Source organism: Ornithodoros turicata, chromosome 6 (genome assembly GCF_037126465.1).
Source record: "Ornithodoros turicata isolate Travis chromosome 6, ASM3712646v1, whole genome shotgun sequence".
NCBI lineage: Eukaryota > Metazoa > Arthropoda > Arachnida > Ixodida > Argasidae > Ornithodoros > Ornithodoros turicata.
This window is the reverse complement of record NC_088206.1, coordinates 39,629,575-39,701,663: the sequence shown is the minus strand read 5'-3', so window position 1 is coordinate 39,701,663 and position 72,089 is coordinate 39,629,575. Positions and strand designations below refer to the sequence as shown.

At 43.2% G+C, this 72,089-nt stretch overlaps 1 protein-coding gene and 2 long non-coding RNA genes across 3 annotated transcripts; 1 reads left to right on the top strand and 2 right to left on the bottom strand.

The window, feature by feature from the left end:
- Positions 1-16,772: 16,772 nt before the first annotated feature.
- On the bottom strand, positions 16,773-59,380 carry LOC135397886 (uncharacterized). Its single transcript, XR_010423837.1, has 3 exons — positions 59,209-59,380; positions 58,866-58,963; positions 16,773-17,389 (listed from the first exon to the last, which is right to left on the bottom strand). It is a non-coding gene; the product is annotated as an uncharacterized LOC135397886 (long non-coding RNA).
- On the bottom strand, positions 20,862-21,686 carry LOC135397885 (uncharacterized). Its single transcript, XR_010423836.1, has 2 exons — positions 21,147-21,686; positions 20,862-21,088 (listed from the first exon to the last, which is right to left on the bottom strand). It is a non-coding gene; the product is annotated as an uncharacterized LOC135397885 (long non-coding RNA).
- LOC135397884 (uncharacterized) lies at positions 28,067-34,158 on the top strand. The gene is made up of 4 exons (XM_064629404.1): positions 28,067-28,278; positions 30,071-30,286; positions 30,353-33,873; positions 33,932-34,158. Coding segments are annotated over exons 2-3 (2,010 nt in total). The 5' UTR covers positions 28,067-28,278; positions 30,071-30,285; the 3' UTR covers positions 32,362-33,873; positions 33,932-34,158.
- Positions 59,381-72,089: the final 12,709 nt, after the last annotated feature.

Here is a 72,089-nt window from a genome sequence, read left to right as displayed (position 1 = left end):
ATTATAGTGAACATTTTTTATGCTTTAGTATGCCTACAGGTGGGCAGTCCCCATTTTTTGCTTTTTCTATCACATCACATCACACCGAGCGCAAATTTTGGCGCTCAAGTGCAACACTCTGTGCTATAAAAAATGGCGAACATGCTCTCTCTCGCAGTTTTGTTCCAACTTCGACGCGTGATTTCTCTAGTTGTAGATGTCCCTCATTACTATACTTGGTATCAGTTCACTCAGCTTTTAGTGCTCTTTCATCTGATATATCTATCGTGCGCATACCTCCTACGGGTAAATGTTTAGGCATATTTCGAAAAAACAACGGTTTTGCACGATCGTCTCTCAAAAAGGCCCCTTTTGATTTCATTTATATTTTGTCAGGACATGGCCCGATGTCAGACCTTTCATCTGACGTACAAAAAAATATGCTTCAAAAGGCGTACACTGGTGACTAGCGCGTCAAAACGCGGCCCTACTGTGCGTTTGTACCTGTCGGAGCCCGGCTGCCGGTACCGCGGGACGGCGGGCCTCCTGCATCGATGTGCCCTTTGTTTTGGCAAGGCTTTCTGGCGTTAGGCTTACCTGAGCTATTTGTCGGCAAACTTTTGAAGTCCTGCTGAAGAAAGAATCCATGCCTGGGAGTTCGTTATTTCCCAGAAAGCATCTGAATGAAATCCTACGTTTCCGTAAAGCCGTATTTCAACGACTAAATCATCAGCGAAGGTAAAACCCCACTCTTGCAAGCTGCGTACACTGTGATACGCATACAGTACACTTAAATATTGAGTTAGGTGTTGCTTTTTCAATAGCTCCCGCAAGTTCCTACGTAGCGTGCTTTACTTTATTTTACGATATTTTTAAGTTATGCAGAGGGCTTTCAGCACAAAACGCGTGTTCTGTGCTGAAGTTGCAGCAGTACATTTCCTGTCAGAGCTAAGGAAGTGGGCGGGTTCTCACATTTGTCATAATTACATTAGAGACGTTCAGAGCAGAGCCATACGGGAGAAAAATACTAATCTGGCTTCCAAGACGCACATCATGCACTTCGATTTCGCTGAAAACTGGACAGTAGCCATGCTGAGCGAAATGCAAGCGTGCTACTGCAGAAAAAACAGATTTCCATATTCACATGTGTGGTAACAGCTGGCACGGAAACACACAGTTTTGGTGTGGTGAGCGAAGACTTGTGTCACGATTCAGCACAGTCACTGTTAGCTTCCATCGCTATTGAAGAGTGGCTTGACGAGAATGTTCCTCTTGCAGCTAATGATTTACGTGTCAGATGGAGCGGCGAGCCATTTTAAAAATCGGCATAGGCTTCATGAGCTCTCCAAATCTACTTTTGGGAGCGCGACATGGCCGTTCACAGGAACAAACCACGAGAAAAGTGCCTGTGACAGGATCGGTGAAATAACCAAGCACCATCCCACGACACCTAACTTGCGTTCATCCGAGCGAGATGTCATCTTAGGGTCACAAGGTACAATAACGTGCTTGCCAAAACACCTCAAGCGCGTCCATTTACTCCATGTGCGCACAGAGGACGTGGCTTATTTTACAATGCAAAAAAATACGGAATGGGTAAATGTACATTGCATCAAAGTGGCATACAAGGTCCGCATGCGTGGCAAAGCATGACATCGGAAAGTCGAGGCCGAGAAACATTCACACTACACTCAACTCGTGCCGTGGACAGTGAATACAGAAAAGTTTCGTTTTCATAGAAAGTGAGTGAAATCATTTGTCGCTGTCATTGCAAAATACTGCTTCCGCTTTCCTTGAAAATATATCGACATAAACTACCGCTTTTGATTTCACAAAGTTGTCCCTTTCTTGTACGACATCGACAGGAGGCCCGCCATCCCGCGGTACCGGCAGCCGGGCTCCGACACGTACGCATGCAGAGTAGGGCCGCGTTTTGACGCGCTAATCGCAGGTGTATGCCTTTTGAAGCAGAATTGTTTTACGTCAAATGAAAGATCTAACATGTCCTGGAAAAATATGAATGAAATCAAAACGGGCCTTTTTGAGAAACGGACGCGCAAAATCCTTGTCGAAATATGCCTAAGCATTTGCCTGTTTCAGCAGATACCCGTGGGAGGTATACGCACGATAGATACATAAGATGAAAGAGCATTAAAGCTCTGTGAGCTGAGTGAACTGATACCAGGTATGGTAATGAGGGACATCTACAACCAGAGAAATCACGCGTCGAAGTTGGAAGAAAACTGCGCGAGAGGGCATATTTGCCATTGTTTATAGCACACAGCGTTGCAGTTGCGTGCCAAAATTTGCGCTCGGACTGCTGGCCTGTAGGCATACTAAAGCATAAAAAAATCAATACAATATCTTTTAGAACTCAGGAGATATACGCGTGCAAACACGGCAAAACTGAAACACTCGAATTCAGGGCCGGATTTTCTCGATTTTTTTAAAAACTATTCCGTAGAAATTATTAATTTTACCGCTGTTGATCATCATGTACGATGAGCTTCTAAATATAAAAAGTAATGAAAATATAGGAGGTTGATGGGACTCCCCTGCCTGAACTGACGTGAAACCGGCCACCTGGGCTGCGGCCCACTACCCCAGTGCTGACGGGACTGCCTGAGATGTAAAATAACAATGAGAGAACGAGGGGGGAGAGACGGTAGCAAGACCGCACATCAGGATTAAATAACATAAAGGAGACCGCTGTCTTGCAGAAAATCGAGGAAAATCTGCAGGGCACGTTGCAGGATGTCCGTCCAGGGACTCTCGCCAAAGTGAACGGAGCGGCAGTGATTGGCTTCAGTCGGTTTCCCAACCTTTTTTGTTGAACCTTGTTTTCCTTTTTTGTTTGTTTGTTTCCTTTTTCTTCTTTTTCTTTCTTTGTTGGGAATAGCCAGCCGCCGTAGCGCAGGCTAATCTTTCCCTCCTTTTTTTATAATAAACATATATACCCCTCTGAAGAGGACACAGTCCGGGATATCTGCTAGCATGGCACACCCGGAGCATAACATGATGTCAGAGTGACCAAGCCTGTGTGAGAAGCAGAGTGGGGTGCAGGCGACACAAAGGCGGAGCCTGTGTACAATGGACTAAAAGTTGCCAGGCAGCCGATTGGGCAAGTTGAGGGATAAATCGGGAACCACTTCTGTCATGAGGGTCCTTGATGGGACATCTTGACAGCATTGTGGATGGGACAGGGACATTACCATAGCGGCAAGGTAGCTTCTTCTCTCCCCTTTGGAGAGGATAATAGATATTGTTCATTGGGACTCATACACCGCTGCAGCAGCTGCTTCATTCCCGTGGACGCCACAATGTCACGGTATCTACTGTAGGGATACTTCGTGACCACTACTCGTCTGTAGGCGCCTCATCTCCTGGAGGATGGATATAATAACCGGAGCCAGAGATTCAAGTATAACCAAGCTACGCTCATCTATACCGCACCCGGTTGTAAAAACACGTTCGAGCACGTTACTTTTGACGATGATGTGGTTTCGAGTGCAATTTCAACCCTGTGAAAAACAAAATAAAAATCCATCGTACTTTCAAGCTCTTCAACGTCTTTGAACGCAGCATTGAAGTCGGTGTAAGTCGGGACGTTCCACAGGCTGAAACACATATGTTTTTTTCTTGCAGGAGTTCATGTAGACGAGACTTCACGTTCACTGTAAACGAAACGCCAATACCTTCCTTGGAGCAAGAAGTGAGAAGCGAATTATCCCAGCAATCTGACAACCAGGTAGCTCCATTTGGTACGCTTGAGCACAGTAAATTGGAGTAACGCCTTGTTGTTGGTGCGTTGGAACAGGGCGCTAGGCGGCAGATGGGTAAGATACGGTTGCTTTTATTAAATCCCTATTGGAAAAATGTCTTGAGGTTACCCCAGAAATCCTGAGGTTACCTCAGGATATCTGGAGGTTGTCTGAGGTTACCTCAGAACTGCCTGTATTTCTTCTGAGGTTACCTCAAGAAATCCTGAGGCTCTACCTCAGGACCTCAGACCCGGCTGTGGTTCTTCTAAGGTTACCTCAAGAAATTCTGTGGTTCTACCTCAGAACCCCACACCCTGCTGTGGTTCTTTTAAGGTTCCGCCTCAAGACCTCTGACCAGGCCGTAGCTCTCTATACAGTTAGCGAATCTTGAGATTCAACATATGGCCTCACACCTTGGTACACCTTACAGCCTTGGGAATTTCTCAGGGGACCTTTTCGTTGGAGAGGTTCGCAAGGTTTTTTGGAGAAGAATTTAGTTTGATGACTTGTAATTTAATTATGTTACCTTCCTTAAATTGGCAACGTTAATTAAGCCTACGCCAAACCGTAACGCCAAAACCTGAAATTTCGTAAGTGCCATCCACATAAACCATCAGGAAGGCATAAATTTAATTATATTTTGTTATATATTACAGCTCTGCTAGCGCCCACAACTTCTACACCAATACGAATGTTACACAAGAATCACAATAAAAGAATTGCTAAAAAGCAAGCGAGCTGGAGATTATAAATCATATTACTAAAACCCGAGACTGGGAAACTACGAAAACAGACGGACACTGTCCGCGCGCGTCTGTTTTCGTAGCTCCCTAGTCTCGGGGGTTTTGGTAATATGCAAACAGAAATCATATTACTCGTGTGAAAAATACACTACAGATTTTTGCTTGACCAGTCATCTGAAAACACAATACACGCAATATAGGGTAAACGGTAGGTTCACAACTGAATTTGTATTAGTGGCTAGAATGGACAGATAAAATTGCAAACAGGAGTTGTTGCGATACTTTCTGCTTCTATGAGCTTCAAACAGGTTGGCGTACGCCACAGTGAAATGTTGTGCAAATAATCTACAAAAGATGGAATATTTCGTTGAGTTTTGGTTTGAAAAAAAAAAAAAAAATACAACGCGGGAAACATGCGTCGGTGTCGTTTTTACAGCTCCACTCAGTGGCTTCACTCCACGCACACATCCCTATTTCTCCCTCTTTTTTGCATGGAGTTACATTAAGTTCCCGCTTTTGTAACGCAGTTCGCGGAATCGCCTCCCTCTGCTTAGGGCAGTCACGCGCCAGCTTCCATGGCATGCGTGTGTATTTGCTTCGTCCTGTGTGCCGCTTATTAATAAGGTGTCATGATGACGTGTGTGTACGTGAGGTTCTTGACGACATTCGAGTTGTTGCTTCTGTGGAAGACGTGAGGAATTTTTCTGAAGTCAACGATGGCACAGATTTTCAATCGGAACGCGGAATATCCAATGGACGCTATTTTCCGGAAGGATGGCGAGAGAACCCGTGGAAGCTTTTTTCTGGAAGGTACGTGAAGAAAATTTTCTTGTATATAGTTTTTGCTGTATGTGTGTGCATGCGTGTGTGTGCCTTGTTTCAAAGGAAAAATTATGCTTGAATATCTTGTGAACGGAAAGTGACCCTTTAGATGTTAATGTAACTTTGAATTTCTAGTATTTGTGATACCGTATTTTCAGATTCCCTGCGATGCATTTCAGATAGATTGCATGTCCCGTGATTCGCACTGAGGATATCGCCAATGCCTGCAGCGAACGAAAGCGGGTAGGAAAAACATCAAGGCGTGAGCCGTAACCACAACAAACGCAGGATAATGGGGATAATGTGAGTGTTTACGTATCTTGAAGTGTGTACTATCGGCACCAAATTTATGTCCTTCTGTTGCTTTTCATTCGACAACGTGCCTGAGACTGCTGCTCACCAGACTGTTCATCCCTCTGGTCTGACAAGCATTTATCGTTATTTTTTCTTCTTCAAAACGTATACGCATATTCTTGGTATGCACAGAGCTACTAAGCGTATTTGGAGACTCTAGGTATGCCTGTGGTCACAACCGTCTACGTTTTCAATATGGCAATTTACAGTAATGGACTTTTATAGTTTTGTCACTGCGGGGAGTAAATTACTTTCGTAGATGCAGACATGCTCACTCAATTTTGTAATCACAATTCGGTATTTCGTGTATTATTTTGTATTCCCTCTTTGGTTATCGTACCTGAACAGAATTTTATTTCTAGGTGCATACTTCCAGTACTTCAAGAGCAGAGCGGAGGAAGGCGAAGAAACCAGAAAGAAAATGAAGAGAGTCGCGACACTGAACGCCAAATTAAAGTGTCTGAAAAAGTATTTAAAACCTGATGACCTCAATACCAATAAAACGTCTTTGAACACGAAGTTGGGCTACGGGCGCTCTGTGTTGTCCAGGCCTTCAGGTCCACTCTGTGGAAACCTCAGGCCCTGAGGTAACCGAAGGGCCTCAAGCTCTGAGGTAACCTCAGAACCCCAAGCTCTGAGGTAACCCCAGGACCTCAAGCTCTGAGGTAACATCAGCACCTCAAGCTCTGAGGGAACCTCAGAACCTCAAGCTCTGGGTCAACCTCAAGACCTCAGATGCCCCATAATACCTCAAGACCTCAGACTCTGAGGTAACCTCAGGAATTATTTTCGATGGGGATTCAATGCAATTCAATTTATTCCATTTACAGCGGTACATAATTTGATGGCATGACAAAAAGTTACCAAACTGGTAACTCGACAAGGCTGTGATGACCACTTCTCGGCAGCAACAGCGTGCATCGAGTATTAAAAATGAAAACAAACAGGTATTATAGAAACCACAGTGAACAACTATATTCGTAACAAGTGAGCATGGGCTTACTGAAATGATGTTTTCTTAAGGCTGTAACAACACTATTGGTTCATAAAGAAGGCCCGAATATCCTCCTTAGTGTGTCTATATACAAGATGTTTCCTTTTATCTGCAACAAATTTTCCTAAAAATTGGAGTTGCCTTTAGGGCGGTTTTACGTTTTGCATTGGATTACTCGACGGGGCCGCTACTAGGAAGCCAATTTTTTGCTCAATTAGGGAACTAATTAACAGATATATGTAATCAACTTTTTAATATTGACTTTAGGGAGAACATTGCAATTGCAATATTAAAGCCTGGTCAACACATGATCCTCAGACTACTTTAGTACTTCATCAGTGGTTCTAGCGGATCATGTGGTGATCAGGCTTTAATATTACAATTGCAATGTGCTCCCTAAAGTCAATAATTAAAAAATTGATTAAAATATCTTGGTTAACTTGGTTAATTGGTCCCCTAAGTGAGGAAAAAATTGGACCCCTAGTAACAGCCCCGCCGAGTAATCGAATGCCAAAAGTAAAACTGCCTTAAGAAAACTCCCCTTTTCATGAAAATTTGTTGCAGATAAAAGGAAACACCCTGTATAATATCGCTCTTATTTGAGTGTTAATTAAAGAGATGATCGCATCCGGAAACCCAGCTATGAAACCGATATCAAAACGTTCGGCATCTCCCGATAATCTACTTTGCAATTTTTTGCAGCTTAGATATTTCCCGCTTCTTTTTTTTTTCCTGCTGCTTAGATATTAAATAAACGAATTTTAGAGGTCAGTCCTGCAGACTCTTTCGACTGCAGACTCATTCGCGAAGGCCTCGGAACGTCTGTGCACACCGGTATGCCACCAAAGGCGCTTGGTTCAGAAGGCGGTGGTCACGTTGAAAAAAGGATAACGTCGGTCATTCATGAGCAGAACTGCATGGCAGACAAATCGGATTAGTTCAGGGAGCAACCACCGCGTAGCGTACTTACGATGGAGTCTGCCCCAAAACTCTTGCGAAGAAGGTTATGTGCTCTCTCTCACGCCTTATTAAATTTCTACCTTCAAAGGGCCGGGCACTTCGTCAGTGCACATTATCTTTTACGAGTTCGAAACAAATGTTTTTCCTTCTGTCGTTCAGTTGCTTGAGACGACCGAACCTGAACACTCGACTGCTTGGCTGCCGGCTGCGACCCCAAGGGTTACAGGTTTCGCAAATTCAATCCGAGAACTGTTGAACGGTGTCTAAATAACCACTGGATGACATGATGTGCTGTAATGGCATGTGGCATATACAGTAGTGAGTCGTCTATTTATACACGAACTTTGCATTGCACCGGGCACGGACCGAGTGACAATTATAACTGGCAAATGCCCGACCTGATGACCGCAATGGCGAATCATATGAAATGGTACTTGGGTCTTTACTTGCTTGACATAGAAGTGCTGTTCCAAAGTATAGCACGCCAGACGGTGCGCAGTGTCTTCTATTACTTCTTGACCCTGTGGAATGTCACTGTTCTGAGGCTGGAACACACAGACAGACAAACTTCGTAATGTGGATCAGACGAACAATCTCTATATTCATCATCTTCATCACTCGCTAAAAGCATATTTGGATCACCATTTGAACTTTTCTGTGTGAGTCTCTGAAGCAAGATACACACAGGTTAGTCGGCAGTCGGCCGATCCCAACACGGCACCGACGGTCGACGACGACGGCAACCGTCGGTCGACACGATGTTGGCCGATTTCAAACTCACACTAGGACGACAACGATAGCTGACAGAAACAACGCAAAATGTCGGCCAAGTGTGACCGTCAACACCGATAAATCTGCCAACAAAATCGGGGAAAACACGAGTCGGCCGACTGCTGTGGAAGGTTTGGGGCTGGCCGATTTTCTTCGCCGACATGAAGATCCGCTGCGAGTGATGTGATGTGATAAAGTTTCATGAAATGAAAACAATAAAACGAGCTCTGAAAACGTACAATTTACGGATCCAAGCGCATCTTTGTCAAAGCTGCAGCGGGAGAAAAATGTTGTACAAAACAACCGGAGCGAGAGTGTCTCCTTGAAAATGCTATGCTCATGGGAAGGCTCTCACCGATGCGTGGGTTCACGCTGACAGGAAGTACACGGGACGCAAAAATAGATACGACACATATTTAATACGTAAGGGCTAAAGTGATCTCACTCAGTATTGTGCCGATCTCCCTGCAGATGTTCTGTGTGATGAGTCCATGTTTTCACAGCCGCGGCATCGTCTATAAGAACAGAACAGTCAATTTAATGCGATTTCTCCAGAAAGGAATTCGAAGGAGTACTGTCCCCATTAAAATGAAGTCAATTTTATTTCGGCGAAGCGCCGATTCCGGCATAAGTTGGCACTTGTGCTAATTGTGGCCGCTGCCAAAAAAAAGCGACTTCGAAACACACGTTTACCAGCGGCTACCACCAACGAGTGTCCCGCTCGTTGGTGGTAGCTAGAGTCACGGAATAGCTTCGTTCGGAGTATTGCATTCCTTTTCCCCGGCACTATGCCGACAGACGTCTGGCAATATTGACAGCGCCGCTCTCCCATTGGATAAAATCTGCAACTCGGCGCCATTTTGTTGACACGCCAGTGGAACCGCACACTCTTACAAATGAACTTCATCGCCTAGCACGCTCCTAGCCAACCATCATTCCTAGTGACATCGTTCTTGCGCCTGATTTGTTGAAAACAGGACGTGTACGTTTACGTGTTTCGTACAAAGTATGTACTGCATAAGCAGTATAAAAAGGTGTACCTCCTGTTTCAAACAAATCAGGGGGGAGACCGATGTCATTCGGGACGATGGTTGGCTAGGAGCGTGCTATGCGATGAAGTTCATTTTTAAGAGTGCAGTTTCTTTCCGCCCAGGCAAAACGATCGTATGCCGCGGCAAACTCAGTATTTGAGGTCGCGAATTGCAGCGCGTTGACCGTTATAGCACGTGCAATTTTGTTTAGAGGACCTTGATCCATTGTCGCCAAGGAAGACGTAAAAGCGTGGTCAAATAAAAAGAAAGAACGAACGTCTACAGACTGGATCCTCATTAACATGACAGACGAAGTTAGAGGGTCTCTGACCAGAACCAGGTAAATGTTTTTGTTTGTAAAGGTAACGAACCTATACATGGTGCCCCCAAGTTACAATTGAAACGTTTCGTCTCTGTGGTGCTTCAACTACTCTAAACAAGGAGCCGAAAAGCGGTTTCGTTTTCACCCCTCAACTCGTCCGATCAGCGCAAAAGTCTAGCTATTATGCATAGGTTTTTCTTAGTGTGTGACGTAAAACGCACGTGACGTTTATTGGAAGAAAGTGTGCACCGGAAGATCGGTGGTTTCCGCAGTTTCCGTATTGGTTGGTGCTGTTTTCAACACGGACGTCGGAGGAGGAAGCAGGCTCCAACAGCTCTCCATAAAGCCCATAGTTTAAGATAATTCACACTGTGGGAACCTCGGCCCACAAACCCGGGGTGGTTCCGTATTCGACCCCGCCGTAACCCCGAAGAACACTGACACAGCAGTTGAACAAAAGAAACAGAGTTTATTGCCTCACATCACAGCTGCTGGCCGTCTGCCCGCTTCGTCGCTCCTCGCTTCTGTGACCGTCTGCCAGCGTGCCTGCCGCACGAATCCTCTTTTCCCGAGCGCTCGCTCTTTTATCTCTTGCGCTATCTGCGCTATCGCGCGGAAGTTGCCGGGTTATCAGCGCCCCCCACAACACAACACTGGGTACACGACCAATGAGTTGCAACGTTGTAGATATTATCCATAGCCAGTCGGCAATCAGGAGCCTTAACACTTGGCTGACTTTTCTGTCGGTTCTGGCTACCGTCGACTTCTACTGGATTTCACGCCTGCCGCCTTTATCCGGTATTCAAAATAACTGAAGCGACTTTTTGTAAATGGAAACATTTACTCACACAAAGCACTGATTCAAATGTCTGATACATGGGTGCACTGTGAATACAAAGTCTACTGCGTTGCTAACACAGTCTAACCAAGTTCCAACTTGACGCAAAACGAGCACACTGTTCAATTCCCAATACCAAGCCAGTCTCATGAGTGCGTATCATTACATGATGAGCATCTTCTTTCGCTGCTGCAGTGCATCATACATTACAGCAAAGAGGAAAGCGCTTGTCTCACACGTAATCCTGTCTTTGTTGTCAGTCCTCGGGACGGCGCCCGAACGTGTTCTTCACGCTCCAACCGCTGCAATTCATGAAGCATTCCAGTTCCGCAGTCGATAGACCGTTCGCGGGATAATAGTTGTGTCCAGAAACAGCACAACACGCGTAGAATCACACCGACGCACGAATCAGCCCGTGAACATATTTCTACAAACTGTTCTGTCAATTGACACCACCAACACACGGAACACAGGAGGACGCCGTGCCGGCCGCGCTATTTCGAAACTATGCTGATACGGCCAAGGCGCTGCACGCACATGCGCGCGTACATAATGCGATTTCAAGTGGTGGTGGTGAAAAGGCTCGCCGTTGTCGGCCTCACAGAGGATGGCAACGTCACGACTGACGTCCTGGGCCGACTTCTAGGGGAACTGTGCCGACATATGTCCGAAAGCGTCTGAGGAAAACCCAGGAAAAACCCCAGAGAGCACAGCCGGCACCAGGATTCGACGTGAGTCGACGGCGAGTCTCGATGTGATATGGCCAGCACGCTAGCCACTGAGCCACGGGAGCTGGTATGCGATTTCAAAACATTGTCGACCAATAGGAGCGCGCGCACAGTCTCGGCGAATGAGCTTGCAACAAGGTGTATGGGGATCAGTGGTACATATTCTACAGCCGCGTCCGCGGGTACCTGAGGGAGACTGGAGGAAGCACTGCGGAGTCAACAAGTCAGCTTTTCAGCGACCTTTCTGCAACTGAGAGGGAAGTTCTGCTACGTGCAGCAGAGTTCGTAAGCCTTAATTGCCTTCGAAATGTTGAACTGCGAATCGAGTTCAGCATGAAGACGAAGTTCCAAACGCATCGGACACAAGAAGTAGACAACGTTACCCTTCTGGCTGCGACAGACATGAGCTTTTAGCATTCATCGTGATGAAGCACATGAACAGTTTCTGTAAATTTCGTGATTGACAGCGCCGTCTTTTTAAGGTGCCGGTGTGGTTCATGCATAATATTGCCGAAAGAGGTCGAGTGCTTATACTGCAAGGAGTTCGGGACCGCTGCTGAGAAATTGCACTACGACTGCATAACTAATCATGAGGATTTCAGACTCTTGTCTCTAAACACAACTGTCCGCAAAGTAGCATATTTCGAACTTCGAGGGCAGCGCGAACCTATGAGCGCTCATATTCACAAGTAAGTAGCGTGTCACTGCACAATCATGCTGGTGGGTTATTATAGTTATTCTGAATATAGTTATTCACAATTTTCACTATTATTAAGTTATTCACTATTATAGTTATTACGCAAAATAGTTATTCTGAACTTATCGTTATCGTCATTGTGCGTCGCTTGAGAAGGTCAATGTTAAAGTCACCAAGAAGAATAACGTTTTACCTGGATGTGCAGAGAACGTGCAGTAGATCATTAAGCCCAGTTAAGAACAGGGTGATGCAATTACTGGGGGACCTATAAACAGACCTGATAATAAGCGGACGACCCGGAAGGCTGCTTAATGAGGGTGGACAAGTGGAGACTTCAATAAATAATGAGTCAACCAGAGGTGCGTTCATACGGATTACGTCTCTGCGTGAATAAGGAAGGTCATTGTGAATATATAGTGCTACACCTCCATGGGAGTCGCTTCTCTTACAGAATTCCGCAGTATAACCGTTAAGCTGAAGAAGGAGCTCATGAAATTTACTTGTCCATGTTTCGGATAAGGCAAAAAATGACACCGGGGAACACAAACACTGAATCACAGTTTTTAGATAATCAAATTTTGTTTGCTTCTTTGTAAGGAAAAAAAAGTGTTTTGATGGTTAGATACAATGTATACAATGCACAAAGTATTAGTTAGTTTAGATACAATGCAAACGAAGCTGAAGATGTAACACTCGACAGACTTTCTAGTGATGCAAAATCTCTCATAGAGGTAAGAAAACGAAAGCACAATTCAAACTAACAACACTGGATGACATCTCTGTATCTTGCTTGTAGTACGTCTGTAATACTAATAACAAAAGAAGCATGCTGCTTTGGCATGAAACCCGCATTGATAGTGTAACCACACCAACTGTGTACAGGAGGTGCAACGAGGAAGTTGCAACTTCAGGGCCACCATATAACAGAAACGTGACAAACTCCAACTTAGGAGAACACAGTTTGCAAAAGGAAAAATGACAACGAACTGTAAAAAAATGTGCAGAAACCACTTCGCTTTTTCTCTACGATATGCGAAGCATCGTGTATGAAGACTCACGACGTCACGTACAAGAAGACGCCAGATTTTTGTTACGATGCCAGATAGCCACATTGCAACTCACGACGCAGCTCACTGTGAATACAAGGACGCAATACGCCGGGACCACGGATGCGACGCCCTTGAACGTCTTTGCATTATCACCGGCCTTGTTACCGTCGTGTTTCAGTATTGGGTTGAGGATACGAGTTTCTCTCACGCGCCAGAACGGTGCAATGAAGCGACACACATACTTCATCTTGTCCCGTCTGCGTGCGCCGTTTCCGGTCGAGGAGCTCCTCTTCTGTGGGTGGTGGCCGCTTGCTAGGGCCCATCTCATTTGACATAACGAGTGTGTCGTGATCGGGTTTTATAAACGGTTTACGACGCAACCATTGACATGTCGCTACACTGCAGCACTCAGACGGGACGAAGAGGAGCTCAAGCAAAGAGACAAACGTATCTGCAGACCCTAAACTGACGGAAATTTTATTTGTGCAGGCATATTTAAACAATCACAAGAATGATAGTTGGCGCACTAGCTACACAAAATTTCATTCCCTTAGTGTGGCCCACATGGGTCTCCAAGATCATCCCCACACTCCACGTTTAGAAAATCTTTTTCTAGCTCAGTCAGCGCAAGGGACGGGGCGCTGATACAATGCATCTCTTTTCTGTGAATACAAAAAGCTTCAATTATCTCGCGTACAGTCTTATCAGTATTCCTGCACAGAACAGATGTTTCTTCGAAGCATGGTATGCATTCACAGACCCTACAGTGTAGGCCAAGGTGGCCTGATGGGGTGCGGATTATGGTCGAGGCATGTTAGAAACGTCGGATATTCAAGCAGCGCCCCGACTGATCAATATAGCACGCACCACAATCTACAGGAATTTTTGTATGTCCCAGCATGTTGCAGATTTGGGGAAGTGGCATCTAAAGGAATAGAATATACGGTGTCGAAGACACAACAAACAAAAAGCTTCTTTTGGCGAATGCCACAGCCCCGAAATTTAGGCTTTTCAGGAGCAAAGGCCTTGCAACTTACGCGGAGCAGAGAATACAACCTGCATATCAAACCTGGCCGCAATCCTTTTTATATTGTGAGATACCCTATGAACATAGGGTATGACCACTGGCCTGGCTAGAGGCATGACAAATGTCTCTTTCGGACTAGTTCCCCTAAGTTGCTTCAGTAAAACCTCAGCAACATCGACTAGCACATTATCAGGAAACCCAGCACATCTCAGTCAGTTATTTGGGTCTCGAAGTACTGCGCTGACACGATTTAACAGAGCTGCACCCATTACCGATTTGGTCAAACCCCTCTTCACTAACTTGGAGTGGGCCGAAGCATATGATAGGAGGCCTTTTTTTCGATCTAGGGTTGTATTTACAGCAGATATGCTGTCGGCCCATCATGAATGACCCCATGAATTTTATGTATATCTTCCACCAGAAGCACAGTGTAGCAATGTAATTTGAATTACTGTTTACCACATTCGCACCAGTGATGCAACGATTGTATTTTGCATATTGACTCGCGTTTAGGAATTGTATTTAACTTCTTCCACACAAACACATGATGGGTGGGTCATTCACCGCCGCTATGACGGTACACTGGCCCCATTGCTCTTGCAGAAGGGATGAGAAAGGGATGATGATGGAAAAGTATCCTATTAAATTTCGTTCATTAGTCCAGTGCTGGAGAGGAACAACTCATAGGCCCTGCATCTGATGTGAGAGGTCAGGCCATGGCCCACGAATTTTGGCTACGCTGAACTCGCGTTGATCGACGCGTTGGAGAGCAGTTTCCATTAGAGCGCGTAGACAGATACGATGTCCACAGACCAGGAGGATGTGACGGAGGTCACCGCGCACACCAGACGTGGAACAGAGGCTGGATACGCCGACACCGAGGAGATGCTTGAAAGCCGGTGGTAAAAGCCATATCAAGTCTCATGCGGTGGAAGACTGTGGTAAAGAAGTCAACACACATTGTTGGTAGAATGCAGAATTAACGTTGAATATTGCTGAACAATGTAGAACGCAAAATGCGAACGTTGATTCCGCGCTGACATTACGTAGTCAATTCAGCATGTCAAATCTTTTACGTGAATATAACGTGGATTTGTTGCACACAAATTAACAGTAGATTGTCATACGTGAAAACAGCGTCGATAACTGTAATGGAAAGTCACAGAAGGACAGACGTCGAATATACAACGTTGCTTTTGCGAAAATTTTGCCTTATGCCTTTAGCAAAAAGCATGCTCAAACAATGGATCTGCCGCGCAGGCCGTTCAACAGCGCTTTACCATGGTTGCTTTTGCGTGACTCTGCTACTGTTAACATTGCAAAAGATCGTACAAAGAAAATATTAATATGGTAGTAATAATAAATATAATCAAATTCTATTCATTTCAAAGAAAAATAAAAGTTTGGGCGTTTGAGCCCCGTTTTCTCCGCCATCCGCCTTCACCCCATCTTCTTAACTCTGCCCCCCTGCCAGCTGAGACCCCCACACCACCGTACCACCGCCATGGCGCCCGGCCAGCCGGTCACAGGAGAAATCTGCGCAGAAGGCGTATTTTTTCGTCAGGCGCAGAAGAGAGAATCACGTGATGCCCTCGCCCGTTACGCCGTTGCAGCGGTTAATTTCAAACTGTTCGAGACGCCGCTGGAGGATGGAGCTGAGGAACATGTCGGCGTCTCGATAGGAGTGCTGTAATTTCCAGCGCGAACAGCTCAAGCACAGGTTGAGTGAGTATCCCTCATAGGTAACGGATGCACCACATGCGGCCACAGTCTATACAGGTAAACGGGCGTGGTGTCTTTGTTTATTAGCGTTCGTTTGAGACTCTATTGTTCTTCCAGTCAATTCAGCCCACCGAGTTCATGAAAATGAAAACGATCCTGGCTATGCTTGTAGGCACATTAGCGTGGTGTGCTAATTTTAGTTTGTGGTCGATTCACTGTAGTTTTCATCGTACATATTCTTTTAGGATTCGGAAAGTGTCTCTTTGAGCAAGCTTGGAATCATTTACCGTCTAATGCGCTACAGGTAAGAATGCTGCGTAAATCGGAAAATTCTCTAACGTCGAAATGTCTGTATCATGTCTGTGTCGTTTTTCTCAGTGTTCTTTGACGGCGGAACTTCTACTTGGCCGGTGAGTTCCAGCGATTGGAAAACACGAAGGAACAATGAAATCGGTAGCCGTTCATAAGGCAACAAGGGACCAGAGGTTACAGTTGCGTCGCTAGCAGGCAGGACCCGAGCTAATTATACTGGTGAGTAACATCGACGATCCTTCTTATTTACATAAGGTGGTGATATTGTGATCGTGATCGATATAAACGGACGCTCTGTGATTTGCAAACATAAATAACCACAAAGTGGTCTTGACACAGGCATGAACAGCTCATCAGTTGACACTTCACGATTTTTTGCAGATGCAACATCCAAGTGCCTACGTGTACAGATAACACACACAGCACAACCACAAGCCAATAGTGCAGAAGATAAACACAAGGGCTATAGCAAATTCAAGTCAACGCTTATGCCAAATGTGCTTTGGGTAATAAAGTGATTCTATTCCCCACTTTCCTGCGAAATTATTTTTATATCAGACTTGGGATGTCTAAATGAACATTCAAAGTGTTAAGGGGATATACTAAAATAAATGTAAAATTACACTGAACGTGTAATTTTCATCGTTATGGCAGCGTTGGAGAAACGTTGTAAAGCGCTGTTTATTTTATGCTCTCATGTCGTACAGTCTGGTACGTTGTATTCACATATAAACTGCATTTCATATACGTTAAATTTACGTTGATCGGCACTTGTTAAATTAACATGTTTTCGAGCGGACATTTGACATCATGATTTCACGTTCGCTTTCATCGTCGATTCAACATTCATTTCGTTGATATACAACGTTTTTTCTACGTCGAATTTACAATAGTGTGTTGACTGGGTGACATTCGGCGCGGGAGAGTAAGGAACAATGTGGGCTCTACGGAGTAAAGCAGAGAGTGGGTGGTGATGTCGTGTTGCCATTGAGAGTGCATCTTGGGCCCGGTAAGGCTTGAGACGAGGTAACGGCGGTTCCCCCGGACAAGATGATGAGGATACACGGGGTGTACTGATGCGCGCCTGCGGCTGTTCGATCTGCGTCCTCGTTTCCATTGATGCCCACATGACCCGGGATCCACTGGAAGACGATAGAGTGGCCCAGTGCGCTTCCTTTCCTATAGACTTGTATAATTTCAATGACCAGAGGGCTGATGGAGCCGCCAAGTCCCATAGTTGCCACATACTGCTGCGCTCCCAGAACTTCATCCAGAGACACTGTGAAGCAATCGAATCTTTACTCTTTACGCTTTGATGTCAGTGGTACAATCGCGCACTGTTGCATAATGAGGTTTAAAGGGGAGGTGCACGTGCTCTTAGATATTTTCTTTAACTTCTACCAGAAGCACAGTTTACGCGCATATATGGGACTTTAAATGGGCCGTTGCACCCGATTTCAGGAATTTGACTTAATTTCTACCATAAGCACAGCAGAGCAATGTAATTTGAATTACTGTTTACCGCTTTGGTGCCAATACTACAACCACCAACATATTGCAGTTTAAAGAGGTGGTGCACAAGCTTTCAGTAATTTTCAAACTTCTACCTGAACCAAAGCAGAGCAATGTAATTTGAAATACCTTTTACCGCTTGGGTGTCAATGGTAGAACCATGGACATATGGCACTTTAAATGGGACGTTGCACACGATTTCGGGAATGTTACTTAATTTCTGCAAGAAGCACAGCAGTGCAATGTAAATTGAGTTACTGTTTACCGCTTTGGTGCCAATAGTACAACCACCGGCATATTGCAGTTTAAAGGCGCGGTGCACAAAATTTTAGTAATTTTCAAACTTCTACCTGAAGCAAAGCAGAACAATGTGATTTGAAATACTCTTCACCGCTTGGGTGTCAATGGTACAACCACGGGCATATATGACACTTTAAATGGGCCGTTGCACACGATTGCAGGAATATTACTTAATTTCTGCCAGAAGCACAGCAAAGAAATGTAAATTGAGTTACTGTTTACCGCTTTGGTGCCAATTGTACAAACACCGGCATATTGCAGTTTAAAGGGGTGATGCACAAGGTTTTTGGTAATTTTCAAACTTCTACCTGCAGCAAAGCAGAGCAATGTAATATGAAATACCCCTTACCGCTTGGGTGTCAATGGTAGAACCACGCGCATATATGGCACTTTAAATGGGCCGTTGCACACGATTTCAGGAATTTGACTTAATTTCTACCATAAGCACAGCAGAGCAATGTAATTTGAATTACTGTTTACCGCTTTGGTGCCAATAGTACAACCACCAGCATATTGCAGTTTAAAGAGGTGGTGCACAAGCTTTCAGTAATTTTCAAACTTCTACCTGAAGCAAAGCAGAGCAATGTGATTTGAAATACCATTTACCGCTTGGGTGTCAATGGTACAACCACAGGCATATATGGCACTTTATATGGGCCGTAGCACACGATTCGAGGAATTTGACTTACTTTGTACCATAAGCACAGCAGAGTAATATAATTTGAATTAGTGTTTACCGCTTTGGTGCCAATAGTACAACCACCGACATATTACAGTTTAAAGGGGCGGTGCTCAAGCTTTTAGTAATTTTCAAACTTTTTACCTGAAGCAAAGCAGAGCAATGTAATTTGAAATACCCTTTACCGCTTGGGTGTCAATGGTAGAACCATGGGCATACATGGGATTTTAAATGGGCCGTTGCACACAATTTCAGGAATATTACTTAATTTCTGCCAGAAGCTGAGTTTCTGTTTACCGCTTTGGTGCCAACAGTACAACCACCGGGATATTGCAGTTTAAAGGGGCGGTGCACAAGCTCTCAGGAAGTTTCAAACTTCTATCTGATGCAAAACAGAGCAATATAATTTGAAATACTGTTTACCGCTTTGGTGTCTGTGATAGAACCACGGACATATGGCACTTTAAATGCGCCATTGCACACGATTTCAGGAATTTGACTTAAGAGGCCATACCAGTCGGGGAACAACTCTGATTCACGATTTTCCCGATTCTAGGTGGCGCCACGCTCGCCGTCCTTATCACGCCGTTCGCCTCCGACTCCCGAAATAATCCCCATTGTGCATGGTTAACCTCGCAAGTTTAAGGCGGCCCGCGCCCTCTGCGCTGTTTGTCGAGTGGTAAAGTGTCGGACTTTGCCACGAAAGGTCCGCAGTTCGATTCGAGACATTCACGTCTTTTTGCTTGTCTCCTATTGCTACATGAGTACTTTATTTTTATTTTTTTGTTCTTATATATTTATGCTACAATTATTGTTTTCACAAGTCACTACCGCCTGTACTGACTGATTATGGAATGTTTAGTTGCTCTTCGTATTGTTTTACTAGTGCATACTTATTGTATGCCGAGTTGCGGACGTACAAGTGTGATCGGATAGTACAGTATCTCGGAGGCTCTCAATTGGATCTACCAGCGGCTATAAATTAGGCTATAAACATTGCCTACACACAGCGCTTACAATGCCAGTCTGGAGAATCTAGTGCTCGAAACGGTATTCCCTTTTTTTTTTCTTTTGCACTCGCTTACATAATAATAATAATAATTTTACTCAAGAAAGCAAACTACAAATATAATAAAACAGGCCCGTCTAAGCCGAAAGGCTTGTGGCACTCGTCCTGAAGCAGCCAGCGGCATACAGTTTGACAGTATATGAACATATAAAGGTACTACATCCTATGATAAAGTTGCCGTAGCGCTTTTTTTAGTTTGTACTTCGATTCCAAAGAAAAACTGTCGAAGGGGAGCTCATTAAAGTTACGAGGTACATAGCATTGCCTGCGACAAAGTCCATATTTTGTGTGTGAGAAATGCACAGCAAAGTTAACCCGCCTGCGTCTAGAAGAGCAGTATTCGCTAACCGGGGTCCTATATGAGGGGTCTCAAAAATGTTTTACAACATGCAATTTACCTTGATAATAGTAGTATAGAGCCGTTACGCACAACGACATCCTTTTTCTAATCCAGTTCTAGGAATTTCTAATCCACCACCCATTTCTAATCCAGGTGAAGCCAGGTCTAATCCAGGCTCCACCACTTCAGGTGATCCATCCAATTTCTATGAGATTGGCTACCCTTCATTGCCGCATTTGTTCATTCGCTTATAGACACCAAAATTATCTATTCTATTCAATTCTAATTTGGCTCATAGGCTTCCAAATCGCTATTTTTTCTAATCCATTTCTAGGAATTTCTAATCCACCACCCAATTCTAATCCAGGTCAAGCCACTTCTAAGTCCTCTGGTTGGTTCGTCACAGCTCCACCCCTTCATCCATCTAATGTCTATGTGATTGGCTACCATTAATTGCCACAACATCTGGTCACTCGCTCGTAGACACCAAAATGATCTTTCTATTCAATTCTAAGTCGGCTCATAAACTTCCAAATCGCTCACCTGTCTATTGACCCGGGGGTGGTCACTTCCATTCATTTCTAAAATCTAGTGATTGGCCTATTGGCTGCCTCTCATACATGCTCGATAGACTCATTTGTCATTTCCACTCTCTAGTTACTCGGTCACACTCTTTCAACTGCATATTGCTTCATAATTTCAACCGCAGCATAGACAACCGCTCATTGATCAATTCCATTAATTTCTGGGCCAGCTCACAGGCCCACCAAATTGCAGATTGGCTTGGGATGCTTTCTAGTTAAGCCAGGACAACGCTTCGGAACAGTAGGGACGTAGAAAAACACGGGAAATAGTTTTCAATGTTTATTGAGTACATCATGGCAGTCTCAGAGAGATTGTAGTTCTCTCTGGGGCACTTCCAGGCACACTGGACATTTCCATTAACATCCATGGCGTTTTTCGCATAAGTACCATGTGGATCACCCAGGCGTTCGTCCTTCTCCATCCACGGCTGAGTCCCAGACAGCACGCGAGAACAGCATGTCACAGAAGTATCAGTTCTCTTCCTGCACATCTTCTGGAGTGAAAAAAGAATGTTATGAGCTTCACTATTTGTATCATCCATTTAAACTTACCATATTCACAGCTTCCGTAAGGGTAGGATTCGATGTCATTGCAGAGGTATCGCTTGTCGTCATATGCCATCAGACTTCTTTTGACATTTCTGATGGTGTACATGCACTGTTTCTTTCCAACTATTGACACTTGCTCATTCGATACGCTCGTGTGATTGAACAAGGTATTGTGGTATGTCTCATGGAGGAGGTGCTTGCGTACAATATTTTTCTTTACCCCTTTAGCTCTTGCAATTTGCTTTTCTCCAGCTAGTTTGATAGAGTACATTTTAGCTTTCAAGCATATTACTTCTTCGATAGGTACACTACCAGTTTCGCTTTTGAATGCCCCAAGTCTTCCACGATTCTTTTCACTGTACAGTGGATGATCCCGATCAAAGGAAGACAAATCTAAGTGGTCGTCGGCGATCGCTCGTAACTGATCTTCGTAGTCCTTGCAGAATAGGCCGAGGATCAAAGAATCCGTGTCAAAGTAGCAGGTAATCACCGGACAAGTGAGCTTGCTCAGCAGAGTTTCGTAGTAGAATGAGTACATGGTTAATTTACCGAGTTCTAAAATCGTAAACCCAATCTGGAGCGGGAAATCGCATCGCACTTTTCTTTTGCGCATTTCGTACATGACACAATCTGGGGACAAAATTTCCATCCGCACGCATTCTGCCCGACTCCCGAGGCGACTCGCCGTCTCCTCATCGAAGGCTACTCGAATATCACGCATGTTAAATTTATTTAAAAGCGTTCTCCCGAATACCGCATTATTTGAGAGTTTATAGAAATTTTTTTCGAACGTTGTGCTCGAGGCAACGCGCCTGGCAACATTGTCCTCGATGTAGGGACGCAGGAATGGTGCCTGGCGAAATTTTAGGATTCGGTGAATTTTTGTCACCCTCATGCCCAATCTACAATAGAGTGCGAGCAACGCGTAATGAACGACGTACTCGACCTTGTCGTTGCACGTGAGCAACAGCTTTTTGCTGTTAGCAGGCTGATACATTAATTCTTCGAGAAGCCCTCGCTGGAATGGCGAGAGCCATTCCTTCGGGACGACTGCCTTCTCGGGAGCCAGGGGGAAGTATCGCGTTAGAGCGTGGATAGATTTTGGATACTCCAAGTCACATACGTACACATACCCCACCTCCGAATCCGTGGGGTGATGCATAAAATCCACGGAGCTAAAATCCTCGACCCATTCGAAATCACCGGCAGGGAGGTGCTTTATCATACTAAATCCGTAAAGATTGTTGCAATCTATGTATGATATGTACACCTCCTCTTGATCAGGATCATAGCCGCTACACAGAGGGTTATTGGCACGCAAATGACGCCTGCTCGCCTGACAGAGCCCGCCTCTAACGCCCGATTCGATAATTCTGTACATTTCCTCATCGGTAATCAATTCCAATTTTGCATTCGTATAATTTAACGCGCATTGCCACGAATAGGATGCCAGAGAAACGCAATGAAGCAATTCCAATCCGCGTGCGCTGTAGCACAGGCGTCGGAAGTGCTGCATTATGTCTGCATGTAAGAAGGCATCCGTTTTCAGGTACAATGTGTTATAATCCCGTAAACTCGAGCACCCAAAATGTTCAAATACATGCACAGCGTACTGGTAGTCCTCATCGCTTACATCTTCCCCAGTTAGATCATTTCGAAAAGCGGATTTTTCTGGGAGACTCAACTCGTCGTACACTGCAAAAGAACTAAGGTAACTGTAAGGGAACACACCTTTACGAAGCAAAATTTTGTAGTCGTCTCCAAATACCTGCTTCAAGCATTGGAACGCCTCGGCTCCCCCCATGGATTTGACGGTTTCCACGAGGTCCCCCAACGACGAATTTAGGTACTGCATGGTATCTCTGAAGAGGAAGGTACCAATTTCGAACGAACGAATTTTTTCCATGGAGCTGGCCACAATGAAGGGAGGTCGCTTCCACCCGAGAACGTGAAATTCCCGTAACAGTCCAGCCAGATCATAAGACAAATTGTGGACCATGATCGGCAATTTTTCTCTGGTAGATCACGCGACGTTACAGGGGTTGCACAGTGTCGCGATATAATTTGTCTCACCCGCAGTACAATGCTTCGAATGATCATGATGCCGGACACGAGGTAGGTCTTCCGCGAATTCCCGTTTACAATATGCACAGTGGGTAGCAGCTCTGTGCTTGGCCTGTTGTTCATCGCTCAACACCATTGCAGCGGGGCAGGCGTTCAAGGCAATCATTTCATCACGCATTTCCATGAGTGCCTTCACACACTGCTTTGCCGCATCTTCCCCATGGTGTGTTCTAATGCGCATCACCTTTGAGTCATGGGTACGCACGAGCACAGCACAGAAGCTAGAGGTAATGTGACGTTGCATGCCAACACCACTGGGTGCGAGTACGCTCTCAGTGTCCAATGCAACGACATAGTTGTACTGTTGCATGTACTGTATTTTAGTAAACTCTACAAAATTTTTTCCCGGCTCGCAAAATTCCAACAGGATTTCGTTTATGTCCGTGCAAAGGCGTCGATGTTTCGCCATGCTCTCTTCCTTCACGAAAGAGCGTGTGCAGCGTTCGCATACAAAATGGTTACTTCTTGTTGTCAACAAGCGTTCGAGGGACTTTATTCCAAAAAAATGCTCATCAACCTCCAAGAGATGAATTTTCTTTTCGAATTCCAGTTTTGCGGGTCGCGACACGTGCACTCCCTGATCGACATAGGCGTAAACATACACGGATATCTCGTTTTGGACTTCAAATTCATCGAGATCAGAGAATAAAACAGGGAAGCGGCTTGGCCACCAGTAATCTGCTGCATAATTTTCACATTTTTTCCACGAATTCCTTTCCTGTGGATGCAGGAGAGCGAGTGTATTGTATTTAAAACATTCACCCTCCTTGCGTGCTGGTAATTGGATATTCGTTAACACATTCCTGCGTTTAGCCAAATTTGTGGGAAGTACCCCATCGCATCCAAACTTTTTAGTTTTCACAGCGGAAATACACATTTGAACTTTTTGGACATCGGTGGATACAAACCCACTACCCTCACGCTGGTAATTTTCAATGCGCCCGGTGGACTCCTGAATCACGTCCATCAAAGTATTTGCAATAGCTCCGTCGCTGTGGACTTCGCGAGCAAGCGCCATAAAATGAGCTATGTGTGCAGTTATATCCCCTCGATTTTCTTTCATCATTAGAACGTCAGAACAAATGCAAAATTTAAAGGGTATTCTTTGCGCTCGCAAAATAGCAATTATATTGTGGAGGTGGTTCATTAAATATTGTCGCAAGTCCTCTACTCCCTGATCGTGAACAGATGCCAATAGCACAAACGCTTTGACGGTACCTCGAAATGCGCTATCAGTTTGAAAGAAAGGCAGGAAGGAAATGTCCACATAGGGATGTGATCGCTCGACGTGAGCATGCAATGTGCCAGGTGAAATGTCTGGAGAAGATGGTGAATTCTCTTCCAATGGCTCATCATCACCGATATCATGAGGATCAAAAAAGCAGAACACGCATCTAGGCACTGAAAAAAAAAAGAAGCAACACTAAGAAAACGTGCGCCACAGAGCGTGGATGAAAAATACTTACTTTTGAAGCGAGCTCCGCACACTCCCGAAGCGATGCGAAGACTGCTGCCTCTTTACACATCCTCCCCACTTATATAGCGGCGACCTCGCTGCATGCCCCAACATGCACGGGTGCGAGGAGTCATCATAGCCTAAAAATAACTTGCTCTGCATGTTCAAGGTCGCAGCTTGCCCTTGGCTTCACGTAATGCTCCGTCCGCCTACACCATTGCCGCACCTGAGCGCAAAGTTCGCTATCATCACGTGTCATTCCGATATGCAAGTTGCTTCCATGAGCAGGCGCACAACCATCCCTTTTTGTTCAAAGTGGCTGTGGAATTTCAATAATATTACTTAAATGAAACAAGTTGCAGTGAAATGCAGATTCATCTCAGACAGGAATTTCTACCCTCAGCGTTAAACCCTCAGATACCATCATTTCTGCTCAAATAGCAAAATAGCTATGACTACAAAAATTAAACACATGCTAAGAAACTACCATCAACTGACAAAACACCCATTTCTGCTGTCAGATAATTATTGCATAATGCTACATGCACAGCTGCATCGTCGTAAAGAAACCACAGGACAAGGGTACACAAATTCACTTAAGCGGTGAGGGAAAAGGCTTAAGACCTCAGGAATAATCGCAGAGTCACCACACATCGCTACGCGGCCAGCACAAGATAACAACAACAAGATACTAATGGCGGGTAAAATCGTAACACTGCTAAACAAGCCCCAACATGCCATGATGACGTCACAAACCGGGAAAAAAGCACACAAGCGCGCGCACACAGCAGCTCAGGAATGCACAAGGAGAGGTGCTTTATTGGAATTTCTACTCCTGGCACAGACTGCTCCAATACCTATAACTGCCCGATTAAGCACTGCTTACGTCATCGAGCACCCAACAAAATCTAACAAACAAACAAACAAAAACAAACAAACCCACTTTCCATGATAGAACACTATTCAGCTTTACCAAGTGATTTTCTTCTGCTTTAGCAGTGAAAGAAGAAAAGAGCCATGAAAAATTACACGTACTTTTGCTTGAATAGCTATAACTGCAAAAAAAAAAGAAAAAAAAGAAGAAAAAGCGAAGCACATGGTAATAAACCGGGAAAAAGGCACTCATTTCTGCTATCAGATAATTATTGCATAATGCTACATACACAGTCGCGTTGTCCCTGTGTAAAGAAACCACTGGACAAGGGTACACAAATTCACTTAAAGGGAAAAGGCTTAAGACCTCAGGAATAATCACAGAGTCACCACACATCGCTACGCGGCTAGCACAAGGTAACAACAAGATACTAGCGGCGGGTAAAATCGTAACACTGCTAAACAAGTCCCAACATGCCATGATGACGTCACAAACCAAGGAAAAAGCACACACGCGCGCGCACACAGCAGCTCAGGAATGCACAAGGAGAGGTGTTTTATTGGAATTTCTACTCCTGGCTCAGACACCAACATTTCTGCTCAAATACCCATAACTGCAAGATTAAGTACTGCTTACTTCATCGAGCACCCAACAAAATCAAACAAACAAACAAACAAACCCACTTTCCGTGATAGAACACTATTCAGCTTTACCAAGTGATTTTCTTCTGCTTTAGCAGTGAAAGAAAAAAAGAGCCATGAAAAATTACACGTACTTTTGCTTGAATAACTATAACTTCAAAAAAAAAAAAGAAAAAAAAACGAAGCACATGCTAATAAACGGAGAAAAAGGCACCCATTTCTCCTATCAGGTAATTATTGCATAATGCTACATACACAGTCGCGTTGTCCCTGTGTAAAGAAAGCACAGGACAAGGGTACACAAATCGAATTGGGAAAATCACTTCTAATCGCGCAGCATAATACGATATACGCTGATTTTTTTTTTTTTTACGGGCGAAAATTGCAATAAGAAGCCACTGCTATACAAGTGCAACAACCCTTATTTTTAAACCAACATTTCATGCAATACCACATAAATTTATCACTCGAGTCACACGAAAAGGCGTAAACAATGTACTTACTGGTTAAGTGGGGTCCCAGCTGCACAAACGCGCACGCACACTCACACATTTTTAGCGCCTCACAACGAGCAAAAACCCGAGGTCTATTCACAGCCACATAAATTCATATTATTCCTCACGTCAATAATTATCCAGCCATCGTCAAAACGGGGAACACGCATATGCCAATGCGAAACAATAGGCCTTCGCGCCGGATGTAATACGATATCGCCAGTCGACCGTCCCAAAGCAAAAAAGAAACACTGCATCTCAGGAATGCACGTTGCCTATACATCCAAGAACAGCGTGCAGCAATTATAACACAGAATGAGATTCATTTCTTTGTACTTTTGTTTGCTTGCATATAAATATTTCACAAGAAATATTACAGAGTGTAAAAGGAGAACAGCATTCGCTACACCCTGTAGCTCTTATCATTTTTAAACAAACCAGTTTTCATAACCACACTACCATTCACTAAATAGGGGAGTCACTAATGATTCAAATAAGATAAAATATCATTCCATCATCATTGATTGCAAACTTCACGCAAGAATATGCAACTGCTGCGCGTCGTATTTTTCTTATAAGAAACATCAAATCTCGCAGTGTTAAACACCAACAGCAACGATTTTTTTGTATTTTGTATTTATTTTTGTCGTTTCCAGCAGCTCATTACTTTGTGCGAGTCATCAAAAATTAAAAATTTCTGATCCACTGCTGTTAAAGTGATAAAACAGTGTGCCCCCCACGTGAGCCGCATCCCGGCCCGTTCACGCACTGAGGACACGCTTGACGCAATGACGCGCGCTCCGTTATCGTTTTGCCGTGCAGGCACACTGTTTTATCACTTTAACAGCAGTGGATCAGAAATTTTTAATTTTTGATGACTCGCACAAAGTAATGAGCTGCTGGAAACGACAAAAATAAATACAAAATACAAAAAAATCGTTGCTGTTGGTGTTTAACACTGCGAGATTTGATGTTTCTTATAAGAAAAATACGACGCGCAGCAGTTGCATATTCTTGCGTGAAGTTTGCAATCAATGATGATGGAATGATATTTTATCTTATTTGAATCATTAGTGACTCCCCTATTTAGTGAATGGTAGTGTGGTTATGAAAACTGGTTTGTTTAAAAATGATAAGAGCTACAGGGTGTAGCGAATGCTGTTCTCCTTTTACACTCTGTAATATTTCTTGTGAAATATTTATATGCAAGCAAACAAAAGTACAAAGAAATGAATCTCATTCTGTGTTATAATTGCTGCACGCTGTTCTTGGATGTATAGGCAACGTGCATTCCTGAGATGCAGTGTTTCTTTTTTGCTTTGGGACGGTCGACTGGCGATATCGTATTACATCCGGCGCGAAGGCCTATTGTTTCGCATTGGCATATGCGTGTTCCCCGTTTTGACGATGGCTGGATAATTATTGACGTGAGGAATAATATGAATTTATGTGGCTGTGAATAGACCTCGGGTTTTTGCTCGTTGTGAGGCGCTAAAAATGTGTGAGTGTGCGTGCGCGTTTGTGCAGCTGGGACCCCACTTAACCAGTAAGTACATTGTTTACGCCTTTTCGTGTGACTCGAGTGATAAATTTATGTGGTATTGCATGAAATGTTGGTTTAAAAATAAGGGTTGTTGCACTTGTATAGCAGTGGCTTCTTATTGCAATTTTCGCCCGTAAAAAAAAAAAATCAGCGTATATCGTATTATGCTGCGCGATTAGAAGTGATTTTCCCAATTCGATTTGTGTACCCTTGTCCTGTGCTTTCTTTACACAGGGACAACGCGACTGTGTATGTAGCATTATGCAATAATTACCTGATAGGAGAAATGGGTGCCTTTTTCTCCGTTTATTAGCATGTGCTTCGTTTTTTTTTTTCGTTTTTTTTTTGAAGTTATAGTTATTCAAGCAAAAGTACGTGTAATTTTTCATGGCTCTTTTTTTCTTTCACTGCTAAAGCAGAAGAAAATCACTTGCTAAAGCTGAATAGTGTTCTATCACGGAAAGTGGGTTTGTTTGTTTGTTTGTTTGATTTTGTTGGGTGCTCGATGAAGTAAGCAGTACTTAATCTTGCAGTTATGGGTATTTGAGCAGAAATGTTGGTGTCTGAGCCAGGAGTAGAAATTCCAATAAAACACCTCTCCTTGTGCATTCCTGAGCTGCTGTGTGCGCGCGCGTGTGTGCTTTTTCCTTGGTTTGTGACGTCATCATGGCATGTTGGGACTTGTTTAGCAGTGTTACGATTTTACCCGCCGCTAGTATCTTGTTGTTACCTTGTGCTAGCCGCGTAGCGATGTTTGGTGACTCTGTGATTATTCCTGAGGTCTTAAGCCTTTTCCCTTTAAGTGAATTTGTGTACCCCCTGTCCAGTGGTTTCTTTACACAGGGACAACGCGACTGTGTATGTAGCATTATGCAATAATTATCTGATAGCAGAAATGAGTGCCTTTTTCCCGGTTTATTACCATGTGCTTCGCTTTTTCTTCTTTTTTTTCTTTTTTTTTTGCAGTTATAGCTATTCAAGCAAAAGTACGTGTAATTTTTCATGGCTCTTTTCTTCTTTCACTGCTAAAGCAGAAGAAAATCACTTGGTAAAGCTGAATAGTGTTCTATCATGGAAAGTGGGTTTGTTTGTTTTTGTTTGTTTGTTTGTTAGATTTTGTTGGGTGCTCGATGACGTAAGCAGTGCTTAATCGGGCAGTTATAGGTATTGGAGCAGTCTGTGCCAGGAGTAGAAATTCCAATAAAGCACCTCTCCTTGTGCATTCCTGAGCTGCTGTGTGCGCGCGCGTGTGTGCTTTTTTCCCGGTTTGTGACGTCATCATGGCATGTTGGGGCTTGTTTAGCAGTGTTACGATTTTACCCGCCATTAGTATCTTGTTGTTGTTATCTTGTGCTGGCCGCGTAGCGATGTGTGGTGACTCTGCGATTATTCCTGAGGTCTTAAGCCTTTTCCCTCACCGCTTAAGTGAATTTGTGTACCCTTGTCCTGTGGTTTCTTTACGACGATGCAGCTGTGCATGTAGCATTATGCAATAATTATCTGACAGCAGAAATGGGTGTTTTGTCAGTTGATGGTAGTTTCTTAGCATGTGTTTAATTTTTGTAGTCATAGCTATTTTGCTATTTGAGCAGAAATGATGGTATCTGAGGGTTTAACGCTGAGGGTAGAAATTCCTGTCTGAGATGAATCTGCATTTCACTGCAACTTGTTTCATTTAAGTAATATTATTGAAATTCCACAGCCACTTTGAACAAAAAGGGATGGTTGTGCGCCTGCTCATGGAAGCAACTTGCATATCGGAATGACACGTGATGATAGCGAACTTTGCGCTCAGGTGCGGCAATGGTGTAGGCGGACGGAGCATTACGTGAAGCCAAGGGCAAGCTGCGACCTTGAACATGCAGAGCAAGTTATTTTTAGGCTATGATGACTCCTCGCACCCGTGCATGTTGGGGCATGCAGCGAGGTCGCCGCTATATAAGTGGGGAGGATGTGTAAAGAGGCAGCAGTCTTCGCATCGCTTCGGGAGTGTGCGGAGCTCGCTTCAAAAGTAAGTATTTTTCATCCACGCTCTGTGGCGCACGTTTTCTTAGTGTTGCTTCTTTTTTTTTTTCAGTGCCTAGATGCGTGTTCTGCTTTTTTGATCCTCATGATATCGGTGATGATGAGCCATTGGAAGAGAATTCACCATCTTCTCCAGACATTTCACCTGGCACATTGCATGCTCACGTCGAGCGATCACATCCCTATGTGGACATTTCCTTCCTGCCTTTCTTTCAAACTGATAGCGCATTTCGAGGTACCGTCAAAGCGTTTGTGCTATTGGCATCTGTTCACGATCAGGGAGTAGAGGACTTGCGACAATATTTAATGAACCACCTCCACAATATAATTGCTATTTTGCGAGCGCAAAGAATACCCTTTAGATTTTGCATTTGTTCTGACGTTCTAATGATGAAAGAAAATCGAGGGGATATAACTGCACACATAGCTCATTTTATGGCGCTTGCTCGCGAAGTCCACAGCGACGGAGCTATTGCAAATACTTTGATGGACGTGATTCAGGAGTCCACCGGGCGCATTGAAAATTACCAGCGTGAGGGTAGTGGGTTTGTATCCACCGATGTCCAAAAAGTTCAAATGTGTATTTCCGCTGTGAAAACTAAAAAGTTTGGATGCGATGGGGTACTTCCCACAAATTTGGCTAAACGCAGGAATGTGTTAACGAATATCCAATTACCAGCACGCAAGGAGGGTGAATGTTTTAAATACAATGCACTCGCTCTCCTGCATCCACAGGAAAGGAATTCGTGGAAAAAATGTGAAAATTATGCAGCAGATTACTGGTGGCCAAGCCGCTTCCGTGTTTTATTCTCTGATCTGGATGAATTTGAAGTCCAAAACGAGATATCCGTGTATGTTTACGCCTATGTCGATCAGGGAGTGCACGTGTCGCGACCCGCAAAACTGGAATTCGAAAAGAAAATTCATCTCTTGGAGGTTGATGAGCATTTTTTTGGAATAAAGTCCCTCGAACGCTTGTTGACAACAAGAAGTAACCATTTTGTATGCGAACGCTGCACACGCTCTTTCGTGAAGGAAGAGAGCATGGCGAAACATCGACGCCTTTGCACGGACATAAACGAAATCCTGTTGGAATTTTGCGAGCCGGGAAAAAATTTTGTAGAGTTTACTAAAATACAGTACATGCAACAGTACAACTATGTCGTTGCATTGGACACTGAGAGCGTACTCGCACCCAGTGGTGTTGGCATGCAACGTCACATTACCTCTAGCTTCTGTGCTGTGCTCGTGCGTACCCATGACTCAAAGGTGATGCGCATTAGAACACACCATGGGGAAGATGCGGCAAAGCAGTGTGTGAAGGCACTCATGGAAATGCGTGATGAAATGATTGCCTTGAACGCCTGCCCCGCTGCAATGGTGTTGAGCGATGAACAACAGGCCAAGCACAGAGCTGCTACCCACTGTGCATATTGTAAACGGGAATTCGCGGAAGACCTACCTCGTGTCCGGCATCATGATCATTCGAAGCATTGTACTGCGGGTGAGACAAATTATATCGCGACACTGTGCAACCCCTGTAACGTCGCGTGCACTACCAGAGAAAAATTGCCGATCATGGTCCACAATTTGTCTTATGATCTGGCTGGACTGTTACGGGAATTTCACGTTCTCGGGTGGAAGCGACCTCCCTTCATTGTGGCCAGCTCCATGGAAAAAATTCGTTCGTTCGAAATTGGTACCTTCCTCTTCAGAGATACCATGCAGTACCTAAATTCGTCGTTGGGGGACCTCGTGGAAACCGTCAAATCCATGGGGGGAGCCGAGGCGTTCCAATGCTTGAAGCAGGTATTTGGAGACGACTACAAAATTTTGCTTCGTAAAGGTGTGTTCCCTTACAGTTACCTTAGTTCTTTTGCAGTGTACGACGAGTTGAGTCTCCCAGAAAAATCCGCTTTTCGAAATGATCTAACTGGGGAAGATGTAAGCGATGAGGACTACCAGTACGCTGTGCATGTATTTGAACATTTTGGGTGCTCGAGTTTACGGGATTATAACACATTGTACCTGAAACGGATGCCCTCTTACATGCAGACATAATGCAGCACTTCCGACGCCTGTGCTACAGCGCACGCGGATTGGAATTGCTTCATTGCGTTTCTCTGGCATCCTATTCGTGGCAATGCGCGTTAAATTATACGAATGCAAAATTGGAATTGATTACCGATGAGGAAATGTACAGAACCATCGAATCGGGCGTTAGAGGCGGGCTCTGTCAGGCGAGCAGGCGTCATTTGCGTGCCAATAACCCTCTGTGTAGCGGCTATGATCCTGATCAAGAGGAGGTGTACATATCATACATAGATTGCAACAATCTTTACGGATTTAGTATGATAAAGCACCTCCCTGCCGGTGATTTCGAATGGGTCGAGGATTTTAGCTCCGTGGATTTTATGCATCACCCCACGGATTCGGAGGTGGGGTATGTGTACGTATGTGACTTGGAGTATCCAAAATCTATCCACGCTCTAACGCGATACTTCCCCCACGCTCCCGAGAAGGCAGTCGTCCCGAAGGAATGGCTCTCGCCATTCCAGCGAGGGCTTCTCGAAGAATTAATGTATCAGCCTGCTAACAGCAAAAAGCTGTTGCTCACGTGCAACGACAAGGTCGAGTACGTCGTTCATTACGCGTTGCTCGCACTCTATTGTAGATTGGGCATGAGGGTGACAAAAATTCACCGAATCCTAAAATTTCGCCAGGCACCATTCCTGCGTCCCTACATCGAGGACAATGTTGCCAGGCGCGTTGCCTCGAGCACAACGTTCGAAAAAAATTTCTATAAACTCTCAAATAATGCGGTATTCGGGAGAACGCTTTTAAATAAATTTAACATGCGTGATATTCGAGTAGCCTTCGATGAGGAGACGGCGAGTCGCCTCGGGAGTCGGGCAGAATGCGTGCGGATGGAAATTTTGTCCCCAGATTGTGTCATGTACGAAATGCGCAAAAGAAAAGTGCGATGCGATTTCCCGCTCCAGATTGGGTTTACGATTTTAGAACTCAGTAAATTAACCATGTACTCATTCTACTACGAAACTCTGCTGAGCAAGCTCACTTGTCCGGTGATTACCTGCTACTTTGACACGGATTCTTTGATCCTCGGCCTATTCTGCAAGGACTACGAAGATCAGTTACGAGCGATCGCCGACGACCACTTAGATTTGTCTTCCTTTGATCGGGATCATCCACTGTACAGTGAAAAGAATCGTGGAAGACTTGGGGCATTCAAAAGCGAAACTGGTAGTGTACCTATCGAAGAAGTAATATGCTTGAAAGCTAAAATGTACTCTATCAAACTAGCTGGAGAAAAGCAAATTGCAAGAGCTAAAGGGGTAAAGAAAAATATTGTACGCAAGCACCTCCTCCATGAGACATACCACAATACCTTGTTCAATCACACGAGCGTATCGAATGAGCAAGTGTCAATAGCTGGAAAGAAACAGTGCATGTACACCATCAGAAATGTCAAAAGAAGTCTGATGGCATATGACGACAAGCGATACCTCTGCAATGACATCGAATCCTACCCTTACGGAAGCTGTGAATATGGTAAGTTTAAACGGATGATACAAATAGTGAAGCTCATAACATTCTTTTTTCACTCCAGAAGATGTGCAGGAAGAGAACTGATACTTCTGTGACATGCTGTTCTCGCGTGCTGTCTGGGACTCAGCCGTGGATGGAGAAGGACGAACGCCTGGGTGATCCACATGGTACTTATGCGAAAAACGCCATGGATGTTAATGGAAATGTCCAGTGTGCCTGGAAGTGCCCCAGAGAGAACTACAATCTCTCTGAGACTGCCATGATGTACTCAATAAACATTGAAAACTATTTCCCGTGTTTTTCTATGTCCCTACTGTTCCGAAGCGTTGTCCTGGCTTAACTAGAAAGCATCCCAAGCCAATCTGCAATTTGGTGGGCCTGTGAGCTGGCCCAGAAATTAATGGAATTGATCAATGAGCGGTTGTCTATGCTGCGGTTGAAATTATGAAGCAATATGCAGTTGAAAGAGTGTGACCGAGTAACTAGAGAGTGGAAATGACAAATGAGTCTATCGAGCATGTATGAGAGGCAGCCAATAGGCCAATCACTAGATTTTAGAAATGAATGGAAGTGACCACCCCCCGGGTCAATAGACAGGTGAGCGATTTGGAAGTTTATGAGCCGACTTAGAATTGAATAGAAAGATCATTTTGGTGTCTACGAGCGAGTGACCAGATGTTGTGGCAATTAATGGTAGCCAATCACATAGACATTAGATGGATGAAGGGGTGGAGCTGTGACCAACCAACCAGAGGACTTAGAAGTGGCTTGACCTGGATTAGAATTGGGTGGTGGATTAGAAATTCCTAGAAATGGATTAGAAAAAAGAGCGATTTGGAAGCCTATGAGCCAAATTAGAATTGAATAGAATAGATAATTTTGGTGTCTATAAGCGAATGAACAAATGCGGCAATGAAGGGTAGCCAATCTCATAGAAATTGGATGGATCACCTGAAGTGGTGGAGCCTGGATTAGACCTGGCTTCACCTGGATTAGAAATGGGTGGTGGATTAGAAATTCCTAGAACTGGATTAGAAAAAGGATGTCGTTGTGCGTAACGGCTCTATACTACTGATAATAACCCTATTATTCATGCAAAAATGACGTTTTGATATGTATATTTCTGGTAAGTAAGTATTATCAAATATCTGAATTCATTTACAAGGCGTTGGTGCAAAAGACTTTTCAAAATTTCCGTCGTAGAACACACTTCTTATTATTACCCGAAAACTTCAGTAACATATTTGAAAGGCTCCTTTGCTCCATGTTATCCCTTATTTTTCTTTTACCTTACACCCGCTCAGAAAAATGATGTCAGTCGACAACCCCAGTGACAGGGGACTCCTTTTCTTCTGGTGTACCAGGTTGCAAAACCGTACAAAGGAGGTGAAGGGCGATAAAGGCTTCAGGTCGACACACGGAAACCAACCAAAAAAGATATGGGAAGGTCGAGCGGCAAGGCCTCGCAGCGGGAGTCTCGATATTCCCTACACAGTCTTTTTTTTTCCTGAACGCCATGAGGAACGATTCGACAAAAAATAAAAGGACACATTGCAGAAAAATAATAACTATGGTCACCTGACAACATAACAAGTTCTTGTTTGAGTGTGGCAAAAAAGTACAGTTCGGCCTCCTTATTATGTGGGACAGGATAATATATGCATTCCTTTCTTTTTTAGAAGAATTTCTGAAGAGTAAATTTTTACTCCAGATTTCGTTGTGTTGAATGCTGAGGTCTCAGTTAATTCAATCTAAACTTGAAAACGTGAAATTCGGTCGTGGAAAAGCTGAAGAACTGGACACCATGTGAGCCAAATTTATGCGTATTTTAGGAAAATCACTATTCTTGAAGGGCAACACAGATGCAATTACAAAATTGGGGTTTCCAGAGATGAATATGAGCGCTAGTTGCCAAATGAAGGAATGATCACGGAGAAGTCGTTTCATATAATCAAAGCTCGCCCGAGATGCCAGATTTTCTTGGGAACCGGAAAAAATGTTCCCGGAAAAAATGTTTCCGGAAGAAATGTCCCCTGGAAAATATGTCCCCCGGAAAAAATGTCCCCTCGAGAAACATCCACTCTTGGTACGCGTGGAATTTTTGCGAAATCCCCGGTTGCGATATTGCAGGTCTTGAAGTCCTCCGGCTCAAAGGGGGAGTACTACAGAATACTGAGCGCAATGACGCATTACCTTCTGTATTCGTATCAATGAAATGAAACGCAAATGCCCACTATCCTGAGGCTCTGACTTCACGCTCGTTGAACGTGGATATCGTCGGACGTAGTTCCCAACTCAACCGGAATACTAGTATTTTTATATAAGTAGTATACGACCTGTTAGAAACTACGACAGGGCGAAACTACGACATGGACCCTTGGACCCTGCCCTGAGCCCTGCGCGTATTTTTCCCTGCGCGGCGCGTGTGGGGAGGGTTGTCCGCACGCTTATCGGCGGGGGAGGGCTGCGTGCGCGCTTATCCTCTCACATTTTTCAGCCTGGGCGGACTTCTTTGGCCGACTTCACATATTTTTCCGATACAGCAGGTGAGCGGTTTACATGCAGAGACATGCAAAGAAGGGTCATACACAAAAAGTACAAGTCAAAATATATTTATTAATGTCATTCAAGTTGAGATATATTTATTAAAGCCAATAGTGCTGGGAATTGTGATGCCAATCAGGTGAAGGAGAAAAACCCAGCCGAAAAACCTTCACCACCTGTAACAGGGCAGTGCTCGGGTGGAGGGTTGCTGTGGTGGGCGGAGCCTGGTCGGAGGGCTGCGTGCGTGCTTACCTTTCCACCTGGGCCGACTTCACAATTTTTTTCCGGTACAACAGGTGGGCGGCGCTCGAGTGGAGGGCTGCTGTGGTGGGCGGAGCGTGACCGGAGGGCTGCGTGCGCTCTTACCATTCACCCTGGGCTGACTTTTTTCACCATTTTCCTACCTGGGCCGACTTCCTTCCCATGAGAGGTGGGCGGTGCTCGGGTGGAGGGCTGCTGTGGTGGGCGGAGCGTGACCGGAGGGCTGCGTGCGTGCTTACCATTCACCCTGAGCTGACTTCTTTCACAATTTTCCTACTTGGGCGTTGCGTGGCCAGAGGGCACACGTTTACCATTCAGCCTAGGCCGCCGACTTTCGTCATTTTTCAGCCTGGGCCGCCGACTTCACATATTGTTTCCAGCTACAACAGGTGTGCAGTTTACATGCAAAGGATAGCCATACACAAAAGTACAAGTGAAAATATAATTATTAAAGTCATTAGGAATTAGGTTATGACTCTGCGTGAATGGGAAAAACTTAGCCAAAAATCTGAAATAGAAGGAACACAATACACGTAACAAAGAATATTACAGGTATGATGCATTAGCATTGAATAGGTATCACAAATCAAACACAATATTTTTATTAGTGGAAGTTTTCAATGAATCAGAATTGACAGCGCATTTAAAATATTCTTAATCAATACGATTACAATCAAAATTACAAATTGTATTGTAAAACGTCTAATATTCCTACACGTGAGAACCAATAGTGCAATAGCGGGAAGTTCTGATAGTTGTATGCAATTAAATGTGAACAGCAGAGACTCTGGAGGACTATGGGACACGAACACAAGAGGAAATAAAATCTATACCACTACATAGGTTAATCAAACAACATAGTAATCTATCATTCAGAAAATGAAAAAAATCAAACTCATCAGGAAATAGACAAGTTAAAAATGAACTTCACCACATAGCACGCTCCTAGCCAACAATCAGAACAAAGAACGACACGAACACAAGAGGAAATAAAATCTATACCAATACAAAGAAGATATTCCACTTCACCACATAGCACACTCCTAGCCAACAAACAGAAGAAAGAACGACACGAACACAAGAGGAAATAAAATCTATACCAATACAAAGAAGATATTCCACTTCACCACATAGCACACTCCTAGCCAACAAACAGAACAAAGAACGACACGAACACAAGAGAAAATAAAATCTATACCACTACATAGGTTAATCAAACAACATAGTAATCTATCATTCAGAAAATGAAAAAAATCAAACTCATCAGGAAATAGACAAGTTAAAAATGAACTTCACCACATAGCACGCTCCTAGCCAACAATCAGAACAAAGAACGACACGAACACAAGAGGAAATAAAATCTATACCAATACAAAGAAGATATTCCACTTCACCACATAGCACACTCCTAGCCAACAAACAGAACAAAGAACGACACGAACACAAGAGGAAATAAAATCTATACCACTACATAGGTTAATCAAACAACATAGTAATCTATCATTCAGAAAATGAAAAAAATCAAACTCATCAGGAAATAGACAAGTTAAAAATGAACTTCACCACATAGCACGCTCCTAGCCAACAATCAGAACAAAGAACGACACGAACACAAGAGGAAATAAAATCTATACCAATACAAAGAAGATATTCCACTTCACCACATAGCACACTCCTAGCCAACAAACAGAACAAAGAACGACACGAACACAAGAGGAAATAAAATCTATACCAATACAAAGAAGATATTCCACTTCACCACATAGCACACACCTAGCCAACAAACAGAACAAAGAACGACACGAACACAAGAGAAAATAAAATCTATACCAATACAAAGAAGATATTCCACTTCACCACATAGCACGCTCCTAGCCAACAAACAGAACAAAGAACGACACGAACACAAGAGGAAAGAAAATCTATACCACTACAAAGAAGATATTCCACTTCACCACATAGCACACTCCTAGCCAACAAACAAAACAAAGAACGACACGAACACAAGAGGACAATCAGAAGAAAAAATCAAACTCATCAGAAAATAGACATGTTAAAAATGAACTTCACCACATAGCACGCTCCTAGCCAACAAACAGAACCACACGAATAGAAGAGGAAATAAAATCTATACCACAACGAAGCAGATATTCCTAATCAAAACAACATAGTAATCTATCATTCAGAAAATCAAACTCATCAGAAAATTAATATTCCTATACGTGAGAACCATCAATGCAGTAGCGTGAATATCTGTCATCATCCTTTTGCGTTTTCATCATCTCATCATCGGATTGAACTTTCTGTATTAAGTGTACTGGGGTAGCCAGTTTGACTTCGTCGAAACTCATATCACCATTTTTTTTCTTTATTCACATCACATCACATCACATCTGTCATAACATTTCGAGCGCAATAGGGAATCTCAGTTTCATATTCCAACATTACTCAACTTTTAATTTCTTATTAAGTGAATAGCATAGACGTAAGGAAATAACGAGAAACAACACAATCAACAGCTACAATTAATAGAGAGCCAAACCTGCGCACCATCCAACACATAGAGAAATAATAGCTAATCAATCTATCAAAGGCGAAATAGCACAGACTTAACGATGAAGAACAGAGGAACACGCGACGACACGTAAACAACAACAGAGGAAAATAATCTATCATTGAACCATCATAAAATCAACCAATATACAATTTTCATTCTAACAAACACTACGAACCTTAATGGAGGTATCCAAGAAGTAGGAAATATGCACTGTTTTCACTCTTTTCCTCAAAGTCGGGAAACTTTATGTCTCTATCAATATGCCCAAAGCACTGCGCATGCTTTATCAGTCAAAGGGTTAGGGGCTATATTACTTTGTCCAGCAAACGGGGCGCTCTAGAGGTCAGATAAGAGAGTTCAAAGGCGATATAGTTTATTGTGCAGCGCAAATAGATGTCGATATCACTCGCGGGGGTCACTATCTTTTCGCATCCTTTCCCTGAAACGGAAATCTTTCGTCAAAGTGGTTGTCAAGTCGGCTAAGTTTGTAGAGATGCGATATTGTTATTGAAGATGTAGAGAAAGTCCAAATTATTAATTGGTAGCAATGATACTCAATCAAAAAGAGAAACAAAACTAATTACATCAATTTTTGTAATATCTTGCAACAGAAATTTCTAATGGACCACACAGAAATATCAAATGTGAAATGCAACTCAGAGTTATGAGGCATTCCAATCTTAGAGGTACTTACTTATGTCATGCGAGTGAACAATTGAAGCAAATGCAAGACAATAATTATTTCAGGCAGTAAGTTCACAACTCATAGAGTATCAGACGAGTGAATACTTGAAACAAAATCAAAACAATAATTCTCACGACATGTGGAGATTATAGCATTCTAAACCAGATAATAAAATTTTAATCAATAAAATAAACATAGATCTGCTTTTAATTAAGTGTAGATGTGCACTTGAAAACAGAAGAGACAAGTGCTCTACATTGAAATGATGGACAGATTTTGTACTCGATACCGTAAGTCATGGGAAGATGTGATAAAAAACTGCTTCGAAAAGGAGGAGCCGCGAAACGATTTCATTATCGCTGCATTTCAATACGTCCTAGACATGGTAGTATTCGGAGATATGGTACAAACTACAGAACTGAAGGTGCAAGAATTTATATGCCGAATCTACAATACTTATAAAAATATCTGCACATCAACGTCGGAAGGGCCATTGGGATTGATGGCGGAGTTTTTGAAGTTTGCCAACAAAGAATTGAAATACACTAGACCAGATGTAATTGTAATCATTGCAATGGGCATTGCGTACATCAAGAAAGCAGTCGGATCAAATTATCATATACAAGCGGTCTATATCGCACGATTCATTACGGATTTGTTGAAATTACACATATCTGAGATGGAAAGTACATAAAATCTTGTCACGTGATATATTCCACTACCACGGCAACGCAATTATTTTCTTCTACCAGTCTCTGCAACGATGTCGAATCAACAGAAGTTCAATATTCTCGTGCAAGGTCTGATGTATTATCACCTGTTGAAACTCAACAAACATATCAATTGCGGTGGACCACCGGACGATTTTCATCTAATACTATCTTGTACGCCATTCAAGAACCTTCATACAAAGAAAGGAAACATCAATAAGAGACTGTGCAAGTTCATCGCGACAAAGTGCAAGTTGTTGAAGCAATACAAACACGGCGACAACATAGCGCCTGCGTTAATCAACGCTGGATCCAAGCGCCCAATAATCAGAATAAACTATTTAATGTCTTCCGAATTCATCAATGAAGACAACAAACGAAAACTTCAGAGTTTGAAATAGAATTGTAATTTATCGAAATAAACAAGTGTATAAATGAAACAATAATTGTAATCTTTGTCATCATTATAATGAATTCTTCGCATCACAATGAAAAACACTTTACATTTAGCATGGCTAGACTGAGAACAATGATCGCTAAGGAAAAGAATATTCCACAATTTGTGTAAGAATTCTCATATGGAATGAGACCTGACCACCAAATAGGTTTTACTCGACTACACTCTGTACAAATTCAACGCCCAATGGATAGAATTGCCGGAGAAGGATTGGTCATTGAAATTGATCATTGTAACCCTTTCTTCGAGTCTTAAGTAAATTTTCGGTCGAAAAATATTCGTAACTTCTAATATCCGCGACATAAAGAATTCGCATTATGTTATAGTGTATACAGAAAATATCAATCCATTCGATTAAATTCCCTGACATCATGAAAGAGTGCTTGTCAAAGTGAGGGACCTAAAGCTTGCGTATTGTGAAATTACACATTCTACAACACTGATCATAAATCGCAACACTTGTTCAAATTGTGATTAAACTCTTACCGCTGTGTGGTAGTCAACACTTCTCCTTAATGTGGATCGATAAATTTTAGCAATTAATCCACAATCAAATATCTTGTATAGTATGTGTGAGTATATGCACAATTTTTTAATCTATATCTTTAGAAAAACGCAAGAAATAGCGTGCAGTTTTGATTTTGAAAATTTAAAGAAGAAAATTATCTTTAGTGTGGAAATTGCGTGTTACAACGTCATGAGCTAAAGACTGTGTAGACATGAGCTAAAGACTTCCAATGTAGACTTGGCCTGTACGTCGTGCTCGTAAAATCCTTCGTTTGCATTGTGGCATCTGATAATAGATTCGCTTTTCGCGAAGGCTTCGTATTATCTCCCAGGCAGTGAACCCCAATGCGATTGTAAAAGTTGTCGCGAACGACCCGCCGCAATCAGTTATCTTGCCTTATTTCCCGTTTTGCCATATCTTGGCCCCCAATGCAAGCCTTGGACGGCTCCTTTTTCCTACTCAAACAATGGACAACTGTGTTGACAAAAATATTTATTTATTTGTTCCGCACTCCTATCGGGTTGCTTGTCACAGACATCTCTTCTTCTTTTACTAAGTCTGGGATAGTGCAACTGATTGAGAAATATACATGCACTGCGGAATTTAATTCGTGAAATATGATAAGTTTTCACATGAGATTAGTGATCCTTTTTGTAATCATAGATCGATGTATCATGCCTCTAAATTTCAATGACCGATCCTTCTCCGGCAATTCTATCCATTGGGTGTTGAATTTGTACAGAGTGTAGTCGAGTAAAACCTATTTGGTGGTCAGGTCTCATTCCATATGAGAATTCTTACACAAATTGTGGAATATTCTTTTCCTTAGCGATCATTGTTCTCAGTCTAGCCATGCTAAATGTAAAGTGTTTTTCATTGTGATGCGAAGAATTCATTATAATGATGACAAAGATTACAATTATTGTTTCATTTATACACTTGTTTATTTCGATAAATTACAATTCTATTTCAAACTCTGAAGTTTTCGTTTGTTGTCTTCATTGATGAATTCCGAAGACATTAAATAGTTTATTCTGATTATTGGGCGCTTGAATCCAGCGTTGATTAACGCATGCGCTATGTTGTCGCCGTGTTTGTATTGCTTCAACAACTTGCACTTTGTCGCGATGAACTTGCACAGTCTCTTATTGATGTTTCCTTTCTTTGTATGAAGGTTCTTGAATGGCGTACAAGATAGTATTAGATGAAAATCGTCCGGTGGTCCACCGCAATTGATATGTTTGTTGAGTTTCAACAGGTGATAATACATCAGACCTTGCACGACAATATTGAACTTCTGTTGATTCGACATCGTTGCAGAGACTGGTAGAAGAAAATAATTGCGTTGCCGTGGTAGTGGAATATATCACGTGATAAGATTTTATGTACTTTCCATCTCAGATATGTGTAATTTCAACAAATCCGTAATGAATCGTGCGATATAGACCGCTTGTATATGATAATTTGATCCGACTGCTTTCTTGATGTACGCAATGCCGATTGCAATGATTACAATTACATCTGGTCTAGTGTATTTCAATTCTTCGTTGGCAAACCTCAAAAACTCCGCCATCAATCCCAATGGCCCTTCCGACGTTGATGTGCAGATATTTTTATAAGTATTGTAGATTCGGCATATAAATTCTTGCACCTTCAGTTCTGTAGTTTGTACCATATCTCTGAATACGACTATGTCTAGGACGTATTGAAATGCAGCGATAATGAAATCGTTTCGCGGCTCCTCCTTTTCGAAGCAGTTTCTTATCACACCTTCCCATGACTTATGGTATCGAGTACAAAATCTGTCCATCTTTTCAATGTAGAGCAATTGTCTCTTCTGTTTTCAAGTGCACATCTACACTTAATTAAAAGCATATCTATGTTTATTTTATTGATTAAAATTTTATTATCTGGTTTAGAATGCTATAATCTCCACCTGTCGTGAGAATTATTGTTTTGATTTTGTTTCAAGTATTCACTCGTCTGATACTCTATGAGTTGTGAACTTACTGCCTGAAATAATTATTGTCTTGCATTTGCTTCAATTGTTCACTCGCATGACATAAGTAAGTACCTCTAAGATTGGAATGCCTCATAACTCTGAGCTGCATTTCACATTTGATATTTCTGTGTGGTCCATTAGAAATTTCTGTTGTAAGATATTACAAAAATTGATGTAATTAGTTTTGTTTCTCTTTTTGATTGAGTATCATTGCTACCAATTAATAATTTGGACTTTCTCTACATCTTCAATAACAATATCGCATCTCTACAAACTTAGCCGACTTGACAACCACTTTGACGAAAGATTTCCGTTTCAGGGAAAGGATGCGAAAAGATAGTGACCCCCGCGAGTGATATCGACATCTATTTGCGCTGCACAATAAACTATATCGCCTTTGAACTCTCTTATCTGACCTCTAGAGCGCCCCGTTTGCTGGACAAAGTAATATAGCCCCTAACCCTTTGATGATAAAGCATGCGCAGTGCTTTGGGCATATGGATAGAGACATAAAGTCTCCCGACTTTGAGGAAAAGAGTGAAAACAGTGCATATTTCCTACATCTTGGATACCTCCATTAAGGTTCATAGTGTTTGTTAGAATCAAAATTGTATATTGGTTGATTTTATGATGGTTCAATGATATATTATTTTCCTCTGTTGTTGTTTACGTGTCGTTGCGTGTTCCTCTGTTCTTCATCGTTAAGTCTGTGCTATTTCGCCTTTGATAGATTGATTAGCTATTATTTCTCTATGTGTTGGATGGTGCGCAGGTTTGGCTCTCTATTAATTGTAGCTGTTGATTGTGTTGTTTCTCGTTATTTCCTTACGTCTATGCTATTCACTTAATAAGAAATTAAAAGTTGAGTAATGTTGGAATATGAAACTGAGATTCCCTATTGCGCTCGAAATGTTATGACAGATGTGATGTGATGTGAATAAAGAAAAAAAATGGTGATATGAGTTTCGACGAAGTCAAACTGGGTACCCCAGTACACTTAATACAGAAAGTTCAATCCGATGATGAGATGATGAAAACGCAAAAGGATGATGACAGATATTCACGCTATTGCATTGATGGTTCTCACGTATAGGAATATTAATTTTCTGATGAGTTTGATTTTCTGAATGATAGATTACTATGTTGTTTTGATTAGGAATATCTTCTTCGTAGTGGTATAGATTTTATTTCCTCTTGTATTCGTGTCGTTCTGTTTGTTGGCTAGGAGCGTGCTATGTGGTGAAGTTCATTTTTAACATGTCTATTTTCTGATGAGTTTGATTTTTTCTTCTGATTTTCTGAATGATAGGTTACTCTGCATTTTATTTCCTCTTGTGTTCGTGTCGTTCTTTGTTGGCTAGGAGTGTGCTATGTGGTGAAGTGGAATATCCTCTTTGTATTGGTATAGATCTTATTTCGTCTTGTGTTCGTGTCGTTCTGTTTGTTGGCTAGGAGTGTGCTATGTGGTGAAGTTCATTTTTAACATGTCTATTTTCTGATGAGTTTGATTTTTTCTTCTGGTTTTCCTCTTGTGTTCGTGTCGTTCTTTGTTTTGTTTGTTGGCTATGAGTGTGCTATGTGGTGAAGTGGAATATCTTCTTTGTAGTGGTATAGATTTTATTTCCTCTTGTGTTCGTGTCGTTCTTTGTTCTGTTTGTTGGCTAGGAGCGTGCTATGTGGTGAAGTGGAATATCTTCTTTGTATTGGTATAGATTTTATTTCCTCTTGTGTTCGTGTCGTTCTTTGTTCTGTTTGTTGGCTAGGAGTGTGCTATGTGGTGAAGTGGAATATCTTCTTTGTATTGGTATAGATTTTATTTCCTCTTGTGTTCGTGTCGTTCTTTGTTCTGATTGTTGGCTAGGAGCGTGCTATGCGGTGAAGTGGAATATCTTCTTTGTATTGGTATAGATTTTATTTCATCTTGTGTTCGTGTCGTTCTTTATTCTGTTTGTTGGCTAGGAGTGTGCTATGTGGTTAAGTGGAATATCTTCTTTGTATTGGTATAGATTTTATTTCCTCTTGTGTTCGTGTCGTTCTTTGTTCTGATTGTTAGCTAGGAGCGTGCTATGTGGTGAAGTTCATTTTTAACATGTCTATTTCCTGATGAGTTTGATTTTTTCGTTTTCTGTATGATAGATTACTATGTTGTTTGATTAACCAATGTAGTGGTATAGATTTTATTTCCTCTTGTGTTCGTGTCCCATAGTCCTCCAGAGTCTCTGCTGTTCACATTTAATTGCATACAACTATCAGAACTTCCCGCTATTGCACTGATGGTTCTCACATATAGGAATATTAGACGTTTTATAATACAATTTGTAATTTTGATTGTAATCGTATTGATTAAGAATATTTTAAATGTGCTATCAATTCTGATTCATTGAAAACTTCCACTAATAAAAATATTGTGTTTGATTTGTGATACATATTCAACGCTAATGCATCATACCTGTAATATTCTTTGTTACGTGTATTGTGTTCCTTCTATTTTTTACTTTTTCCCATTCACGCAGAGTCATAACATAATTCCTAATGACTTTAATAATTATATTTTCACTTGTACTTTTGTGTATGGCTATCCTTTGCATGTAAACTGCACACCTGTTGTAGCTGGAAAATATATGTGAAGTCGGCGGCCCAGGCTGAAAAATGACGAAAGTCGGCGGCCTAGGCTGAATGGTAAACGTGTGCCCTCTGGCCACGCAACGCCCAAGTAGGAAAATTGTGAAAGATGTCAGCTCAGGGTGAATGGTAAGCACGCACGCAGCCCTCCGGTCACGCTCCGCCCACCACAGCAGCCCTCCACCCGAGCACCGCCCACCTCTCATGGGAAGGAAGTCGGCCCAGGTAGGAAAATGGTGAAAAAAGTCAGCCCAGGGTGAATGGTAAGAGCGCACGCAGCCCTCCGGTCACGCTCCGCCCACCACAGCAGCCCTCCACTCGAGCGCCGCCCACCTGTTGTACCGGAAAAAAATTGTGAAGTCGGCCCAGGTGGAAAGGTAAGCACGCACGCAGCCCTCCGACCAGGCTCCGCCCACCACAGCAACCCTCCACCCGAGCACTGCCCTGTTACAGGTGGTGAAGGTTTTTCGGCTGGGTTTTTCTCCTTCACCTGATTGGCATCACAATTCCCAGCACTATTGGCTTTAATAAATATATCTCAACTTGAATGACATTAATAAATATATTTTGACTTGTACTTTTTGTGTATGACCCTTCTTTGCATGTCTCTGCATGTAAACCGCTCACCTGCTGTATCGGAAAAATATGTGAAGTCGGCCAAAGAAGTCCGCCCAGGCTGAAAAATGTGAGAGGATAAGCGCGCACGCAGCCCTCCCCCGCCGATAAGCGTGCGGACAACCCTCCCCACACGCGCCGCGCAGGGAAAAATACGCGCAGGGCTCAGGGCAGGGTCCATGTCGTAGTTTCGCCCTGTCGTAGTTTCTAACAGGTCGTATACTACTTATATATAGTTGTGTTTTGTTATTGGTGGCCGTCAGACAATGATGTTGTAGTTGTTGTCTCTTACTTTCTATGTTGATGAACCGTATTTTCAGTGCAATGAAACCGCAATGAAATACCTGAATAAATGGGTGTAGAGCTTTTATAACCCATAAACATCGGCCCAGAAAAAGATGTAAGGACAACTGTAACACCTGTGTCTGACCGACAGTAGAGAAATACTAGCATCCAGCGAACGATATCGCTAGCGAACTAATGCAGCGAACTATATCCATTTTATGTTGATTGTTGAATGGAATGTAGATTTAACTACTCATTATTAACACATAAAAACAAGAAAAAAGCACCCTATGTCTCCCAATTTCAACAAATCCGCAAAGCGAACGATAACATTCGGTCGGCTGTGATGTGCTTCATCGGCTGTCTAGATTTCAGTTCTTACTTGCATCGATATTTCAGGGGCTTTTAATGCACAATTATCCTCACTTTACCCACCACACACTTTCTTTTCGTAGTAAACTTATTGTAGATGATTTTTTTTCATCTTCGCTGGCTAGTCTATTTGCGAGATCAAAAGCTATGCATTCCAGTTATTTGATTTCTAATACAACAGCCACAAAGCTTTTTCAGAATCTACACCATCCCATTCAGTGGTCATTCACTGGAGTGCTCACCCTGTGTCTCTTTGGCCTTTCCATTTTCAGCCTTCTGACAGTTCGGCGTTATGATTTTTTGGTCTTTTGGCTGTCGGCCTTCTGATAGTTCGGCGTCATGATTTTCGGCCTTTTGATAGGCTCAATCAGCCTAAATAAATGCATTGCATTTAGCAACAGCTATTAAAAAAATGGAAAAAGAAAAAAGGAGAAGGAGGAAGCTCCTGAACCCCTCTTGACTCCATCTCTATGTATAAATGAACTGAAAGATAATGAAAGAAAGATGAAATGAAAGATAAAATCAAAGGAACTCGTAGGTCTCGGAGCACGATTTCCGCCTCATAATTGCGCTGATTATTACCGGGAAACTTCAGTACTATATTTTTAGACACTCCTGAACATGAAAATGCAAACACCGATCTTTCACTAACCTTATAATCAACTAACTAACGTGCTGTTCCGTCGCGTCCGTTTCATTTATCTCCTATTTCTTAATTTCATTTATTTATTTATGCATTTCCGGAATAGCAAGCCGACATCCCGTTTGGCTGACCGTTAGCCTGTTTTTTTTTCCTTTTCGTCTAATAAATATATCCCCCCTCCCCCGTCGCTGTCGTTGGTTGTCGTTGGTTTTCCTTGCTTCGTGAACGTGAATTTGGGTTCCGGAAAAGACTGTTACTCATTGCGTGGGCGGAAATAATCGCGCTTGATCGATTTTCCTTATTGGTTCACGTGGAGCGTTCATGAAAAAAAAGAGAAAATAATAAAGATAAAAATAAAAATAAATCGATCAATAAAAGAAAGAAAGAGAAACAACAAATAAAGCTGCAGTTCTAAGTACCGTTATCCTAAGGAACATTTATCTGTGTGTAATCCGCTTGCTGGCTGTTTCAACATTACGAACATTACAGGGCAGTCCTGTTGAACGTTACTGGAATGTTTGTGAAGTCGGCCTTCCACTAACCGTAAATACGAGAGATTCTCGTTAGCCTTATGAGACAGTTGACTGAGTAAGCACAAACCCGAAACGGCAAAATCGAGCAAATTGACGTTTCATGTGAAGCTAATAAACTCATCTCACCGAAAAAAGAAGAGGTTTATTGGTCTCGGTGGTCTCTTACACGGGCCCCGACAATGCTGGCTGACGATAATCCCTTTACGAGCAGCTAAGAAAGCTTTTGTTCTGGACTCCAAGGCCATGCCGTAAGTCCATGAAAGTAAAGAGGAGAGAGGGAGCACTGCAGTGCGCGTGCGCGCCGCATGGTCGGCGGATGGATACGGTCAAAATGTTCCGCGCGGTTTTTCCTGTGCTACGGCTCGAGGGCGACACAGAATGACGCGGTTTACGGGGCTTTGAGACGTTATTTATCCGTACTCACTTCTCATGCTTTTTTTATAAATAAACGGAAAGTGGTAGACATATAAATTTCATGTCTATCGGTTCCTGAAATAATTCCAGAGAAAGTAAATGGAAAGTTTTTTTCGAAATGGCTATAGAAGCTTAATAAAACCTGTTCAAAGAGGGAGGAGAAAAATTGTGTATTTTTTTCGCATTCGTGACGTCGCCGGAAAATACATGACATATATGACAAATCCTGTAGCGTAACTAATTTCATCTTGTCTTCCTCTTTATGATGAAAGCACCCGCGTCAAAATCTGCGCGGCGATTACCGAGAGAAAGCATAAAAACTGTTCCATAGGAAATACATTGGGACGGAGAGCTGGTATGCCCTCTTAATTTCTACCATACGCACAGCAGAGCAATGTTATTTGAATTACTGTTTACCGCTTTGGTGTCAACAGTACAACCACCGGTACAAACCAATAGTTTGTAATTGTCAGTGTGCCGTGTCCTGAGTCACGTTTTTATGTATTGCCCTCTGCATAAGGTTTTAGCGTAGGTTTTTAGCGATATTGAGTGTTCTTGATTGTCGATTCAGTGAAAAGTAAAACAATGTTGGTTTCTAAAAGAACACAGCATGTGTAGTAATGTACAGGGTGTGGGCAGGTAAACTGCAGTTGCTCTCAGGTACATGTAGAAATGACACTGCACACACACTGTACTGTAACCGGTCACCTATCTGCTTAAACTATATTTTATGTACATATGTGTAGACGATGCAGATACACTGCGTATCGCCAGTTTGCAAGGTGAGTATGGCACAAGCTTGGGAAAAACAAGAGCATGGTCATCCCAGCCTGTGCAGTGAAGAGAGTCTGGCAAGCCTTTCCCACAGAAAATGCCGCAGGCTTCAAGTACCCAAGATCCTAACTGGAGGTACCTCTTCGCACAGCTCGTCTATCGCGTTTAAAATAATTCAGCATCTGTATTTGGGATGATTTATAGCTCTCAGGATGATGCATGGTTCATGAGTTCAATATGTTGTGTTGAAATACAACACTAGTCCTTTTTAATGAGTCTTGCGGAACGATAGATGAGCACTCCTTTCGTGACATTGTGTACCATTGCTACACTGAACAATTTCTTGGGCAAGACTGGTGAACGAACGAAAAACAGTCTGTCTTCCAAATATGTATGTTCCTTGTAACTTCCGTATTTGTTAAGTGACCCATGTTGATGTCCCCCCTCATGTAATGCCTGTGAGGGCCTTTGAGATATATTCATAAATAAATAAATATCAAAACCGGAAAAAGATGTAACACCTATCCTCTCTTTGTTTGAATGATACATAAACATTCTCAGAAGATCCACGACTTGAAAACCCGAGACGAGGTAAGGACGATAACAGACAGTTTGTCTGTTATCGTCCCTACCTCGTCTCGGGTTTTCAAGTCATGGATCGTCACCACCAGCTCACTTGCTACCTAACTTTCCTTTCGTTATTCTCAGAAGTTTTGTACATAGTCACACTTTGCGTCATTTTGCCTAAAGCCTAGTTCCACCTCTTACATCTTCTCCACATCTTCAATCCCCAAAGCAGTACAAGGCTAAAGTAATCAGCTACTACATAAAAAGAAGGAGGGGGAGGAAAACAAAAGCTGGCACATCTAAAATTCGAAGAAACCCTGGTGCTTTCACGGGGCTACTCACGGCTCAGTCCTGGATCAGATCCCGATGCAAAACATCTTTTCTGAGCCTCAGTGATAGATTCCCTTGATTGCACTGACTGTGAGGCACAACTCATTGGCTTGGTGGCAAGTGGACTTGCGTCTGGTAGTAAAATTTGGAATAAAGGGAGCAAGGAACATCTCTCTATGGTCTTAAGAAGGATATCAACATTACCTGTCAAGGTACAGCATTTCATGTTGCTTTCAGTAAGTACAACACTCCTGATAGCTGTTACCATTCGTGTTGGGAAAGCATGCTGAAGTTAGCTCAGGCAGTGCATCCAGAACTGTGAATCAGGTTCATAGAGAGCACCTGGTGAGAGGGACAGCAACAGTGTCCAGTTAAGACTCTCCAGGAATTTTGTGCAGGTTTGGGGGTCACACCTTTTAATAGTGTTGATAGAAAGCAGGGTGTGTTAAACGCTGACCTCTGGTAGATGAATTCTTGTTATTTATAACCAGGTACCCATGTTCTAGTAATCTAGAAAAAGCCTTGGCTCTCTTGGAGGAAATTGCTAATGAATCTGAGTGTCTTTTGTGGAAACAGGTTGTAACTGCTTTTCTATCCACCCTTCTTAGTTGCCCTAGCAAAAGCAAATATGTAATGCTGTACACCCTATCTGATGCTAGCACACTAATTGCGTTGAGTGTTCTCAGGCTTCTGAAATGGAGCTACCTCGTACATACACTGTGCCATGTCGGCAAGAACATAAATCAGACTGCCTTTACTTTTTAAATTGGCCCTTCAGTGCTTCATGTGACTGCAAGAATGGCACCCCCAAAATGATAGGCAATGAGAATGATTTCTGCAATGTATTGAGCTTTGTAAAACAACAACTTTATTTGAAAATATATTCCAAAAGCCGGGTAACGACCTCATAATGTACCGTCCTTTACTGCAAACACTGCTCAACACAACAATTAAAAACAGAGCGTAAACGTTTTGTCGCCTATCCGGGTGGCATCATCAGTACAACAAAGGCCAAAGACGAGCACATCAGCCTATCTAAGAGGGCATCATACACATCCGATAGGGGGCCACGGTTGTTATTACAGGCTGAAGCATCACGCCTGATAAAGCAGGATTCTAAGAACTTTCTAGGGCCCCATCGCTACTCATCTGCAAAGGTTACTGCACCATCAAAATATATGTCCCTTAGGACAGCAATGGTAGACTAATTCGGTCTTGGTTAGTTAAGCTAAGCACTAGTAGCCCTGGCAACGTCCCTTGTGTGCTCTTTTAGTCTTGTCCCGCGTCTTTTGTCTATCTTGCCAATGTAGGTTGCATCACATTCTATGCACTCAACTTGATATGCACAGTCAAAATGCCTGATGGGCACAGTGCCCTCCGAATAGCGTATGAAATACGTTGGATGAAACGAATGTGCACCACCAATTTGACTCCTTTGATGTTGGTTTTGATTGTTCTCTGTTGTAGGGATGATGCCACCTGGATAGGCAATGAAATGTTTACTCTCTTTATTCTTAATTGTTGTGTTAAGCCGGTGTTCTCAGTAAAGGATTTTACTTTATGAACTTTGTTTGAATGATGATTAGTGGCGAGCTTCATACCCTGGGCCACTACTCTAACAATTGCTTGTGGTAGTGTGGCGAAATGGAATAACGAGCCTTGTAAACAATGTACTTGGAAATATATTTATTTATCTCTCATAGGTTGAAGAACCCAGTGTGGGGTTACATAACGGAGGGGCATGTAATCATACAAGACCGATCACCAAAAGGCCTTGCTTTTCACTAAATTAAAATGTGAAGCGATTGTAACATAACAAATGCTGCATGGTGGCGATATGATAGGTTCTCCTCACGAGTTGTCGCCACGGTTACGGTTAGTTGAGAAACTGCATATCCAGGTAGCAGGATCAAATTTTAATTAGGCTACTTTGGCCAACACGCGAGCATACAACACAGTGTCAAAAGCCCTTACGAAATAAAAAAAAATACTACATCTACGTGGACCCAGAAATCAAGACAGTTCAAAATGCTGTGAACGAATTCCACTACGTTAGTTTTGCCTGAATACCCTTTTCTAAAGCCATGCTGGAATTTTTAAAAATAAATCGACAGACTCAACTTGGTTGACAACGTGGTAGTACATGATGTGCTCCATTAGTTTACAGGGAACCCTAAAAAGTGGATGTCTGTAACTCAAACGTCGCCATGCCAGTACTGGACAGCTGGTTCGGCCTTCTTGGACCTCATCAGCAGTACGCAGACAGGCAACGTTGCCTGTCTGTGTACTGCTGATGAGGTCCAAGAAGGCCGAAACAGCTGTCCAGTACTGGCATGGCGACGTTTGAGTTACAGACATATGCTATGCGTGCAGCCAAAGAGCTCCGGCTATTTTTTTCCTAAAAAGTGGAGCTGGTTAATAGATAGAAGGAGCATAGTTGTCACCTCTTCCGAAGACAGGAATCAGCTTGAGACCTCTGTCCTCGACTCACACACATACTAAGCACCTTTCACACAGATTAACGTATCTTCGTTCCAGCTCTTTCACTTTCAGATGTTCATCTCTGTTGAGTGGTCTGTCATTCTTGTAATACAGATTGGAATTGAATTGCAGGTGCATAAGGGATGCTCTGAAAGAAAAGTGTTTGGTTTTAGTCCTCTTAATGTTTCCGAAAACGAAAACAAACTTCACGGTGACTATTCTTCTGAAATGAGCAATTCCAGGATGACAGCAAAAAATATATCTCGCCATATCATTATATCCACCTAGCACTTCAATTGAATAATGGCAGTTGAAGATGATGATGATTCAATTTAATGGCACATAAGCAACTCGGGCTATAGCACGCCAAAACCATGGTAAAACTGTGACTTGTTAAATATCAGACGATTATACTAAAATAATATACTTTATTGGTTGGTAATTTGAGATATAGACAAAAACATGATATGAGCATTGCCAATAAGCAATTGAAGAAAAGGCAATTGTTGGCTTTGTGTGACTGATGTCGAGTTTGCCACACTACGTGTTGAATAATAATGTACGCTGATATGCTGTAGCATATAAAGTACAATCATACACACGCTCACTATGTAGTGGATATGTGAAACCAATATACACATACTTACATTTCAAACTTTCTTGAAACAGGCAGTCCAAGTCTGTCGGATTTGCTAGACTCTATACAAAGCCAGTAAGCACAGTGTGGAAAGACTGTTTCATCTTTCGAAAGCGGAGGTGCGGCTACCACGACGCTTCGCCATCTCAATGCTTCGGAGCGGCATAGCCTCCCTATTGAAAAATCCCGTATGAGACTCATATGGGTCCTATATCAGTTTGTATGGTTCCCGTACAGATTCGTATGGGTCCTATATTAATACATATGGGCCGCCTATGAAGTCATATGAAGGCAATATGGCATTCTTATGGGTACCGTACGGAGTCATATGGAGTCAATATGTATGTATAAAGTTATGTGGGCCTCGTATGAAGTGATATGGGACCGTATATCGCATATCTTTCACCCGTATGAAGTGATGTGGCAGCAATATGGGTTCCATACGACTTCGTATGTGACAGCAATAGTACACATATGGGGCGGTATGATGCACATTAGGATAGTATGGGGGACAGGAATCACACATGACACATAATTCGAAACGTTGATTCTGCCACATAGTTATGATTACAATTATGCCAAACTAGTTTTTGAAATGGGCCACTTAATTGCATCACACACTTACCTTATAAAAATGGATTGTGCGAACCAAATGTGTGTCACTGTCCTGGACGAACGTGCAGATAAATAAACTCACTGCTACGTTCCTGTGTTAGGGACTAAATAGTAATGGACGGACGGAAATGATGCAGAAATAGGATACACGCTCCGAACGACACGCGAGTTGACACACATGACTAGGTTAGGTCAGGTTGGATGATGTCACTTTTTGCTGAGAATACAACTAGTTATACCCTAACATAGATTTGTCCTGCTTTCTAACCTTATCCGGTACTCAAAGTATCGATTCTTCAGCCTCAGTACACGGGTAGCCTGCTCAAGACTCTTGGGGACCCTTGTGGTTCATGGCAGTAGTGAGTCTCTATTTATTTCAAAAAACCCCAAGGGTCCGGAGGACATTACATGGGGGGTGGGAACATTATATTGGAACACATCATGGAACATTGAGAATGGAAACAGTAATAACAGAAATAAACAGAAAACAGAAATAAGGAAACAAAATAACAACAACATCTTGGAATAACAGGATAAGAACAATACAAGTAAGTATACAAAGCGATAAACTCAGCAATACAACAGAACGAACACTAGTATTGAAGATGAAGAAAGTGAGAGAGGGAGCTACGGAAAACTGTATGGTCGTCAATGGTAGCGATTGATGATGGGAGGTTGTTCCACTCAATGGTAGTTGTGCAAAAAAACGATTTGGAGAACGCGTTAGTAATACAGAGGAACCGAGTAACCTTGTTAGTGTGATCAAAGCGAGGAAAAATGACACTCGAGCGTGTGATGGGTGATTGTCGAGCAGGCAAGGTGAAAAAAAATCTATGGTAGAGGGTTAACTTGGCGAAGCGACGACGATGTTCGAGCGGCTCGAGGTTGAGACTTAGTTTTAACGCGGAAACAGAGGTAGTGAAAGAGTAATCGTTGACAATGAAGCGGGCAGCTCGATTTTGAATGGCTTCGATTGCATCACAGAGATAGTTTTGAGGAGGGTCCCATATTGCGGATGCGTATTCAAGCTTGCTTCGTACCAGAGTGGTGAAAGTTAGAAGCTTGAGATGGACAGGTGCCGATCTTAGGGTGCGTCTGACAAAGCCCAAGGAGCGAGAAGCATTGGCCACGATGTGATTAATGTGTTCATTCCAAGTTAAGTGAGTTTAGTGAGTCTCTATCGAGTGACGGTGGTCGCTTGATGGGGTTGTGCGTCTAATATAGAAGCCTAAAATGGTCCTATCAAGACGCTATTTGTTGTGACAGATTCCGCATTCCTCCCCCTTCACGAACACGCCCGAAGTTTCTGAGAAATCCTAACGGTAGCCGACAAATATGGAAATATTTGGCTTCCATCAGCACATATACGACACATTCGGAGCGCCGTCACTCCCGCGGCGTTTGCCGGATTCACACAAAATTTGCATCCAAATAGGTCTCGAATAGTTCTATGATCGGCCAAATCACACCGCGGTCCGGTCTTTAGCGGTTCGGAAATTGTGGGTGAAGACGCGTTTGCGACGCTCTTTTTGAAAACTTTGGGGTCCTTTTTCGGAAGGAAGCTCGCGTCCGACGATGTTCATTTTTTGTAACCTACTCTACATGACGTAACAAACGTGACAAAATTGACCGCAGCTCTGGAACTTTAACGGTTCTCCAGTTACCGGTGTCCGTGTTTGCACTCCTCACAATGCATGTGACGTTCGGCCGCATTTTCCTAAAACCGCCCCAGTTGCAGCTACATAGTCGTGTGTAACATTGTTTTGAAGGTCTCGACGCTCTCTTTTCAATCGAGTTTGTCCTGTAGGCCAGCAAAGTTTCGTTCTCCAAGATAAGATATTGGCTTTGTAGTTTTTCGACGCCAACGTGTCTGGGTGACGACGCCCCGAAACGCTTCCCGCTGTTCAGTGCAGTAAGTAACTTACCTAAAGCCCAATTTACCCGAAATTCTGTGTGTGCATGCTCCGTACCCTGCACTACAAGTTTCCTATTCGGGCCACCCGTCAATTTCCTGCTGTTAGGGCGTCATTTCGAAAATTCCTGACGCCGACCCCCGTTCGACGACATTTGTCTCAGTGTTTGGGTTCGAACCCCACGGCAGATCAGAACCTCCCTCTGATGGACACACGTACTCAAAGCCGGGAAGGTGTAGGAACTTGCGACACCTTTTTATCTCTCTCCGTTCTCTAGTTAGGATCACGTGGTAACGGCGGCTTCCTTATACATGGGGCGTGAGGCATTCTTTTCGATATTGGGTGTTTCTTGGCGTAGGAAGGTGAATGAGGTCTTGTTTTGACGGGGAAAACGTCCTCTTTCCGATAGCATTGTTGTCGTGCTCGCGCCGATTTCCATTCTCTTGATATAGCACGAAGAGCGCCGCGACTGTGGCGCCCCCAACGCCACACTCTGCATCCGCCACTGGTCTCAGTCGACGTTGGAGTACCGGAGGTGAGGGGTCGCGTGATGTCGTCGTTCCTGTTCTGGGTGTTTCGGCGTGGCATTGGTGGCTCGGACTGTTCTGACTGTGTGTTTGTGCCTTGCTAGTGACGTCTGGACATGTTTCTCTGTTTGTACGCCTTGGAAGATACGACCAGAAGCTGTTGGATTTCGTGAATGGAAGGTTAGTTGAGAGGCTGCTGTGCCATTATTCCTGCACGGTTTGCTTGGTAACATTCCTAGCATGTGGGTTCCTATTACTTTATGCACTCAGTGTGCTTGCTACCCTCTTGAGTCCTGTTACCTTATGCTGAACTCAGTGTGGTTGTTGCCGTAGTCGTTAACTCTTATCGTCACTTAACATCGGGGGAAATTGTCACATGTGATGCTTCACTGGCCTGTTACAAACGGGTAATCTTTTTTTTACGGGGAATTTCGGGGAAACGGGCAATTTCAGACGCTTTTGACAGATTTGTTTCTGTGCACAAGACAAATGGGCTGTCGTACTCCCGACGTAGGAAATGAACACACGTCGCTGAGATCTTATAAGACAAAGTAAGTTAAGCTACAGGTCATTGCAAAGATTTTTACTGAGTTGTGTTTCCTGCAAAACAGGTAGGGTGTGCACTTCAGCCATGCAACTCCAATGTCTGCTTCATGGCAGTGCAAGCTTTTACAACCGTGCCCTTGAATGTAACAAGCCAAATAAACTGGATAACAGAGAAAAGTTTCCTGGTTCTTTTGCCACTATGTTCGCGTAAGATGTTCAGCTTATCATACCTACATTTTTCTAAGATCTGTACTGCTTTCACAATGTATCCTCCCCTTTGGTGCTTTGTGTGTAGGTGGATTTTGGTTCCCCACTATGTGTCACTGGATGCACCCTGTATAACCTTCACTCCGTATCGTCATACGACCGTTACCCGACCAGCGGCTTCTTCAACGTGGTACATAACATTATGCTCTCTGCGCCCCGTATAAGCGGTCTCATATAATTCCGTTGTGGCTCACACAATCATGTGGGTATATGGGTCACATGAGAATTGTATGGGGCGTTTATACGGGATTGTTGGATATGGAGATTCTCGTATGGGTCATACGGGCCACATGAGGACCCCGTATGGTCTATATAACTCATATGTCCATATAACACATAACCCCATGTTCAATAATGCCATATATATGGGACCCGTATTTATTCGATATGGGTTTTTTCAATAGGGAAGTGCCATATATGCCTGTGGTTCTACCATTGACACCCAAGTGGTAAAGGGTATTTCAAATTACATTGCTCTGCTTTGCTTCAGGTAGAAGTTTGAAAAATACTAAAAGCTTGTGCACCGCCCCTTTAAACTGCAATAAGCCGGTGGTTGTGCTATTGGCACCAAAATGCTAAACAGTAATTCAAATTACATTGCTCTGCTGTGCTTGTGGTAGAAATTAAGTCAAATTCCTGAAATCGTGTGCAACGGCCCATTTAAAGGGACTCTGACCAGAAACTGTGGGAGCTCTTTCGTACTTGCAGTCGATAAAGCACCCAACAAGGACTCCCCATGCGAAAATTCATGCATTAAAACCCCACGGTTTCTCTAAACTCGAATTTTAAACATTCGACTTCATCCGAGTGCAGCACGCCTAGCGTCAAACCGAGAAAACATACGTTTATATAGAATATCCACCCCGGCCCACCATCAAGATGACGTCAACACGGGGGCCACTCGCAACACCCACAATAAAAGAAAAATATACCCTGCATTTATCACCTGCAACAGTTTCTACGATTTTCTTTTCAATCTGTACACGCGTCCATATATGCTTCCGTATCCGGTCAGCTGTAATGGATGCCGTATGCCGAGCTTGCGAACTGCGAACTTGTGTGACTCCCGGTTCATCCTCTTTGTTCGGGTCATTGGGTTGGTGTTGGAGTTGACCTGTAGCTTAACTTACTTTGTCTTATAAGATCTCAGCGACGTGTGTTCATTTCCTACGTCGGGAGTACGACAGCCCATTTGTCTTGTGCACAGAAACAAACCTGTCAAAAGCGTCTGAAATTCAAAGATTACCCGTTTGTAACAGGCCAGTGAAGCATCACATGTGACAATTTCCCCCGATGTTAAGTGACGATAAGAGTTAACGACTACGGCAACAACCACACTGAGTTCAGCATAAGGTAACAGGACTCAAGAGGGTAGCAAGCACACTGAGTGCATAAAGTAATAGGAACCCACATGGTAGGAATGTTACCAAGCAAACCGTGCAGGAATAATGGCACAGCAGCCTCTCAACTAACCTTCCATTCACGAAATCCAACAGCTTCTGGTCGTATCTTCCAAGGCGTACAAACAGAGAAACATGTCCAGACGTCACTAGCAAGGCACAAACACACAGTCAGAACAGTCCGAGCCACCAATGCCACGCCGAAACACCCAGAACAGGAACGACGACATCACGCGACCCCTCACCTCCGGTACTCCAACGTCGACTGAGACCAGTGGCGGATGCAGAGTGTGGCGTTGGGGGCGCCACAGTCGCGGCGCTCTTCGTGCTATATCAAGAGAATGGAAATCGGCGCGAGCACGACAACAATGCTATCGGAAAGAGGACGTTTTCCCCGTCAAAACAAGACCTCATTCACCTTCCTACGCCAAGAAACACCCAATATCGAAAAGAATGCCTCGCGCCCCATGTATAAGGAAGCCGCCGTTACCACGTGATCCTAACTAGAGAACGGAGAGAGATAAAAAGGTGTCGCAAGTTCCTACACCTTCCCGGCTTTGAGTACGTGTGTCCATCAGAGGGAGGTTCTGATCTGCCGTGGGGTTCGAACCCAAACACTGAGACAAATGTCGTCGAACGGGGGTCGGCGTCAGGAATTTTCGAAATGACGCCCTAACAGCTGGAAATTGACGGGTGGCCCGAATAGGAAACTTGTAGTGCAGGGTACGGAGCATGCACACACAGAATTTCGGGTAAATTGGGCTTTAGGTAAGTTACTTACTGCACTGAACAGCGGGAAGCGTTTCGGGGCGTCGTCACCCAGACACGTTGGCGTCGAAAAACTACAAAGCCAATATCTTATCTTGGAGAACGAAACTTTGCTGGCCTACAGGACAAACTCGATTGAAAAGAGAGCGTCGAGACCTTCAAAACAATGTTACACACGACTATGTAGCTGCAACTGGGGCGGTTTTAGGAAAATGCGGCCGAACGTCACATGCATTGTAAGGAGTGCAAACACGGACACCGGTAACTGGAGAACCGTTAAAGTTCCAGAGCTGCGGTCAATTTTGTCACGTTTGTTACGTCATGTAGAGTAGGTTACAAAAAATGAACATCGTCGGACGCGAGCTTCCTTCCGAAAAAGGACCCCAAAGTTTTCAAAAAGAGCGTCGCAAACGCGTCTTCACCCACAATTTCCGAACCGCTAAAGACCGGACCGCGGTGTGATTTGGCCGATCATAGAACTATTCGAGACCTATTTGGATGCAAATTTTGTGTGAATCCGGCAAACGCCGCGGGAGTGACGGCGCTCCGAATGTGTCGTATATGTGCTGATGGAAGCCAAATATTTCCACATTTGTCGGCTACCGTTAGGATTTCTCAGAAACTTCGGGCGTGTTCGTGAAGGGGGAGGAATGCGGAATCTGTCACAACAAATAGCGTCTTGATAGGACCATTTTAGGCTTCTATATTAGACGCACAACCCCATCAAGCGACCACCGTCACTCGATAGAGACTCACTAAACTCACTTAACTTGGAATGAACACATTAATCACATCGTGGCCAATGCTTCTCGCTCCTTGGGCTTTGTCAGACGCACCCTAAGATCGGCACCTGTCCATCTCAAGCTTCTAACTTTCACCACTCTGGTACGAAGCAAGCTTGAATACGCATCCGCAATATGGGACCCTCCTCAAAACTATCTCTGTGATGCAATCGAAGCCATTCAAAATCGAGCTGCCCGCTTCATTGTCAACGATTACTCTTTCACTACCTCTGTTTCCGCGTTAAAACTAAGTCTCAACCTCGAGCCGCTCGAACATCGTCGTCGCTTCGCCAAGTTAACCCTCTACCATAGATTTTTTTTCACCTTGCCTGCTCGACAATCACCCATCACACGCTCGAGTGTCATTTTTCCTCGCTTTGATCACACTAACAAGGTTACTCGGTTCCTCTGTATTACTAACGCGTTCTCCAAATCGTTTTTTTGCACAACTACCATTGAGTGGAACAACCTCCCATCATCAATCGCTACCATTGACGACCATACAGTTTTCCGTAGCTCCCTCTCTCACTTTCTTCATCTTCAATACTAGTGTTCGTTCTGTTGTATTGCTGAGTTTATCGCTTTGTATACTTACTTGTATTGTTCTTATCCTGTTATTCCAAGATGTTGTTGTTATTTTGTTTCCTTATTTCTGTTTTCTGTTTATTTCTGTTATTACTGTTTCCATTCTCAATGTTCCATGATGTGTTCCAATATAATGTTCCCACCCCCCATGTAATGTCCTCCGGACCCTTGGGGTTTTTTGAAATAAATAGAGACTCACTACTGCCATGAACCACAAGGGTCCCCAAGAGTCTTGAGCAGGCTACCCGTGTACTGAGGCTGAAGAATCGATACTTTGAGTACCGGATAAGGTTAGAAAGCAGGACAAATCTATGTTAGGGTATAACTAGTTGTATTCTCAGCAAAAAGTGACATCATCCAACCTGACCTAACCTAGTCATGTGTGTCAACTCGCGTGTCGTTCGGAGCGTGTATCCTATTTCTGCATCATTTCCGTCCGTCCATTACTATTTAGTCCCTAACACAGGAACGTAGCAGTGAGGTTATTTATCTGCACGTTCGTCCAGGACAGTGACACACATTTGGTTCGCACAATCCATTTTTATAAGGTAAGTGTGTGATGCAATTAAGTGGCCCATTTCAAAAACTAGTTTGGCATAATTGTAATCATAACTATGTGGCAGAATCAACGTTTCGAATTATGTGTCATGTGTGATTCCTGTCCCCCATACTATCCTAATGTGCATCATACCGCCCCATATGTGTACTATTGCTGTCACATACGAAGTCGTATGGAACCCATATTGCTGCCACATCACTTCATACGGGTGAAAGATATGCGATATACGGTCCCATATCACTTCATACGAGGCCCACATAAGTATCATATTGACTCCATATGACTCCGTACGGTACCCATAAGAATGCCATATTGCCTTCATATGACTTCATAGGCGGCCCATATGTATTAATATAGGACCCATACGAATCTCTACGGGAACCATACAAACTGATATAGGACCCATATGAGTCTCATACGGGATTTTTCAATAGGGTTTATATGGGCCGTCGCACACGATTTCAGGAATTTGACTTGTTTTGTACCACAAGCACTGCAGAGCAATGTAAATTGAGTTATTGTTTACCGCTTTGGTGCCAATAGTACAACCACCGGCATATTGCAGTTTAAAGGGGCTGTACACAAGCTTTTATTAATTTTCAAACTTCTACCTGAAGCAAAGCAGAGCAATGTAATTTGAAATACTCTTCACCGCTTGGGTGTCAATGGTAGAACCACGGGCATATATGGCACTTTAAATGGGCCGTTGCACACGATTTCAGGAATATTACTTAATTTCTGCCAGAAGCACAGCAGAGCAATGTAAATTGAGTTACTGTTTACAGCTTTGGTGCCAATAGTACAACCACCGGCATATTGCAGTTTAAAGGCGCGATACACAAGCTTTTAGTAATTTTCAAACTTCTGCCTGAAGCAAAGCAGAGCAATGTAATATGAAATACTCCTCACCGCTTGGGTGTCAATGGTAGAACCACGGGCATATATGGCACTCTAAATGGGCCGTTGCACACGAGTTCAGGAATATTACTTAATTTCTGCCAGAAGCACAGCAGAGCAATATAATTGGAATTGCTGTTTACCGCTTTGGTGCCAATAGTACAACCACCGGCATATTGCAGTTTAAGGGGGCGGTGCACAACCTTTTAGTGATTTTCAAACTTCTACCTGAAGCAAAGCAGAGCAATGTAATTTGAAATACTCTTTACCGCTTGGGTGTCCATGGTAGAACCACGGGCATTTGGCAGTTTACATAGGCCGTGCACACGATTTCAGGAATCTTACTTAATTTCTACCACAAGCACAGCATAGCAATGTAATTTGAATTACTGTTTACCGCCTTGGTGTCAATAGTACAACCCCCGGCATATTGCGTTTTTAGAGGGGCGGTGCACAAGCTTTTAGGAATTTTCACTTCTACCTGAAGCAAAGCAGGGCAACGTAATTTGAAATACTCTTTACCGCTTGTAGATGGGTAGAAATCCAGCGAACCGGTAGAGATGTAGGAAAGGAGTTGCCTCAGGACAGAAGCCGCCGATATTTCGAACAGAGACTGTTCTTCTTCTGGGCCCAGAAGAAGAACAGTCTCTGTTCGAAATATCGGCGGCTTCTGTCCTGAGGCAACTCCCTTCCTTCTTTACCGCTTTGGTGTCTATGGTAGAACCACGGGTATAATGCAGTTTAAAGTTCAAAATTCAAAAGTTTAAAAGTTAAAGTTCATAAGTTTAAAATTCACTCTTATCGAATACCGATAAGAGTGAATACGACTTAGATCGTATTAGTGATTGCTTTACCATCCAGCCTGTTAGTGAGGCCGACGTTCTTTTAGCGATAAAGAAATTGAAACCTAAGTCGTCTTGTGGGATAGATAGAATCCCGAACTTCATTGTCATGGGTTGTTCCAAACTGCTCGTGCAATCACTTGCTCATATCTTCAATATATCCTTGTCTTCTGGCGTTTTTCCTGAATGCTGGAAGACAGCTATAATTGTCCCTTTGTACAAGTCAGGTGACCCTTGTTTGGTGAATAACTATAGACCAGTTTCATTGCTGTGTGCCTTTTCAAAAGTTTTTGAGATCATAGTTCACGATAGATTATACACGCATTTTTGTACACGAATCTGTCCTGAGCAGTGTGGCTTCATGAAAAGCAGATCTGTCGAAACTAACTTATGCTCTTTCTTGAATTACACATCTCCACTTCTTTGTAAACGTTATCAAGTTGACACGGTATATTTTGATTTCAAGAAAGCGTTCGATCGAGTTAACCATAAGCTGTTACTTTCAAAGGTTTGTCAGTTTGGATTGTGTAATAGATATTGTCAATGGTTGAAAAATTACTTGTTCGAAAGGAGGAACGTGGTACGAGTTGCCGAAACTTTTTCCGTTCCGTTCGAGTCTGTGTCTGGAGTACCGCAAGGAAGTAACCTAGGTCCTCTCTTATTTTTGGTCTTTGTAAATGATCTTGCCGGTGTCGTGAAACATTGCCAGTTGTTAATGTTTGCTGATGACGTTAAGATTTTTCGTTCCGTATCTTGCTACGGCGATCACCTGTCCATTCAGGAAGACATAAATGCAATCAGCGACTGGAGTTACTTAAACGGCATGTCTCTAAATGTGAAAAAAAAAACAAAGTTGTATCTTATACAAGGAAAAAATCGACATTACTGTTTGATTATGACATTAAAGGCGTCCAAATAGAGAGAGTGGAAACCATTCGTGACCTTGGGGTCATTTTCGATTCGGCACTGAATTTCAACAACCATGTGCCATTCCTGTATTGCTCCGCAATGAGAATGATGGGCTTCATTTGTCGCATATCCAAGAATTTTAGAGACTTTCATACTGTTGTCTGCTTGTTCTATTGTCTAGTACGAAGCAAGTTGGAGTTCGCATCCGTCGTTTGGAACTGTCTCTCTAACACACTCTCAGATCGCATCGAAAATGTGCAAAAGAAGTTTGTGCGAATTATTTACGATAGGTATTCACAAAGAAAATGGTTTTATGAATACAATCACCTCCTTGCGAAGCTTAAGATGACATCACTGAAGCAACGTCGTTATATTCGGGATATGACTTTCTTGTTCAATGTCGTGCATGGTAAAATAGATGCTCCTTTATTGTTAGCCAGTGTCGATTTTCATGCGCCATCTAGACATTGTAGAGTTCATCGTACTTTTTATCCACGTTTTTGTCACCCGTCTTCTCCTTTGGCGCGCATGCAGTGTTGCTTTAATGACATTGAGAACACTAGTGTGGACATTTTTGCTAATTTTACTTTATTTTTATCCTCTTTGTAACTTTTTATCGTTTTGTAAGTTAATCTTCTTTCCGTGCACCTCTATGTAGGCTCACGCTGTTGGCGGGCACGTGAAACTAATAAATAAATAAATAAATAAATAAAAGAGCCGTGCACACCATTTCAGGAATCTTACTTAATTTCTACCACAAGCACAGCAGAGCAATGTAATTTGAATTACTGTTTCCCGCTTTGGTGCCAATAGTACAACCACCTGCGTATTGCGTTTAAAGGGGAGGTGCACAATCTTTTAGGAATTTTAGAATGTGAGAATTTTAGGAAATCTGTTCGAAATGGCCGCTTCTGTGTTTCCTTCGTTCATGGTGCCAAAGCATATTCTCAACAACTTATGACATGCCATTCCACTAGGATTGTAACAAAGGCGACCGCAAAATCCAAAAAGGCGGCAGCTGAGCCCTTTAAAACGAGCACAGTCCCTTTATTTGTCGTGCCTACATCATATTATGAACTATTTATATCATGTCACTCCACTGAAATTGTAACAGAGGCGACCGCAGAACTCGGAAAAGCCGGCGGCAGAGCACTTTAAAACGATCAAAGGGAGGAAGAGGGGGAGTTGGTGATAGTTCATGTCGCTTCAATGCAGCACTGAGACGGGACGAAGGGCGGTTAAAACAAGGACGTATCTGCAATACCCCTAGTACAGGAAATATAGTTGATCAAAGGGAGGAAGAGGGGGAGTTGGTGATAGTTCATGTCGCTTCAATGCAGCACTGAAGCGCTCAACGCATAAAGCGCGTTCCTCGTGTTACTAACCTGTTTCACTCAGTGCTGCATGCTTGGCTCGTGCATGGTGACAATAACAGCATGCTACTTCCAGTGCACGTCCATTTTCATCCATTTCTCCAATAAATGCATCACGATCACAGCCGGCGTCCGTGCAACGTCCCTGTGTGAAACCTCGAATGTCTGTGTGCGTCCGTCACATCATATATCCACCTGCGAGCTTCGCCCATGCAACATTGCACTAACATGAGAGTGAACTACGCAGGAATGTAATAGCAAATGCAGAAGGTTACTTACTATGTGACTTTGAATTCCGTTGTTTCCAATGCAACGGATGTCGAAGCGACAAGGTACCACACAGCAAGCGAAACGCTCCTCCCGCTTTTTCCTGATACACGCTGTTGCCAACTGCCACTTGACGTGCAACCTCCACCTGCAGACTTTCGCGAAACTGCGCGGACCACTTCGCTTTTATAAGTAACGCTGGTAACTTCTCCAAAAGCGTAACGCCGTCCTTAGGGGTAACGCCACTGTTTCTCTCGCAATGTAACCTGTAAGAGGGCAGCGCACGTCCGCATGTAACCTTTGAATGGGCTGTAACCTTTACATCGAGCACAAATAACTTGTATTTCACAAGTTAGGTGCGTATCAGACTAACGTTAGAGGGAACTAGATTAAGAGTGTACAGTGGAAACCATACAGCAGTGTAACACCTTTATTCCTACATAACTAGCTGGAGATATGTGACTGATGTGATACAAGTTTTCTTCAGGTGTGACACCTAATCTGTATCCTGCGATAACGGCAAAGCACTACGAAGATCGATAGCACAATAAACGAAATCGCCCAAAATCATATCTGACAGTGCAGCGCAGTGACGATTTTCTCAGGCCGGCTTTTTGATGGAGGCTTGTCGAGCATTCGTGGGCAGATTTCTTGACGGCACAATATTTCGTTCCTGAAAACAACGTTTCGGATCTGGACGGGAAACCAAGAGCACCATATTGTTGCAGTTTTCTGTCCACCAAGTAGTACCTTACCCTTTTATTTCATTCCGACGTACGTTTCGGCGAAATGCTACGAACATGCCTCATAGTGCACCAATTTTTCTGGTGCTTGCTTTCCGTTTCGTCGCTTGATTATCAAGATAAGCGTAATATTATAAACTTTTCATGTTTCCGCTAGTTTTGGAAGTTCATTCCAAGTGTAGCTTATGACGATTCGCAATTAAAAACAGCGCAATGCCGCATAAACACGACCAAACGCGGTCACTACCACAGACACGCATCCCGTTGTTTCCGCACTACCGGCGGATCACGTGACTTTTAGAGCGCCCCCTGTAAGTCGCGCTCGCTGCCAATTATCAGCGACTTATGTCATGGCATTCCACTGGGATTGTAACAGAGGCCACAGAAAAATCCGAAAAAGCCGGCAGCAGAGCCCTTTAAAACGAGCAGAGTCCCTTTAATCATGGTGCCAAAGTCATATTACGGTCTACCTATGTCATGCCACTCCACTAGGATTGTAACAGAGGCGATCGCAAAATTCGAAAAAGCCGGCAGCAGAGCCCTTTAATCATGGTGCCAAAGTGATATGAAGTACTTATGTCATGCCATTACCCTGGGATTGTAACAGAGGCGAACGCGAAATTCGAAAAAGCCGGCTGCAGAGCCCTTTAAAACGAGAAGAGTCCCTTAAATGATGGTGCAAAAGTCATATGAAGTACATATGTCATGCCATTACACTGTGATTGTAACAGAGGCGACCGCAAAATTCGAAAGAGCCAGCAGCGGATCCCTTGAAAACGAGCAGAGTCGCTTTAATCATGGTGCCAAAGCATATTTTCAACAACTTATGACATGCCACTCCACTGGGATTGTAACAGAGGCGACCGCAAAATTCGAAAAAGCCGGCAGCAGAGCCCTTTAAAACGAGCAGAGAACTTTATAATATGACTTTGGCACCATGATTAAAAGTTCTCTGCTCGTTTTAAAGGGCTCTGCTGCCGGCTTTTTCGAATTTTGCGGTCGCCTCTGTTACAATCCCAGTGGAGTGGCATGACATAAGTAGTTTATAATATGACTTTGGCACCATGATTAAAACTACTTATGTCATGCCACTCCACAGGGATTGTAACAGAGGCGACTGCAAAAATGGAAAAAGCCGGCAGCACAGCCCTTTAAAACGAACAGAGTCCCTTTAATCATGGTGCCAAAGTCATATTATGAACTACTTATGTCATGCAACTCCACTGGGATTGTAACAGGCGACCGCACAACTCGAAAAAGCCCTCAGCAGAACCCTTTAAAACGAGCAGTGTCCCTTTTTAGTCACTTTGGCACCGTGATTAAAGGGACTCTGTTCGTTTTAAAGGGCTCTGCTGCCGGCTTTTTCCATTTTTAGCAGTCGCCTCTGTTACAATGCCAGTGGAGTGGCATGACATAAGTAGTTCATAATATGACTTTGGCACCATGATTAAAGGGCCTCTGCTCGTTTTAAAGGGCTCTGCTTCCGGCCTTTTCGAGTTTTGCAGTCGCCTCTGTTACAATCCCAGTGGAGTGGCATGACATAAGTAGTTCATAATATCCTGTATTCTGTATTATTATCTATGTATATTTCTGTATTATTATCTATATTCTGTATTCTGTATTATTAAACATTCTGTATTCATAATTCTGTTCCGTGTCTCTGGTTTTATCGTCGTTTTTACAATGTACCAGCTCGCCTGCACCCTTGCACTTCTACCATTCATAATATGACTTTGGCACTATGATTAAAGGGTCTCTGCTCGTTTTAAAGGGCTCTACCGCCGGCTTTTTCGAGTTTTGCAGTCGCCTCTGTTACAATCCCAGTGGAGTGGCATGACATAAGTAGTTCATAATACGACTTTGGCACCATGATTAACCCTGTATTCACACGAGTCAGTTTTCTGCCGGCTGTCGCCCAGGCGGCCGGGAACGTCACCGCTCTCTGGTGCCACGTGACCGGCGCTCTTCGCCACGTCACCACTTTCTGATCTCCGGAGCGGTAGTCGGAGGCAGCCGGATATCTTGTCCTCCCGGCACAGATTCTGACGACCGACGGCGTCTGCTGCCGGCAGAAGGAGAAGGTGACGCAACGGATACTTATCGCGCTTGCTTTTTATTTCATCAGGATTGTTCTGTATGTGTCCCATACAACGGCATTCGCTGTACTGTGACCAATTCTGAATTGGAACGCCAACGATGCTTGGCTTTACCCCGAAAGTGGTGCAGCGACACCGGCGCAGCAGCTTCGGAACAATTATGCAATGCATAGATCGATGCCTACAATGCAGCGTTGCATAGGATGCTTTTTCTCTCCGTGAGGCGAAACAGACACGGAATACAAAGCATGAATTTTATAAACGCGGATATTTCTTTCGCTGGACAAACCTTGACTGCACGTAATCGTTCGCGTGTACCTTTCCAATACAGGTATAAAACATAATAACTGGAAGCTACCTTTTCCTACCGAAATAAAAATAAAAATTGAAATGATTTAATTTAATCTAATTAATTATTGCCTGCCTGTAGTTTGATATCGCAGCGTCATCGCCAGGCGATCACTTGTCGGCACGCTATCGCACCTATATTGGTGCTCAGCATCGAGATACGCTTCATTTGTGGAAAATCAAATCAAATGTGTCAACGTCCATTCTCAAAATACTCTGACAGGGGTTTGGGTCGTCCACACGGAGATCTGGGTTAAGGCTCTTTTACATTCCATAGTGCTTATTCAGTATCTATTCTTTGGCCCATATCCTGTCCATGGTTTTTCATGTGAATGCACTCTGCATCATCCACAAGGAGCGCAAGTGCAATAAGTTTTCTCTTTCATTGGTCCATCCTGCGCTAGACACAGACGAAATGCAAGGGCGAGAACCCAGACAGAAGGGTTCGGAAAGCTGGCAGCCGTCGGAAAAACCGACTCGTGCGAATGCGAGATAACGAGCGGGCGTCTTCAGACGCGTAGTGGCCTCGTTTCTCTCGGATATCCTTTCACTCCTTCCTGACTTGCTGCCAGCAGAAAACTGACTCGTGTGATGTCATGCAACTCCACTTGGATTGTAACAGAGGCGACCGCACAACTCGAGAAAGCCCTCAGCAGAACCCTTTATAATCATGGTGCCAAAGTAGTATTATGAACTATTTATGTCATGCCACTCCACTGGGATTGTAACAGAGGCGACTGCAAAACTCGAAAAAGCCGGCGGTACAGCCCGTAAAACGGGCAGAGTCCCTTTAATCATGGTGCCAAAGCATATTATCAACGACTTATGTCATGCTATTCCACTGGGATTGTAACAGAGGCGACCGCAAAACTCGAAAAAGGCGGTAGCAAAGCCCTTTAAAACGAACAGAATCCCTTTAATCATGGTGCCAAATTGATATTATGAACTACTTGAGTTATGCCACTCCACTGCGATTGTTTGTTTTTTGTTTGTTTGTTTATTCAAATTCAAAATACAAATGGAAGTAAAAAACAGACACCACAATAGGGGTTCCATAGCATAGCTAGTTAAGAACACCCATTATATGTGGTGTACTAAGAAACGGCAATTAAAGAACGAAACATAGAGGATTCAGATGCCCTGATATCAACCGAGATACAACGATGTAGAAACAGTATAACGTCTCAAGTCTTTAACAAAAAATCTACTATTTTTAAGCTCAGTTGGCAGTTGGTTCCAAATCCTAGGACCAAAAGACGCAATTAATCTCGTACCGTATACATTATTTGGACGAAATAACGTATATTGATGCAATACCACACTTCTATTGTTTCTAGTGCAAACGCGGAACATATCATTTTGGAATGGTGTTGCCTAGTTATGACTGAATGGATTAAAAGAGCGCATTGTTCACGCACAAGGTCCGGAAGTGGCACAATGTTAAGCTGAGAGAAGAGCCCAGCAGAGTGTGTCCGAAGGTCAGAATAAGTTATTCTCAAGACCCGCCTCTGTAATTTGAATAAACAATCAAGATAGGTCACTCCAGGACGTAATACAGTATCGTAAATGGGACTGGAAAAGGGCAAAATATAACTGTCTCAGGATATACAAGGGAAAGCACTGTCTTGCCAAGAACAGCGCATGGCAGGACTTTCTCAATTTTCGAGCCACACTGTCGATTTGTAACCTCCACGACAAAATACAATCCAGGATAACACCGATATAACCTATGTGGTCAGATCGCTCGATCTTCTGACCAGAGATACTTAAACTGATAACATTAGACGTCAAAGAAGGTTTACAAAACACGACGACTTTAGTTTTAGTCATATTAACCGACAGTCGATTTACACGAAACCACTGGACTATCCCCTCAGCCTCACAGCACAAAATATGTTCCACATCACCTGCCATTCTAGCACTATAAAAGAAACACGTGTCGTCAGCATACATGTATGTTGACAATTTTGATGAAACACAGGGAAGATCATTGACATAAAGAGCAAAGAGCATAGTTCCCAGCAGTGAACCTTGTGGAACACCATTGGTTACAGGCAGAGACAAAGAACATACCCCATTAATCTGCGTGTACATGACTCGATAAGTTAGATAACTTTAAAAAAAAATTTTAACCTAATCCCGCGGATACCATAGCAATACAATTTCCTCAACAAAATGGCGTGAACAACCAAATCAAAAGCTTTACGCACATCAACGAAACGCCCAACGATAAGCCATAATAAAGGGAGTTATCCAAGGACTCGTTGATTTTTTTCCGTCACAGCAAGGACTGCGGTGGCAGTGGACTTCTCACTCCGGAAACCATGCTGCGCTTCACTTAAGACACCGAATTTTTTTAAAAAGCAAGATAGCTGACGGCATATCAACTTTTCAAACACAGTATTAATTACACTGAGCACCGAAATCGGCCTGTAGTTTTCGACTTTTTGCTTGTCTCCCGCCTTATATATAGGAACTATGCGAGCAACTTTCAGCTTATCAGGATACACTCCTGCCGAACAAGCGTGATTATAGACACGATGAAGCGGTACGGCTAGAATATCTATACAAGGTTTCAAGACGCTTACAGAGAAGCCGTCAGGCCCAACTGCTATGTTGTTCCTCAAACTATGTACTACGGTAACAATGTCCTGGGCGGTTATTGGTGAAATAAAGAATGAATTGGAAACATCCATGTTTACATACCTTTCTGGGGAACGCAGGGAGCCACTTACCAAACTACACGAAAGTGACTGCGCGACAGAAGCAAAGTAGTGAGTGAAGC